Consider the following 71,807-nt stretch of genomic DNA (forward strand, 5'->3'; position numbering starts at 1 on the left):
ATGTAAAGGAGCCTTTTTTTGAAAGCTTTCTTTTTTCCTTAACCCCCACCCCCAAGAGGCAAGATTCTTTCCCTCTTCGATTCATCCAGAAGTATCCCATCACTGTTACTGTGTTCTAAAGTAAAGACTGCAGCTACTAAACCAGATCCATAAAATCCTCACTTTAATACTACAGTAAACGTTCCCCTTGTTTTTCACCTTGTACCCGCGTAGCGTTTCCTCAGGTGAGAACAGACATTCAGAGAAAAAGAAAGGCACGCTGTTGAATAAAGATGAATTTTATTGAAGTGATGGCCACAAGAAAAGGCCATCAAAGACATATTTCCAGCCAAAACATTTCTCTATTCAGACTAGCAATTCTGAAATTACTACAATAAATATATTTTTACTTCTTCATACACTTGGTTTCTCAGCTTGTGGGTGGTAACTGCTATTTGCAAGGCTTCTAAGGGAGATATTTTTACAGCACCAGTAAGAGTAGAACTATCAGGTAGTGGAGGAAGTATTGGTGCACCGGGTGAAGCCAAGACATAAGCATAAGTGGTTAAGCTGCCTTCAAAGCCACTTAGTACAAACTAAGGATAGTTTTTAAATATTTCTCCATAATTCCAGGATATATTGTTTGTTATTAAAGCAAAAGGATGGAGAACGATGGCCAAATGTAGATTTAAATTTAGAAAGTAATCTTAACAGTCTATTCTCTCAATCATGCTTTGGGGAAGGAGGGTCACAAAAGGAAGGAAAAAAAAAAAGGCAACTCTACTCTCCCATGTATCACTTCTAACATGGGTTCCCTTTGGCCACCCTGAACCCCAAATTCAACTGGCCACATCTGCACTACAGCCTGACAAGGTCTTCCTGTCTTTCAACTGGAGCACATTTCACTTGCACAGATGAGTCTCCCTTTGGGTGAAGGGAACATTAAAGGCATATAACCCCTTTTTAAGTCAGTGTAGGTAGCTAAAAATTCAGCGACAGTGCACACGCAGGCCTGGGAACTCTGAATCACTCCCATTTTTTGTTTTTACTTAATATATACTCTGCATAGTGACAGTAGAGTCACTTTTTTATTTTACTTTTTTATTATGCCCTCCTTAGGCTTGGGCTGAAGGCAGGTGGATAGAAGAGTAAAATTTGGTCCTAAGCTTGTAAGCTCTTCAGGCAGGGGTTACATTTTCTGGGAAAACATCATAACAAATGGCACTGTAAAGAAAACAAACAAACAAACGAACCAGAAAGCAAAGTCAGCACAGTGCTCTTCCAAAAAAGAGCACCACATTTTATCAAGCAGCAGCAATACTAGTTAAACCTGAAATTGCTTTTTGAAAGCAAATCACAGCTACAATGCTGTACATTACAAATGCAAATATATGACATATAAAAAGTTTTCTATGCAAAGTAATCCTGCTTCTAGTCCACATTCTTCTATGCCATTTACTGCAAGTGTATATTAAACTTTGATATATTTGCTTACAGACACTTTATTGCCACAAAGGTAAGTTCTGGCAATCTTAGCAACAGAACACAGTTTAATAGCAGTTACTAAAATATTTTTACATTAATTAAGATCTTAATCTTCCATTGTAAAAAAAAATATATAGCAATGCAAGTTGTCCACTACATTCATAAGTACAATGCTTGAGTTTTACTAAAAACAGTGAGCATGCAACTCAGACTTGAAAGAAGTCAATAAGCAACTGGTATTTAATAGAGTCAGTGATACATGTTACTTGCATACATTCATTCACAGTTTACGAAGTTAAATAATCTACAGTTCTGAAATAGGTGCATTTTAAAAGGAACTTGTCACAGCTCTTTAGCAATAGTTGAGCAGACATTGTGCAGAAGAGACTAAATCAGGTCAGCTGAAAATGCGTTTGAACCAAGTAAGACAAAGTTGTACCCTTCCACTCATGTGCTTCCATTGTTAAAATCACAGCAGGAGAATGACTCGCACTTATTTTTATGAGTATTTCAAATCTCTCCTGTTGCTCTGTTTTGGCATTCTTTTGAGTAATATTAACCAAATCCAGATGTGTATAAGGAGTTAGAATTCAACATCCAAGATCTGGAGCAAATTGTGAATGTTAGAGATATGGCAATTGTTTCAAAAGGAAATGCAAGAAAGCCTAACTGTATCCTCATGTTTGCTATCTATATTTCCAACCTACAGACCCCTAAGAGACTCATCACCATACTACCATTTATCAGTTCAGTGATCTGAAAGTTCAGAGAGAATGTTTTCACTGGTAGCACAAACCATAAAGATTCCAGTTAAAACACATATTGTAGAGGGGGAAGAAAAAGGGGGGAAAAAAACCCCCCAACAACCAACCAACAACAAAAAAAAAAGGTGCTTAAGGCTGTGGAAAGGAATTAAAGTAAAGCCTGTTGGCTTTGTTGGTTGTGTACTGAAATATACACAAGCAGCAAAAAATAAAACTGAAAGCACAGTTACTGAACAGTTTATTCTCAATATGTGCTGCCTTTCTGCTGTTCTTATGTCCGTATTAATCTCAGCCCCAAATAAGGCAATATTAAAGGAATGAGCATCATTTCCTCAGGGCCTCAACTAAGCTAGATAGGAAAGGAAGAATACTATTTAGTATTGGTATGTATATCAGGGAATGATCCTCTGCAAACCAGCACAAAGAGCATGAAAATATGAGTGAAAGAGATGTAAAGACTCTGTTTGAAAGGTAAGCAGGGTTTAAAAACATGTGTACGCATTTTAATGACTTACAAATAAATTAAGATGGTGAAAGTCAGCATGAACTAAAGGGGAAAATAAGACTGAAGCTAAAAAAAGGTGCTGTGTTGATCAATAGTAGTAGTAATTCTATGTCAAAGTTTTATTTTTCTTGAAGAAAACCAAACGTTCTGTTGAATAACCTGGAACAGAGATTGTCTCATCTGTGCAAAAGATTTGCGCAAATGACATGTGCAAACACAGAGAAGTGAGAGAAGGGTATAACATCTTCAATCATTAGAACATTTAAAAGATGCATCTATTGACAAAAGCTCTGTCCTTTTCTCTCAGAAGTTATTGTTATGAGTCTGACCTACGGACTCAGATTCTTCCTTTAGTGTCTTCAATATGACTAAGTCAGTATGAGTAGTCTTTTCATCTAAGCACAGACATCACTACAGTAATGAAACATTTCTTCCTGGTATCAAACACAAACTTCCAACCTCAGGGTAAAAAGCCAGAGCTGAAGCCTTTTCTCCCAAAGCTTATGCTCACTTGTGACCTCTAATTCTTGGACTACTATCCCAAGACTTCCATAGATGCCATTAATCTCTACTACAGTACCATGCCCTGGATATGCCAAGCATTCTATTTCATATAGTTTTAGGCACCCTCTACGTTTTATGGACCGTTGCCTTCATATTTTCCATCCAGCTTTTGCAAAAATAATAATAATAATAAAAAATATAACCAAGACTAAAAATTGAGTCAAGTCAAAGCAGAAAATGCCATTTTTGTTTCTTAATGATCTTACACTTTGTAAGCGTCAACAGAGAGGAAGTAATCCATCTTAATTTCTTCAATGTGCAGGGAGTAACACTAACCATATAAATTAGCAAGCTGATAAAAATATGTGAAAGAAACTGTAAACGCTCCAGAAGTCTAAAGTCTAGTTATTCCAGTTACTATATTAGATCAAGTTTTTAAAATCCGTATCAAGAGAGCCATCATAGGTTTGTCAAATTCTGTGGCCAAGCAATTTACAAGTAATTTGTCACTTATTATCTTTCTGATCATCAGCTTTAACATTTACAAGAGAAATAGTTCACTGCTGTCAGAGCATAATATAGGACAGTCTCTTTCGGAACCTAAAAAGCTGAAAATAACACACAGAAATAAAAACCTGTAGTTCAGTACTACAACACCAACAGATTGTTCTTCTACATTAAGACTTCTCTTTTTGCAGCTGTGGAATGTGTTTAAAGATTCAGCGTTTCCACTGTCTCATCGAAGCCCTGACCAGCTGTGGAGGTATGAAGCCCACCCAGAAGGCCGTGAGGTACTCTCCTCCTCACCTGAAGGAGAAAGAAAAACATACTTTAAACAAAGTTTATTATGTTAGACATTGCATCATTTGGTTACATGACTGTTCCCCCCCACCTCTGTCCTTTTTCAAATACTGTGCTTGTAAACTTGCTGAGGAGGTAGCATTCAATATTCACTCTTGGGCTGCCATAGATACGTTCATGGATTTTATCACCAAGTCCACTTTACTTTGGGTACTTAAGGATGTTTTAAAGAGGCCGTTTATCACCTTTCTCCAGAAAAATCCAATCAGCGTTCACCAGAGTGCCAGAATAACATCAAAATGCTATGGACTTAATTTACGTCTCATCTTTCCAAACACAAAGCCTATTGATGGATGCAGTACTTTGCCACTTTTCTCATTCATGTGATTTTGTTCACAACTTTTACGCGCTTATATATACACATGGTACTTACTCTATTATTTTTAAAAATAAAGTATAGGTCAGTTGCTAATGAAGTACAAGCAGCTGTAGGTTGTTATTGATAAATGACAAACAATACCTTAAAAAGTGTTTCTACGGGGACAAACACTCAGAGTATTTGAAGCGGAGCCAGAACACTATTATACAGTCAGCTCCTGGGTTAATTTCTTGCAAAGACTTAACTCTTTTACTTCTCTTCCCTAGTTCCTTTATTTCTTAAACAAAAAGCATATTTTCTTGAAGAGATGTTAAAAGTTTATGTACTGAAATTAATATTACATCTGCAGTACAGCCTTGAGAGGACCGCTTTATCTTTTTAGAAAATCTGCCAAGAAAGTAATTAATTTACAGTAACCTCTATCTTAAGGTCATTCTGACAGCAGTCTTTAACTCTACTCAAAACGTGAACACATTACGTTTTTATAACTTACTATTGTCTTCCTAAAATGCGTATGTTTCAGAAGAAATTACATTTTACCTTAATTTTATTTATATTTTTGAGTATTTGTTCTGTTTTCTGAAAACTGAATAGTAACTTCCCAACAGAGCAAAATGGTTTTTGGGCTAGCTCACTGGCATTATGCTGCTAAGCTTTGCTTTTCCTCAAAGGTCTACACAAAAGAAAGCACAGAACTTCAGTTGCCTTTATTTCCACTTTTCCTTTTTTTGTGACAATGTTTTGACCACCACCTACCTTGGGCAATTGCAACTAGCTTCCCCTTCTCTTCAGGGCTGAGCTGCAACATGGTGTCTATTACTGGGAGCAGCCTTTCTTTCTCGCTTCCTGATTTTAGAAATATGAACTGAAGTAGAACATTCTTTAAGTATTCTAGATTAGCCACAGACTTTTCTCTCTCTTGATTTCTTTCCAACCTTCTTATTTCATTCTTAAGAAGCTGCAGATGAGGGGAAAAAAATACGCAATATTGTTTGCTTCATACAATAAGCAATTGAACAAAGGTCTTTTGAAGAGCTAAAAAACGAATTATGCCGCTTGCTTCAATAAGAACAATGTGTGCATAGCAACATATTCTGGACAAAAATCCAGTGAAACTTGAACATTGATAATGTTGTCCAGAAATAGTATTTTATTGATCAAAAATAACTTTTTTGATAAAATCTGTGCAGTAGTTATAATGGTATACAGTACTAACTATTCAATTTTAGTGATAAAGAGTTGAACAGTTAAATAAGCAATGTGGATCAAAGATTTAACAATATTATCATTCATTAAGAATCATTTCATAAAAGAAAGCTTAGCATGTTTAGAGAATATGCTAACTTCAAAAACGTTTTCAGAAAACTCAGACAGTTACAATCAAATCAAACCAAACTCTTTTAGTACATGTATCTCTAAACATGTATCTTCTTTTAACTTAAGAGAGCTAAAAAGGGGTTACAGGAAGAGAAACCAGACAATGCTTCCCTTGGGATTTACTGCTTTTATTTAAGTGAAAACAGTAAAGGCACTTTACTAAACATTAAACTACCAAGATCCTGAGGTTTTCTTTTGTAGCAGCTTTTACTGTCTCCTCTATCCACAACTAGAAGCCACAAGGAAAAAACCCAAAAAACTGAAGTCAACTCTGGAAGCACTAATTAGGCCTGTGGAATAAAGGCCCTTCCAAAATTAAATTTTGCATCACCAAACTTTTATACACTGTGATTTTCTGAAACATATTTGGCGTTCAACATTTGGTCTAAGAAACAGACCACGGAAATCAGAGCTGTTCCCATATTTCCTGGATGTCTGCTAACCTTTATTTGTTCCATGAGAATTGCATTGGTTGCTTCTGATTCCCGTAGTAATTCATTCAAATGATCGGCACTCTTCGCTGTTGTGTTCAGTTTCTGCATCAGTTCATCCTTGGTCAGTTCTGTTTGCCACTGGGATGGTTCTGCAATTAATTGGAAAAGAAAACTGAGAAAGAAAAAGCACTTCCATCTATTTTATACTAATCTAACATTAGGACTCGATTAATGTAGTTTCTCAGAAACAAAATCCATGCAAAGTCAGACTGAAAAATTAACAGGCATCATTGCTGCTTCTGCATGCTTGTTTTATGATCTATTTTTGTGTATATATTAGAAGGGGATTGGCAAATCAGTTCTAAATATGTCCAGATACGTGGTTTTAATTTACCCCTTGTTTCCTACCCGTAGAAGTGGATTTTGAACAGCTCTCCCCAAAGGGTTCAGTAGACTTTTAAAACATGATTAGACGTTAGCATATATCTTAGGGACTCTTAGAACATTGTTCTTCATGTAAGCCACATTAAGATGAACATACATTTTATCCTTTCGTTAATAAGAGTTAAATCAGCACTTAATTGTTTCTAGTAGAGACTGGTCCAGAATACAAAAAAGTTCAGTAACTATTCACTGACTTGTTCATCTAGTCTTTTCCCTTTAGAAAGTCACAAATACGACATCTTTAAATCACTAAAATCTGTAGCAATGTTTTATTGTTAGTCCTTACTGAAGGACAAAACTCCTACAGAAATTCAGGATAGTGTAAACTCAGTGGCACTTAAGTAGACTCATGTCTTGAATTAAAAGCATGGAAACACAATGTTCTCGGATATTTTGAGGGCACAAACTTCTGCAACTTATGTAGGCAAGTGCTTCAAAAAGCCGCACGTTCCACCTACCAAGTTTTGCTTCCGGGGAGTTCAGAAGTTGTTCTAGGGATGGTACGTAGGTGCTGGCTGAAGAGACAGACTCTGTGTCCGTTGTTTCCATGCCTTCTCCCTCTTCCCTAGCTATAGTGTGCACATCGAGAACAGGAAGGTCAGTGTTTCGTCGTTCTCTTAAGTTCTTCGTTGCTGGATTTGAAACAGCTGGACCTGAAAGATACTTACTGATGTTTGTCATCAGAATGAAACTGGTAGGGGCTATTTCATAGGTGTGACTGTCTCAGATTGGAGAGCGGTATATAAAATAGTCTTCAAAAAGCAGGGGAAGGAAAGGTGAAGAAGAGGGAGAAAGCCAGATACACACATAACATTTATAATAGAAAATACAGCCTTTCACCTCCAAATGACCATTCCAATCACAGTGCATTTCTAATTCCAAACCTGATTGGCAGTTTTGGTTTTTTTTCTTTCAGTGACTACGAAACCTTCGTGCAGCTCTCCCCACAGATGTGTTGTAGCTATGACAAGAGTGTCAAATGTTTTTAATGCAAAACAGAATTAGCTTTTCTTTCAACCAGTCCTGTGGGAAGTGTAAATCGTTCTGTTTTAATACTGTGTGCACTATCCTGCTGCTTCAGTAACATATGGAAAAACTAACTTCTTAAACTGTTACTGCTGCTTAGCAAATGTCCAACTACATCCTAATTAGTAACTTTACAGAGATAAAAATAGCACTCGAGCTTGAACACAGTAACACCTTAAATTAGAAGGGGGATCAAATAGCAAGTATACCAATAACAAACATTGTTAATACAGCTTTCAGTACACTTTTCTTTAGCTTTACCCCTCATACTGGAGGCAGAGGTCCAGTATGATCCAAAATATGAGACAAACTGATAGGAAGAGCATTGAATATTTACAAATTAATTTCCTTCCATCTGTCCTCCAATGCAGGTACCACAGAAGACATAACAGTGATGCAGATTCTAGAACATAACAGAATAGTTCCAGCTGGAAGGGACCTACAATGATCATCTAGTCCAAATGCCTGACCACTTCAGGGCTGAGCACAAAGTTAAAGCATATCATTAAGGGCATTGTCCAAATGCTTCTTAAATAGTGGCAGATTTGGGGTAACAACTGTCTCTCTAGGAAGCCCGTTCCAGTGTTTGACCACCCTCTCGGTAAAGAAATGCTTCCTAATGTCCAGTCTGAACCTCCCCTGGAAAAGCTTTGAACCATTCCAACACGTCCTATCACTGGGTACTGGGGAGAAGAGCTCAGCACCTCTCTCTCCAGCTGCTCCTCACAGGACATGCCCTCCAGCCCTTTCACCAGTTTTGTTGCCCTCTTCTGAACACATTCAAGTACCTTCAGATTCTGAAGGGACAGTAATAACAAAGACATGTTCCTTACTTGGTATCAGTGGACTGATATGGCATGCTGCAAATTCTCCAGAAAAAGTTTCTGTGTATTACAGAACCACACACTTATAAGCATGTTTTAGATTCAGACTCAGGCACGCAAATTTGTATCTAAGCCAAGAAAACCTGGTGTTATGACTGAAAATTACCTCTAGTGCTTGGTTCATTCCTGAGTTGGAAAAGCTGAGCTTCTACTCTGGACAGTTGCTGCTGAAGTGTCTCTACTGTCTTCCTGTGCTCTTCTTGCAGGTTCCTGACTTGATCTCTGAAATTGTTACGGAGAGCTTCATTCTGGGCTGTCAGCTGACTTAAAGTCTGGGCATGCTCTGTTTTCATGACCATGTTCTCAGATTGTATTGTGCAAAGCCTGAAAACAGAATATACACAAAACACAAGAAAAACAGCAAAACAGCCATTTTTACATTTCAAGATTTTTAGACTTTAAAATACTTCTTCACGTGCATGATTATCTTAGATGACCATACAACATTTTTACACTTAAATGTCTCTTTTTACAGGGAAAATCTAAGACTGAGAAAGTTACACTAATTACCCATCATATGAATGCACTGTGCTATATAAACTCTTGATTTCTATTTCAGAACACAAAATTGAGACATTCTGGGGGAAAAAAATGAAAGTATTAGAGACACTGGGGTCTAACCATTCTTAAATACCAAAACTGCAACATCATTGCTCATAGTGTCATACAGGGTATGTCACCTTATACTCCAGTTCCTTTAACATTTATTTATTAAACACTTATACAGGACTTCTGAAAACTTACGTTTCCTAGAAGCTAAGTTTAATTTTTTAAGCTTCAACTTTCAGTGCAAAGGAGGGTAGAAGAGTGTTGTTGTTAGCAAAAAAGATGTCAGTAACGCATCAGCTGTACTTGGTTTGGAGGTACTCCAGAAGCAAGACAAAATTGTCACAAGCAATTAAACAAGTGCATGCATGGAAAAGACTAAGCATAGGACTTGCCCTTATAAGCATACAAACTTAAATATAGCCAGAATAGCAAAGAGCTAGACCCTCTGGGTACAAAGGGAACCTACTGTGATACAGGTTGTTTCCAGAAAAATGCAGAATGACATAATTTAGTTAATTACAATGAATCATCACATGGCTATCAGGAACAGATAAAACAGTACAAAGAAAGAGACAAGAAGTCAACAGTTCCTAATATTAAGCCGTAATTTCTAATGAATATTTCATGTGAACTTCTTTGTACCCTAAATAGAAAAGACAAGGAAAGACCCTTTTTGAAGAGTTCAAGTATTAGGTACTTATGTGATTTTTCAAGAAGTGATACAGATTAAAAGACTGAATTTGAAAATATTGAAAATATATTGGAATATATTCAAAATACAGTTTGAAAAGAGTAGCAGATTAAGGTTGTGGCAACCATAGACTTCATAAACCAGTACCTTCTGTAAGAAAGGCACTTGGTGGGTGCAGGACTGGATATTTTGTCAGTGAAATTGTTTGCTCTGCATTTAAATACCTTATTTTTCTAATAGGAAACAGCCATAAAAATTTAGTTGAGTGGTCCAACACAAATGTCGTTGCTTACAATAGTCAAATTGGTTAAAAAAAAAATGTTAAAATGTTTCTACCTAAGAAAGGTAGAAAGCTTGCAGAAATCTCAAAGCCCCTGATCAGTTACTCCTTCATTTTTATTGCTGAAACTTCTGAAGGCTGATGAAAAACAAGCAATCCTCCTGAAAATTCCTTTAACCTTCTCAACAGTTGTGCCCCTTCTTTGGGAAGTACTGTTATAGGCCACTACGTGCCCAGCTCTTAAAGGTCACATAAAATAAAATATCTGTATCTATTCATCAAGAGACCATACTTTTCACGGAGTTCTGCCTCTTTTGCAACAGTCTCTTGTAGCATCTTATTGTGTCTTTCCAGCAGGGTGTCGTGTTCAGACTGCAACGCCTGGAGTTCAGACGCATTCATCTGTGAATTATGCTGAGCATCTTGCAGCTTCACTTTAAGTTGATCTATCACCATTTCCAACTGTTCTCTACAAGGGGAAAAAAGAAATAAACAACACTTAAAAAGAATTATATTATCTCTGAACCTATAATATATCTACAATATTTTGGATAGCTGATCTAAACTGCTTATTTATTAATTAAATCAATACAGCACCATGACAAAAAAAAAAATCTTAGAATATGACTGCAACAGAAACAATTAGGAAAGTTCTGTTAGAGGTTCAATACAGGTCCAAATGGGTTTATCATATCTCATCTGAACTGCTGGAAACATAACTATAGGGGTAGAAAGTGCAACTGCTACCACCTTCTACTTCAAGCTAGTTTGGGGGAACAAGATGGAAGGAGAATAATACGTGTTATGCAGATGGGAGAAACAGTTTCTTTTAAAAAGTGGTGGAAGTTCGTTGTTTGTTTAGTAAAAGCACATCAGTTCAATGAGGCTGAATACAGAAGACAAAATGGCTGGAGGAGATTTTGAGCAAAGGACTAGAAAGCAACATCAATCCATAGAAACAGATAAAACTCTGTTGGTCAGAAATAAATCAAAGCCAGATATACCAGAAGGAAAAAGTCTCACATTCTCCTTTTATGCTTTCTGTATGCTTTCTATACGCAGACATCTCCATTATCGCATTAACTGTATATTTCATTAACCCTTAGAGTTGATACTTGTAAATAATTTCTTTGAAAGCTATGTCATCTGTTTATTTGCTTGTTTACTTGTCGATTTTGTTTCCAAGGTGACCCTCTTCCACAAAAACCTAACAACACCAGAACTTCCTAAAATTCTGCAAAAAGGAGAGACAAAGAAATGCAGCTCTTGCAGTTTGCTTGCTTCAAAGGAAAGAAGGGGTTAGCTGTATTTAAAAAACCCCAAACAAACCATAAAACCAAAGTCCTCTAACAAAGCACAGGTCTCCCTCTGGTGGATTTTCAGCGGCAATTGCACGTACTCTTTTAAGATGTGTGTCAGGAATGACACATAAATGTCTGGTCTGTCACCAAGGACAGGTATCAGTAACTTATAAAAATAACTTAGAGAAACTGATCTACTTTTGAAGTGTGTTCAGACATTTTCTGAAGTGAATCTGAATTTACCTGGCTTACAACTATGCTTAAATGATTTTCAGGGAACTTTTGTCAGTTGACCTCCTCCCCGCCCCCACCCCCGCCAAGTCTTTCCTCATATAACAGCTGATCAGACAACAGTATTTCATAAGTCTGCTGGAACTGATGACTGCATTGGCAGCCAGAGCTTTATGTACACTAAACCATTCCTTCCTGAAAAAGTTCAAAGTGAGCTCAGCTGATCAGTACCAATCTGCTCTTTTCTTCTTAGTTGGAAATGGTACTTTGCTGCAATACTTTATGCCAGAGAAAATGATGTGTCAAGTCTACACAGAAGATGCTAGGTAATTTATACTGATGAGAATCAGAAGAATCTTCCTAACACCTTACTTCTCCCTCTGACTGTAACAACAGGTAATCTACACAAACATAAATTTTAAAAAAGACCAATCAAGGAATTAGAAACTAACATAGTACCACCATGGTACAAACTGATGATCTTTCTTCTGTTCAAATAGGCAGAGCCACAGATAGTTTACAGATCAGATAAGCTTTATAGAAATAAAGAGATATGGTTTGGATTTTTTTTAAAGCCAAAGTAACTGGGGAAGCAAACTGCCTCACTTCTGATATTTTCCTTATTGAAGCAAAGAGTTAAACATCAGAACTCCCTGTTGGTCAGCAATTAGCAAAGGCAAGCTCAAAAACTTGAGTATCAGTATTTTTCTGTATGCATATGAAAATTTTAGTTTTACCTTTCTTGTTTGGCTCCCTCAGATTCAGGCTGAGAAGCAGATTTATTCTTTTGCTGTTTTAGAACATTATGAACACGGACTTTGTAGCTCTCGAATTCAGAAGTAACAGATGCTTGTTCAGCCTATGACATAAAAAATATCCCATTAATAAGCTATGCTATTAACTATCGGTCCCTTATTTCTCTAGAGTGCGATGCATCTTACATTGAAAAAAAAATATTATGGACCACCTGTTGCATTTTCTTCTTTTAAATGGATAATTAAAATAGTGACTACCATAATAGATCGTGTTTCTTTAGACTTTAAGTGAGTATCATAAAACGTGGAACTTAAGAGAGACACTGATCTTCAACATACCAGTATTAAAGAAAAGAAAGAATACTTGCAAATTCAAGAATTGCAGTCAACAGAGATTCACAAGCAAGAGGTTCTATCAAACTGCTTTAAATGAAGGAAAAGGTGAAGGATAAAAAAGGATAATTCTGTTTTCCTTTTATACTACCCATGTGACAGAAACCTAGTATGCTTTAAAGTTATGCATGATTTTGAGGATCTGAGTCAGTCTTGTAATAGTAACACATAGCACAAGATATAATACTCCAGTTGACTGTAAGGCTGTTTGGTCTCTCTTCTAAATTCAGCTGATGCATGAGTTTATGTGGACATACAGAAAATTACCTCACAACATAGTAGATTCATCCTTGACTGTACACTATACAGCAGGAATTATTCCCATCCTTCAAGTACTCAGGTTGTATATTCCTCTAAGAAAACACAGAGCAGGTTTTCATTCTTGGATCTTAGGAGAAGCTCATGGATTCATTAGTCATCCCTGAGATGACACAAATGCTCGCATCTCCAAGAGGAGGATTTTGGAAAGCTTCTCTTCATCTGAACTGGTAAGTGAAATTCCACAGTGCTGCCCCTGATTAGACACTGTTCCAGCTTTTCTGGAGTCTGTAGATTTGTGGACATTTTCTTTAAATTAATCCTTCTGTTTTCTTCCTGTCAAACTATGTGAGCTAGTCATAAGTCTTCAGGTACAAAACCTTAAATGTCAGCATGACTTTTGCCTTCTAACCCAGTATCTGCTTTGGAGTCAACCTTTCTTCAGATAGTTTTCCTTTGTTAATAACCTTGTATTAATAACTATTTTCTAGATGTAGAGCACCTAAAGAGGAAGGCTAGTCTTCCAACAGCTTCATGCCATGCCATCATGGAAGATCTACACCCCTACTGGTTTCACAACATCAAGCAGCAAGACACCATCGATAGGTACTGTAAGTCCCTAGTTATGAAGAATGCATTTGTAAAACCATGATCCATATCTACCAGTACAACTCAGGCAAGCCTCCTGTAGCAGCAGCTACATACTCTGTCCTTTTCAGTTCATTTTTTTAAAATGTAGGTTTTTTTGAGAGGCTGCGTTCAACTGTTACTTATCTGCAGGATGCATACCTATCATACAAAAGGGGCCACAGCGTGGTGCAGTAATCTCCATAAAGATAGTTTGAACATAGCAGTTCTACTATATTGTGAATCTGTCTGCCTCCAATGCAAACATTAGATTCCAGAAAAATCTAACACACTGTCATATGGACAAAAAACCAACCCAGAAACAATAAAAACCTCAGCAGTAGTGAGTTTCACATGTAGCTCAGCTGCCAATTAAGAAGCTGCTCATATAGCAGCATATTAAAAGGTGCCTGCAAAAATATTTTTCACTTTATTTTTTTTAAAGTGGTATCTGTGCTAACTGTTTTTGTACAGAGCAAGTTATATTTCTTTTCTATTTGTTCTTCCCTCCCTTTCTTCAAAGACTCCTTTTCCCCCCCCTCAGTGGGGGGATACTTGCTGATCATCTGAAATGAACTCTGACTCCCCACTACCACCACAAGGTTTTCCCTACTGAAAATACAAGAGTGTCCAGTCACCTGCAGTCCAGACGTTTCATCACAAGTGATAAAAGACAACGAGGACAGAGTCTGGCTTGTCCTCTACACCACTCAAATACATTAAGCACTGGGATAATTTCCAATTCTTGACAGACAAAAAGACAAGAGTGAAAGACCCACAAAATATTTTTTGAGAAGCAGAGAGAGTGCAGTGAATATCCCTTCTAAAATCTCTGATGTTACTTCTTCCATTAGAGTACCTGTGCTGCTCTGCACTCTTCTTGCAAGGTTGCTATTTTTTGCTGGTAAGCACTCAATGTACGCTGGTGTTGTTCTGAAGAAGTTCGCAGGTGTTCCTGAACTTTATGCTTTTCTGATGTTAGTACAGCCACTTGAATCTGAAAAAGACAGTTGAAAACTTCACTATGACAAATTTTTTTCTTCCTTCTCCAAGGGGATGCGCCACAGAGCACATAGCATTCTACTATAGTAATTCCTGCACAGAACTGGTGAATATAAAATTAAAATCCAATAAAAAAACCCAAACAAGTCAGACATCGGTTACAAGGTACTTAAAAAAAGATGCTTTTTAAAAGAGAGAATTGAAGAGGAAATTACAGTGCTGAAGTGGCAGCATTTAAGAAAGCCAACCCCTCTCCTTTCCCCTCCCTGCAACCTTTCATTACATTCAATTCCTATTTCGTCCAACAAACAAAATTTATACAGGCGGACAACACTTGAGATTTCTGATGGTCACGTTGCATTCTTTTGTTTTTAAACCGAGCAACTTCCATTTTTATAGAAATTGTTCTAACACATACCCCAGTTACAAGCTTCAAATTACGCAGTCCTCTCTTTTTGTGGAAAGGGAAAGCAAAAAGGAGCAGGAAAGGGTAAAACTGTTTAAACAGTATCACAAGGGAAATATTTGGGAAAGGAGCAAACAGTCAAAACTCATTCAAGAAAAAGTACACAAGTAATAAAAATAACACCTTTTCATTCTTCAGCCTATATTCCATCCACCCAGTACAAATCACATCCTTATTACTTAAAGAAGAAATCTTATACTAACAAAGAAGTGAAGTTTCTTGCCTTATAGGCTTCCACTTGTTGTTGACTGGCTTCCAGTTCCCCTTTTAATGATGCCTGCAGCATTAGATGGTCATTTTCCTGCACGATAAAGAACCCCAAATCTCAGCAACTTAATAGTTCAGCTATCAGCTGATCAGTTTAAGTTAGGTTAAAAATAGAATATACAGTCATTGACATCTGGACTTACAGCTTGTTTTGAATCAGCCAGTTCTTTTTTGGTTTTCACCAGGAGCTGTTTTATCTTGGCATTTCTTTCCTCATCCTGTTGCATAGTTGACTGAAGGGACTCTAATGCAGAAAACAGCAGTTATAAGCAAAGAAAACTTCCTTCCAACGTTTCCTTAAAAGTATTAGAAAGTATTTAAGCAAATTCTGATAAGAATTCTTAAGAGCTGCAAACAAGTAGCTTACAGTAAGCTTAGCATCCAATTTCCAAGTATCACAAAGATCTTCTAATAAATCATTTTAAAACTTATACTTAAGCCTAAGAAGAAATGAAATTTTTAACCACATGTTAACTAAAAAGTTTTATGAGTGCGGTATGTCAGACTGAAAACCCCTGTCAGTCACTGACTTTCAGAACTTATGATTAACTTAATCAGGTAAGAAGCATAGTTTATCAGGCAGGCAATTTGGCTTATATTTGCTGAATATAAGATCAAATCGCTGATAACCCAGTCAAGTTTCCTTTGTGGAAAAGTAATTTTGACTATGTAACTGTTTAGTATTCCCTGCAAACCTTACTCTCACTCACCGTCTTGAGCTTTTTGTGAATTGTATTTTTTATCATTACTAACTATACCATAAAGAGTCTTGCTGTTCATAGTTTACTCACTTATTTCTTCCTGTAGGGTCTCTTGCTTCTGTTTCTGAATCCCCGTCTCTTGCTCGAGATCTTCTATTCTACTGTCTTTATCAGTAATCTTCTGATTAAGTTCTTTTACTAGCCTTTCATAATCAGCTATTTCCATATCCATCAGTGTACTCTTTTGAGCATCCTGCAAGTTACACACAATTGAGTTACAGCGTACAACCTGCCTTGGCTGCTAATAATTTTTTAAATTATATTAAAAAAAATCTATATCGCCCATCTAACAAGAACTTTATTACTATCCATATCCACAAGCAACACCCATTCATCAGGTTTCCATATCCTCTGTAAATAATCTATTTTCAAACAAGAACCAGAAGCTTTGAAAAAACTTGTTGATAGTTTTAACAGTTTTACCAGTAGGTACTTTGCAGCTATTAGTTTCTATCATCTTCAGTCCTTACAAAAAGGGCAGCTTCCGAACAGTGCACTGTACAAATACTCCAGACATCTGAATTCTATTCCTATTTCTACTCATGACAGGCCACATAACCCAAGCTAAAACAAACAAAAAATAAAAAAACCCACCGAAACCCAGAAGTACACATCAGCTCTCCAAACACAAAACCAGAGGTAAAAACCCTCGTGTTTTCCCTTTAGCAAACCTTGGGCTTTAAAAACACTCATAACAGAAAGGGAGGCATTGAACACAGCAAGATGGGCCAAAATCTTTGGTAGTCCATTAAGCACTAACATGAACAGTAACTGTACCTTTCTGGCCAGCTCTAGTTCTTGCATGGTTTTCTGCAGCTGTTTCTTTTCCTTCTGAAGTTGCATCTGAAGCTCCTCCATTTCTCGGAGAGCACCACTATGTTCCTGAAATTTAAATACTTTTTTGTATTTTGTAGTCCAATTTCAAAATAGATGTCAGCATCTATTTACACTTACACACGCACACAGATACTTTGCTTGTACAAAGATAAGATTCTTTCTTTTTGAGGAAATAACTGGGAAACAAAGAAAACCTTATAAGATTATGAAGTGTTTTTCACATTCTGTAACAATTCCCAATCTACTCTAAGTGACAGTCTCGCAAAGTTCCTTCAATTGAACAGACCAAGCCTTCAAAAAAGACAGTCAAGTAACAAAAAGAGACAGTATGGAACTTGTTCTATAAAAATACAGTTTACAAAGGTCTAACAGGAGTTACATCCAGTGAAAGTAATGCTTTAGCCCATTCGCCATCTCTACAGACTACTACCTTTGTTTTCTGTTCTTTTAGAAGCTTTTCGGCTTCTAGTTCTTTGTCAGCCTTTGCCTTGGCTCTTTGTACCTCCAGTATCTGAGCTTCCAGCAGCTTAGCATTATGTTGCAGTGTTTCAACACGAGCCAGGAGGTCTTCATTAGCAGACTGTAACTGATCATGCTGAAATGATCATAGTGGAAAGATAAGAACATAAGCCGAATTTGTGTGCTATTCTGACAGGTAAGATATTGTCTATATTTAAAAAACAAACACCAATTTCTACGCAACTCCCTTACAAGCAGCACTCCTACAGATAAGTCTTGTCCATCTTAATTGTTTTAAACCAGATTAAGAAATAGGCTAAATTAAAGTCACTAGCACAATGTGGTTATTTTGTTCAGAGTTCATTTGCCCAGCTTTCTGTAAGATGTCTAGAATTACAAGAAATCTGAAAAAAATACCCCAACATTTATGCCTTCCTCCCACAATAATAGGCAAGGTTCAAGTACTTATCACCCCACTTCAAATATAGATGCTGTATTTATAAACAAAGGATCACACCATTCCTAGAAAAGATTTAACTGCAGAACCACCAAGCCTTCAATGACACGGCATCAGTACATAGTAAGAACTCCTCCTGTATCTGGGCTATTTTTGCAATCATTGTAACAAATTCAATTTTGATATCTTCAATGTTTTATCTCAGTCTCTATTATGCAGATTAAGAATGAAGTGAAAGAATTACTTAAGTGAAAGAAGTGCCAATTACCTAGACAGTGGTTTTATTTACAAAATACTTCGTAACGAACTTAAATGTGTGCGTAATCAGCAGAATATATGCTACTATCTGTCTTTTCTTCCTATGCTTTTCACTAATAGCTTCCATTTGTAGGGAAATGGTGACCTAGGTGGATCTTCTACGTAATTATGTATGGAGCCTGGGAGTTTATATCCTAAATCTCAAACCCATTTCAGTTAGCTTTGCAGAAGTGTCTCATAGCTGTTTAATTACCATCTTAGACTCTTCTGAATGCCACTAGAGTACTCTACAACGCATCCTAAAGTCTCATCTTTGTGAAAGATGCAAAAAACATAATTAATTTAGTATGTTTAAACACTGTTGATTAAATAACAAAAACACATTTTGTCTAAGAAACAGAAGAAAATAAATCTAACACTTAAAGGTTACTGTAGTTCATGAGAAGGGTAGATGAGGAATCAGAAACAGGGCAAGTTTGATACTTTATTTTTATGTCTGGTACTTGCAGCAGAGTTCTATGTCTGGCTGAAGCCAGAGCGCTGATCACCTGCTCTGTTCTGTGAGTTGACCTGGGGTAAATCAAACCCTTTCTATTGAAAAAGCCAGACATTCTAGATATATTTACCTTTGTCATGGCCCAGATAAGTCACTATCCAAAACACACTTTGGTTATGAAACTATATATAGTAACAATCACATGAATAAAACTTACACTCGATAAGTAAAATAATTTTTACTGTAATTAGCAATTGATCAGACACACATACTGAACTGACCTGCTGGGATGACACCTGTAGCTGTCTTGTAAGGTCATCTATCTGATGTTCAAGATTACTTGCTCTGCTTTTTTCAGAATCCAGCTGTTCTCCTTGCTTATCGTATTCCATCAAAAGATTCTTAACACATACAAACACAAACCCATCATTTTTTACAAATATACATTGCATAAGCATCTTCTTAATTCTTCCTAATATTTCAGCAAATGGGTTGTCTTACCGCAACATTGGAAATATCAGAATGAAATTAAAGCTATCATTCCATTACAGGCTCTGTGAGAAATGCTTTTCAGTTCACGAAACTCTACAATAATTCAGGTTGGAAGAGACTTCAGGAGGTCTACATTCAACCTCCTGCTTAAAGCAGGGTCAGCAGTGACATCAGACCAGGCTGCTCAGAGCTTTGGCCAGTCAGGTTTTTCCAAGCACCTGCCTCCAAGGATAGAGATAGCACTAAAGCTCTGGGCAGCCTGTTCCAAAGCTTGACCATCCTCATAGGTTAAAAATGTTTATCCATATATCCAGTCAGAATATCGCATTTCAGTTTGGGACTACTGGCTATCATCTTGCACCACCATTAATAACCCGACTTTATTTCCTTGGCAACATCTTTGTAGGTACTGTCAGGCTGCTATTAGGTCCCTTTGAAGCCTTCTCCAGGTTGAGTAATTTCTCAGCCTTTGTGTATCACATATTCCAGTCCCTTGACCATCCTGGTCACCCTCCACTGAAATCACTTCAGGTTACTAATGTCTTTCTTGTATTTGGAGGGAGGAGGAGGGACAAGACTGACTGCAATACTCCCAATGATGTCATAGAATTATAGAATCATTTAGGTTGGAAAAGACCCTTAAGACCATCAAGTTCAACTGTAAACCTAGCACTGCCAAGTCCACCACTAAACCGTGTCCCTAAGTGCCACATCTACACGTCTTTTAAATACCTCCAGGGATGGTGACTCAATCACTCCATGGGGCAGCCTGTTCCAATGCTTGAAACCCTCTCGGTGAAGAAATTTTTCCTAATATCCAGTCTAAACCTCCTCTGGTGCAACTTCAGGCTATTTCCTCTTGTCCTATCGCTTGTTACTTGGGAGAAGAGACCGACCCCCACCTTGCTACACCCTCCTTTCATGTAGTTGTAGAGAGCGATAAGGTCTCCCCTCGGCCTTCTTTTCTCCAGGCTAAACAACCCCAATTGCCTCAGCTGCTCTTCACAGGACCTGTTCTCTAGACCCTTCACCTTCATGGGAGTGCTAACGAAAGAGCGATAATGACTCCTCTTGACCTCCTAGCTGTACTCCTGTTTTGCAGTCCAGGATGCTATGGCCATCTTTGGAACCTGAACAGAGTTTCCTCATCCTCAGGGTACTGCCTACCAGAACCCTGAAATTCTTTTCAGCAGCCACACAGTCCCAAGCTTGTATCGAGTTCCTCTCTCCCACATGAAGAAATTTGCATCTGTCTTTGTTGAACTTCAAAAGGTTTCTGTCAGTCCATTCCTCACACCTGTCTAGGTCTCTCTGAATCAAATCCCTGCCCTCATGTCTGTTGACTGTTCCCAGTTAGGAATAATCCAAGAACTTGATGAATGTGCACTCCATCACTTTCTCCAGGTCATTGTTAAACAGGACAGGTTGCAGCCCAGATCCCTTCGGTACCCCATTTGTTATGGGCATCTAGTACAAGCCATGAATTTCTACTCTCTTAGCCAAACCATGTAAGTAATTTTTTTTATTGTTGTTTTTTTTTTTTTTTAAGTACCCATTCAGTTGTTTACCCATTTAAATTGTAATGTCCCAGTGCAGATACCAGGTTACTGTGAAAGAGCATCAGAAGCTTTCCTAAAGTCAAGATAAGTGACATCCACTGTTCTCCTCTCGTACGCAACTCCAACTGTTTTATCATGGCAGGCAATCAGATTAATCACAGTTTACTCTTCATGAATCGATGCTAACTGTCCCCAGTCACCTGCTTCTGCTTTATGTGCCCAGAGATGTGCTCCAAGATGACTTACTCCCAAGTAATTGCTAGCTTATGTCTTTATCACTTAAGGACTTCCTAACTGATCCCCAATTTAATGTACCTTGAAGTATTTATGTTTTGTCTCAACAACACATTGATACATATGCTAGATCTAAAAAGGTTTAAAAACATAATCCAGTAGAAAGGAATTGCCTTATTTTCTTCTGACAGCAGCCACACAGTTCCGCTACTAGAACTTTAAATTTCTTGATTTGGGTACTCAACTGCACTGACAATTTCTTTTGCCAAACATACTTGTGCAAGTAAGCAGCAACATATATCCAGGGTAGGCTTCAAAAGGAAAGTATTTTCTGACGGTTAACTTGTCTTTTGTAAATGTACTATTATTCTTACCTTATAGCTTTCAGCTCCTTGAATGACATCTTTCATTGAAGCAGACAACTGATCTTTTTCTGATCGAACCAACTCCAATTCTTCCTTCAGTGCCTGCATCTTATTAAAAGGAAGTGTGTGTCATTAAAACAGAAACCCACATGCAGAATGTTCTTCATATTAAGAAACAGTCAGGGTACCTCTTTTCGACTGGCATCTAATTCTTTCTTTGCTTTTACAGCAACCACCTTAATTTTATTTAGCTTCTCTCCTTTGTCTGCAGCTTCTTTTTCCAGTCTTCCTAAAATAAATAAATAAGAAAGTTAAAAAATATGCCTCTCCTCTCCCCCAAGAAACGAAATTAAATTAGAACATAAATACCAACATAACTTTAAAACAAAACAAAATAAAAAGCATAGGGAGATGTACAGATCATTCATTCAGTTAAGCATTTAAATTTAATTTGAAGCTAAAACATCCAGCTGCACAGATGATCTTCCCCTGTTTCAGAGGCTTCCATCACAGTTAAGAGCCACATTCTTGTCTACTTTACATACAATTGTAACAACTCAGCACTATTTTCTTTCTAATGTGTTGGGATAACTATAACGAGGCAACAGTGTTGGGAAAGTGTTGCTTCCCTCTTCTCTTGGCAGCCTTAGGGATTCTTATTGACACAATTATTTCCCATTTTTAAAAAAATAAAGATGAAATCCACTACACTGTTTAAAGCCAAAGGTACACACAAAGAAAAAACCTTACGAAATATCAAATAACAACTGACTTATAGATTGCTAACAATATTTTAAATCCCTAATGGAAGGTATACTGTAGAAAGTTGCATTGGTATCTGCTTCCCCACCTTCCTTGGTTTGTAGGAAACAGGACAATTATGCAGAGAAAGAAAAACTAAGTCCAAAACCCCCAAACTGTTTACATAAAAAAGAACAGTGAGAAAGATACCAATTTTTTCTTGAAGCTCTGCTACTGAAGACTGTTGATCAGTTTTCTCAGTCACTGTCTCCATTAAAGTCTGTATTATAAACAAAGATATAAGAAGCATTACAAAAAATTCTGTGATATCTGTTTTTCCCCTAACAAGCCACCAGAAGTTTCAGCTACAGCTGGAATGCGTCTACGTTCTCACTACCAAGAAAGTCTTTATGTGCAATTTCGTACCAGCTTGGTAACTGAAAAGCATACTTATGTTGAAAAGAAAACATTCCAACCTTTTAACAGCTGCTTTCCATCCTGTCCAAGGACAAAAAGTGGGAGACCATTAATCCTGCAGCTGTCAGCTTTACATACCCATCAATTCCCAGGACCTGAAGTCAGGAGTAGCTAATGCAGATCAAGCAGGAGTTTTGTTTGAAATAGAGCCATAGAAAGTTAGAGGTGAAAGATTACGAGGTCGGTTAGTCCATCTAGTTAAATGATCACTTTGAGGGTTATTGATAGGAAGAGAGGTTCAAGTACAGCAACTTTTGTCAAAATAGCATTGATTGGTTTTGTTGTGTTGTTTTTTTCCTGGGGGGAGGGAAGGAATTTTGAGGTGCTAGGAAACTCAGAAACATGTGCTTTCTAGAAGGGAAACTCACTTTCAGGCCAAGGAAAAAAAAAGGAAGAGAATTGAAAGTATTTTTTGAACCTTAATTCTGAAGACTTTAGAGGTTTAGTCTGTATACTTCAATAACAAAATATAACCTTTAGAGAACTCAGTTCGTCTTTCACATTTCTAAGTTCAGCTTCCTTTTGTTCCAGAATGAAATTTAAGTCGTCTTGTTTTTCTGATCCTTTTTGCTGTTGTTGTATTTGACTTTCATAAAAAGCAAGTTTTTGAGTGATCTCTTCAATATTAGCTAAAGGATCTTGATTTTCAATCCTTGATTTTTCACTGGCATTCTTCAGCTCCTGGATATCATGTTGAAGTGCTTCTTTTTCAGACAATGCTCCTTCCAATTCTTCTCTCAAGAGAGCCTTTTCTTTTTCAAAATCCTCAATCAGGGATCTATGTTCTGTATATTGAGCTGCATTTTCTTCCTCTAGTCTCTCAACTTCCTGCTGCAAATGATGAATTTTCTCCTCATTCTGTAAAGCAAGACATTGCTCTTCTTTCATTTTTGCCAAGCATTCATTCACAATGTGTAACAAGTTAACAGAATCATATTCCCCATCAGAATCTGAAACGCTGAACCCAACTTGCTCAAGTAAGTGGTACAGCTGAGCTCTTACAAGGGATCTGTGCACTTGTTCGCTTTCAAGTAATGTTGATATTTGGTCTTTTTCTGCAGTCACCATCTGTAGTTTCTTTTCTAAGTTTTCAGACTGCTCTTTCAACACTAACCAACCACCTTTTTCAGATGTAATCTTTTCGAGCTCTTCACTTAATTCACCTTTTTCCTGAAGGATTTTCTTATTTTCCTCACGAAGAGTACATGCTTCAGATGAAAGGTTCTCTTTTTCACGCACTAGAGATCCAATCTGGTTTTCCAGTTGCTCTAGCATTTGAGCGTTTTCACTCTTCCTAGTTAAAGCTTCGTTCAGTCTCTCTGTTAAATCCTCCACTTTTTTCTTCAGGTCGCTATTGTACTGGTTAGCAACATCTACTTCTTGCTGAAGTTCCTGCACTTGTCTATGTTCTTGCTTGCATGTTTCCTGAAGGGTTTCTCTTTCTTCAACCAAGCATTTTACTTCATTTAAAATATCCTTGTTTTGATCAGTAAGAGCACTGATCTTCTCTTCCAGTTCTTTCATAGCAGTCTCTTTTTGGTCAATGGAACTTGTTATTGTGCTATTCTCCTCCTGGAGACTAACAATTTTACATTTAAGTTCTTCTATTTCTAGCTGATTAGATGACAATTTTTTCGTTTCTTCCTGGAGGCGATTCACAGTTTCAAGAAGAACATCCTTTTCATTAAAAGCAGCTCGGAGTTTCTGTTGCAGTTCACTGACATCAGAAGCTTGCTGTTGTCTCATTGATTCAAACTCCTGGCTGATCTTTCCAGCAGATTCCCCTAGCTCAGTTTGTAGAGTTTCCATTGTTTCTCTTAGGCTATTGTAATTGGACACCGCTTCTTCTTTTTCCTGAGTTACCTTTTCAAGTTGTTCTCTAAGTTCCTGCATTTCAAAAACTAATGTCATTTTTTCTTTTTCAGAACCAGATAATAAAGTTTCATTTAGTTCAGAAATTTCTCTCTTGTGTTGCTCTTTCAGAGCTTGAGTCTCTAACTTATGCTCTTTTACAGCGGTTTCACAATGCTGTCTTGCTGCTTGAAGCTCCAATTTTAGTTTTTCGATTACACAACAGTAATCTTCTTTAGTAAGCTGCAATTCATTTATCTTAAAGTCCAAGTCTTCCCGCTCATGGAAGTACTCATCCTTTATGCGATGGATTTCCTCTTCCAGTTTTAGTTTGACATTACTCATGTACGTTAACTCATCTTTTAGTATGCTATGTTGGGACTGGAGCTCTGCTAAACTATACTCCAGGTGCCTAACCTTTTCTTCCATTTTTGCTTCTACACAAGGTTCTTCTTGTGTATCTACAACATCTATCTTGTTTTCTACACTCTTATTTAAGACTTCTCTCAGCTGCTCCAAGTCATCTTCATGCTGGTTAGTACATGCACACATTTCATCCTTCGCATTTTTCTCTTTTATTAAGCTCTCCTCTGCCAAATTGTGCTGTAACTGATTTATCTGATTTTGCTTTTCTTCATTTTCTTTAGATGATATTTCAATCTGATGCATCAACTCTGACACCTCTTCCTGATGGGCAATTTTTAATTTTTTAAGCTCTTCATTCAGATTTTTGATTTCATTATGGTAACATTGAGAGTTGCTTTTAATAGTTTCTTGCAGATTTGTCACTTCTTTGTTTTTGTCTTCATTCACAGTTTCCAACTGCTTGCTCAGACACAAAATTTGCTCCTCATAAGTAGATTTAATTCTTTGGACATCATCTTGTAATCTTTTAACTTCTTTTTGACTATCACTATGACATTGAATCTGTTCCACCAGCTCCATTTGTTTCTTCACTTGTTCCTCTAACTCCATTTTCAGCTTTGTTAAGTCCTCATTGTGTTTGCATTGTGCATTTGCCAATTCACTCTTCAGAGACTTTATTTCTTTCTGAGAGTCAATACTTGATTGCTCCAGTTGCTTCTGCAGTTCTTCTGTCTTAGCCACTGCAGCCTGAATAAACAAGTTATTAAGTACCGTTAATTCAGCACACAAAATTTCCAAATAAACTGTTTATACAAAAATGAATTAGAAAATTTAGGGGTCCTTAGTTTTAGAAATTGATATAGTTTTTAAATATCTAACTATATTAGGACAACTCAATTCAGAAGACACTGCAAAGAGTACAAGAATGTTTGCAGAATGAGAAAGGAAAACTAAGTCTTAAATCACGTTTACGAGCATAACTTCACAAAATGGTCACGACATCTCAACTTTAGCAACTATTCTGATAATGCATTAAAGACCAAATTACTTTTAGCGCATCAAATTCAAGTACCCGGAATATAACAATGTTCATCAACTGCAAGCAATTCACGCTTCACTTTATTATTAATTGAGATTACTGACATAATATAGATGCCTTGGCTGACAGGCTCCTTCCTATGAATCTCTGAATGTAAACCTTGCATTTCCCATGGAAAGACTGAGCTCATTGACTGAAGCCATCACATATGTAGGCTACTAGTGCACAGACTGAATTCTTTTTGAACAGCTGTGGATCTAGAAGGTGCATATAAGAATTTGATATTTATTGTCAGTGCTATAAAAACTATAAATTAGAGGGTACAGAGAAAATACGCTTTAACATATAAAGCCTTTAGATTTTTTGTAAGGTAAAACAGAAGACAGCTAAGTGAAGAAAAAGATTCAAATGAAAGTGAAATACACAACAAGCAAAACTATACAATAAAGATAAACATAATTCTGAAATATTTTAGTAATGTTCTGTTGCTTATTTCAGTACCTCTGCTTCTTGCTTTCTTTGAATATTTTCTTTTTTCAGAGCTACACACTGCTGCTGACTCTCAGCTTTTTCCAGAAGCACAACATCCAGTCTTTCTGTGAGAGCCTAATTTAAAGGGAGAAATATCACTGAAATAAGGGTTTCTTAACAATGGAAGCCTAAATAATTTTTGCAAACTGTAGGACCTCACATATTGGTCATGACTTTTTTTTGTCAATTAAATAGATCAGTTTGATTTTAAAAGTCACTTTCAGCCCAAGTATGACAGATATGGAATATGTAGACTAAAACAATGATGCTGAGTAATAGGGTTTGTTCAAAATCATGTTTCTGATCAGCTAATTTTTTTTATCACCAGGTGTGTGTGGGGGGGGGGGGGGGCAGGGAGCTTTACTTCCGTAGAAAAGAAATCTCCATCCAAATTATTAAAAACAATTTTCCAGTTGATGAATTCCTCCTCACTACCAATTTTCACTTTCACATGCTATGACCCTTACTTGGAGAAAGGCAGATGTTCTTGCCACTTAAAAAAATTCCAGTTACTTTCCTAAAAGTATTTCTTGTGACATGCAACTTTAATTATGCGTTTCTGATCACATCAAATGACTGTCTCAGAAGTTTTCTAAATGGCTGAAGTCTTTCCGCAGTGGTCATTCTAAAAATAAACAAAAGCCTGTCTAACCAGCTATACAAGGAAAAAGTCTCGCTGAGGAAATTGCACTACTCTGTACTATTCCTCACAGAACTGACAGTGTTTTCTGAGAAGTGGAGTAAGGATGTGGGGGGAAGAGGAAAAAAGGGATTTTAGGAAGTGTCTTGAATTCCTGAAAATTTATTACATTCAATTTGAATAACAGTTTTAAAGATATTTACCAGATTATGACTGTAGATGTGTTTCAGCTATTATGTAACACATAAGAAACACACTACATATTCCTACCTGAATAATATCATCAGCTCCTCCAGCAGCTGCTTTAGATCTGAGTTCTTCAATCTCTTTCTCTAGTTCTTAAAAAAGTATAGACATTTCACAGCATGAGTTGATGCTCCATCACAGTAGCAAATTACTAGTAAATCCAGTGCCTAACAACACTTCTATTCAAATCAGAGATATCTTTTACTTCATCAGTTTTTGTTACTGAATGATAGAAAGGCCTAACGGAAAGAGAACAAACATTCAGTACTACCTCTCTAGTCCTGACATTTAGCATGGTTTCCTGAGGAAACAAAGCTTCCTTGTTTGAGTAGAGGGACAACAGACAGAAATTCTTTTGATGATTGTCATACCATCTATTTCATGATCAATTTAAACCAGAGAGAAGATATTCAGTTCATACTGGTTGTCTAAAAATAGGCAGCAGATAGAAGAACATGATCTTATGAATAACCCCAGTGAGGAAAAGCCTAGTATAGCCCATTCCTATCCTTACTGTTTTGCTGGGCAGCTACCAGCAGTCAGTGTAACTGTAATTCTAAACAAAGGGAAGCGACACCAGTCCAAGTAGTGGGCCACTGGAGGAAAAGGGAGAGCACAAGAGAGCACAGATTTATACAGGATACTCCTAGGTGGTTAACACAGAAGTTTGATATATTTTACAATTTCTTGTTAAAGAAGTGAATGACCAAATATAAAGTAGCTATTTTAAAGAAGCCATTGTACTCTACAACAGTACTAATTATGCAAAAACCTATTGGAGTCAGTCCCCCTCCCATCTGCTTCCTAAGAAGCAACAAGTATCCCTGCAACTGACATGGGGAACAGACAATGACAAGTCCCACTTCAACTCCTGCACAAGCTACATTTTTCCATCATGCCATACTGTCAGATCAAAATTAGTTTAATATCTGACAAAAGCGATGCTTCTTTTTCTCCCCTTATTTGCTCTAAGGACTGAAGTCCTTATTCTCCCACAAAAAACAGTGAAATTGCAGAAAAAAAATCTAGGCTATTTGCCTAGAATTTAAATCTATCTAGCAAAAATATGCTGTGATATTAGGAAAGGTCAGATAGAACCAAGCATTAAGGCAGAAATTGTTCTCATTCCAGTAAGGTACCTGTACATCTTGACTTTACTTTCTGCATAAGCATCACTTGCTTTTTTGCAAACTTGATGAGATCTTCTTTGGGCAATGTGTCCAGCTGTAAAAAAGTACATATTAGAGAAACCAGCGGTAAACAGAAAACCCAGAGGTTTTTTTTCTGTTTACCCAGAGGTAAACAGAAAACAGGGCATTTTAGCATCAGACTTCCAAGAATTAAAATTTAGAAACTGTCTTACCACACATTTGCAAGAACAATAACAGTCCAAGTTACTGCTGTTCTGTTATCCAATTTTGTTATTTCAAGTGCAACTCAAGTGCAAACTACTCCTAATTCTGTACTTTTCCGAAATCATTCTAGAGCACATCATTTAGACAGGAAACTGGGCAGCATCAGTTAGACAGGAAACCTCAGTTAGGAAGGGTTACAATTCAGTAATATAACTTGAATAATGTTTTGAAAATAGGATGCTGACCTAGCATTGTCATTGTTTAAATTTACTTCCAACATATGCAAAGAAATCTGTGCACATTAAGAAACAGAGTATTGCCAAAACTGGATGCTACTAATATTTTATCAAATGTTACAATATGAAGTGAACGTATCAATAACAGATTTTTCTCCCCAAGTTTTCCAAAACACCTTAGCCTAGTGTTTATAAATCAATTTCTCAAGAAGTCTAGAAAACAGGAAACTGTTTAAAAATACCTTTATGTCTTCCTATTAGTCACAGCTTGATTGCTAAGCCGTAACTCTTTCAACTACTGCTATCCAAATAAATTAGATATGTGAGGCCTGATTACCTTTGATTTGCCTGATCCTGGTGTGACAGAAGACGCCACCATCTCTTGCCCAGCATCTTGAACCTACAACAAAATAATTGAATATAGTGAAAGCTCAAGAAAAGAATTTAAACTGTATTTGTAGGACTAGTCAGAAGGATAAGAGAAAAAAAAAATCTGTAGAGATCTATCGTGATTAGTGCAATACAACAGCAAAATAGAAAACTCAGGAAAAACACCCCTGACTTCCAAACCAGTACGATCTTACAATTCCATTACTGAACTGACATCTAGACTGATAGACTGATACACTACTGAAAAATCTTTTTTTTTTTTTTTTTTTTTTTTTAAACAAAGCGTAACTCACTATCTTGTTTTTAAAAGACTCATTAAAACAAGGCATGAACAAAGAAAAAAAAAACAAACCACTTGTAGAGGAGTAGCAGTTAAATCAAACTTTGGGAACTTCTGAACTATATATATCCCTCATCTTTCTTAAACACACTGGTTATTGCTAGAATTGTTGGCCTAAAAAATTTATTTGAAAAGACTCTGCAAAGCGAGGGCTCTTTTGAACAAGATGTAACCCTCTCCCCACCATTTTTATTATTTTATTTTTTTTTAAACCTGCAGGCCTGACAAACTTATTTGAAAAGGCTCTGCAAATTCTGGGCTCCCTGCTCCCCTACTCGTAACATAAATGCATAATGCCTTGCATTGTAAACTTCCACAGAACTAGTCTGGGAGACTCTATGTTACTTTACAGTGGTTTACATGAGATACGCTTACTTATACTCGAGAACATAAGGAAACATACATAACCAAGATGGAGCAATGGAAAATAGAACAGACACTTCCAATATACTAAGGGTAGCATTTCCAAGCTTTGACCTTTACCCTGCTTTTTCCTTCATATTATCATATGTGTATAAAAATGAAGGGGCATATATAAAAACATTTGTATTTTTATATATCTAGGTGTTTGTGTGTATGTATAAGTACATACCTTCACTTTTATTTTGGTAGTCTATTCTGACAAAAATATCCCTTATAATAGAAAGTAAGGAAAAACCAAACTGGATCTAAACATTATTGGAATGGAGAATCACTAACAATTTAGAGAGAACAGCCAATACATGTATAAGGAAGGTCATCATTAGAAATATGAGTTCAAGTACAGACCAAGGACAAAGGCAGTTAGTTCTCTCTCTCTCTGTATCACATGGGCTAGTTTTTTTTCAGATGGCAAAAGCAAACTTATCAGAAAATAATGTGCTTGTTAAACATAAATAAGGCAGTAAAAAAAAAAGCTGTAAAGTTTAAGTTTCAGATTTTCTTGGTATGCAGAACTTTGTCAACATTTACATTCTTAATATTTCAGCACTGCAATTAGCAAGACAGTGTCGCTACAAGCAGTATGCTTACACAGTATAATTAAGCACAACAAATTGCATGTACTGTTTAGAAAATGGTAGCACATGTCTCTCCAGAGAACAGTAAGGTCAGATGAATCTACAATTACTTTTACTCTCCTTTTAGCTAACATGCACAGAGGCAGAACCACATATCATGTAAGACATACATCCAGTTTTGCTGGTCTGGTAACAGAAACCGAAAGCAGCTTGTGTAGAGGGCTTCACACATTTGAATTAGAACAATAAGGAAAATGAGTTACTAAAAAAAACACCTAAGCTCTTCATTGATTAGGTGTACCTGAGCTGCGAGCCAGCAGACAGTACGTAAACTGCGAAGCACAACACTGGCACAGGTTGCCCAGAGAAGCTGTGGCTGCCCCATCCCTGGAAGTGTTCAAGGCCAGGCTGGATGGGGCTTTGAGCAGCCTGGTCTAGTGGGAGGTGTCCCTGCCCAGGGCAGGGGGTTGGAACTGGATGATCTTTAAGGTCCCTTCCAACCCGAACCATTCTATGAACACTGAATCCTGCAAGGATTCACAGGTTTCTATTCTACCATTCTGAAAACAGGGTATGCTTCCATACTTTACCTATGCTTATTTATTTATTTTACTTAAAGCCTACTTTATCCACACTAAGGTGTCTCCAAGCCGCAGTTTAGCACGCTCTGCGTATTTTAATTCCTATCTACCCCTTACTTTTGCAGTAGCTTATACCCTTAGAAAGCCTAACCGATGCTGAAACGCAACGTATTAGACTCCGACGCTAAGTGCGGCGGTAACGACCATCACCAACACCGCTTTTCCGAGCGGCGTGCAACTTCTAAGGCATCCCCAACCCTCATCGCACCGAGCCGCCGCATCCAAACACGTTCTGAGCTGCGATGGCTTCAGCGAAGAGAGGCACTGAACCTCCAGCAGAACGGAGGCAGCTCAGGTACGGACAGCAGCCGGCGGCGGGGCCCTGAGGCGAGCGGCGGGGCCCGCCTCAGGGCTGGCGGTGACTCCCCGAAACCCCTCCTCCCCCCCGGCACCGACGACTCCCCGTCCCCGTTACCTCCATGGCGGAGCCGGCCGGCCGCAGGGGCGGGGAGATGGCGGCAGCGTCGCCACCGCAGCCGCTGTCAGCCCCGCTACATCCTCCCCGACCCACTTCCGCCTCCGTCATCGCCGCACGCCGGCGACGCCAGCAGCCGTAAGCCGGCGGAAAGGGTGGGAAGGATGTCCATCATCTAAGGCCCGCCCACCGCGGCCCGGCCCCGCCCCCTGCCGCGCGGCGGCGGCCGTTGAACGGCTGGCTCGCGCGGGGGGCGGGCTGTGGTAACAAACCTGCCGAGCAAACAGCGCCTGACAGGATTTCTGCCGTAGCCGCGCTCCGCGTCTCATAAAGGCGGCGCAGGGCAGGGGGTACGGCCGCAACGTGGCTGCGGCCCGCCGTTTTCTGTTCCTGAAGGGCTTCTAGGGGTACGCACTGCTGCAGGGGCGCCTTACGGTGCGGGGGAGACTGTTATTAGACAGGTGTGTCTCTCGCTGTCACCGTAAAGAGAGTACGAGGTGAACAAGTATGTGCTCAGGCCGGTGCTTAGGCATCTAAGACCCTGTTTTTGATATCTCGATGGAAGCACAGAGGGATTAAGTTGTTGATCGGACGTCGGCTATGACGGACTGTGCCAGAGCAAACAGCAGAAGCCAGTTATTAAGGCTTGTAGTTATCTTTGGTTTTTTGGGGTTTTTTGTTGTTTTTTTTGTTTTTTGTTTTTTTTTTTAATTAAGAGACATTTTTATGGCCGTTTGGGTAGGTGTTTGAGCAGAGCAATACCTACTTTAACAGTGTGCACATTTTTTTATTGTAATCGTGCATGCACTTTGATAATGCCTGAATTATTTTTGGCAATTTGTGATAAGAAATTGTTTTTTAGTGAGAAGTTGCCTGGGAGAAACAATCTAGGCATATTATTCTATTTACCGTTCACTGGATAAATATTGAATATCACTGAATTAATTATGGTGTCATGAGAGAATATCTATTATTTTAATTTAAAAAAGAGGGTCATGTTAGTCAAAATGCTGCCCTTGGAAGAATAAATTGCATTTTTCGAAGTCATTCTTCTTTTAAAATTCAAATGACAAATAGTGACAAAAGGCAGAAAGGTTCTTCACATGTACCTCAGAAATTATTTCCCTGTCCTTTTTTTTTTTTCCTCCAATGCATTCACTGTACATTATATATATTTATTGTATATTGTAATCTATGCAGGTACAGAACTGCAGCAGGAGCATATGGTTCCATGCTCTCACAGGGGTTGCTGGCAAGGAACAGATCTCCCTAACCAAACCGCAAGAAGCTCTTTTTCCATTACTTCTATTACTGTACTTTTTAGAAGCCCCACAGGGCACTAAACAGATAGATTCTTTTTTTTCCTCATCCACTTTGTCAGATTCTGAATGGGGTACCTAGGCCTGCGCTGCAGTGGTCTAGCATGGGAGTTTCACACAACTTCAAGAAGAGCATTTCTAGATACGATCCTTCAAAAACCATCCTGTGGCAAAAGCTGTTGACCCGAAACTGTGCCATGCTGCACTGCTTTGTCCTTCTAGGTCAGTCTCCGATTGAAGTTGGATGCCTGGAGAGAACACTATAGGAAAGCCTACCTTCTTTTTTTCAAAAACCCCAGAGAAAACAATGTTTCATTGACATTTGTTCTTTCCTCCTATCCCCAGAAAACACGTGTTGTGATCCAGCTCTTGGGCCATTTCATGGCTTAGCCTATGAGGAAATTGATTTTGGAGGTGGTCCAAGGCAGACACACAAAGGGTTTTTCGATGTGTTTGTGTTGAAGACAATGAACTACCAGCTCACTCGTCACAGGCGTTCTGGAATTAACTGATTGTGGCTAGGGAGTACTCAGCCCCTGATAAAGCTCCCTGCTCCTGTGAGCTATGCATTTGACAGAGACGGGCCAACTCTCACCTCCTGCCTCCCACCGTTTTGTGCAACAGAATTTAGGTGTATTTTACAATTGAGATTGTCTTGGCAGTCTTTCATTCTGGTCTTGAATTGCAACAGCAATTGCAAAGCGTCCTGGTTAGAGAATGGTAGAAGAATTTAAAAAGTTTCTAGAATAGCTAGAAGAAAAAAGATTGAGGATTTTGTCTGTTGATTGCTTCAGTTTATTACAGTAAAGTACAAGCTGCTCCATATTTCATGGGAAAAAATGTTGATTTGTACCTGCAAGAGTCTTACCTGATTTTCTTAAACAGTTTGTGAATTGTACGTCTTACCTATCCAGAAGGAGCCAGTAAGATGATATGTATTGCATGCAGCTAATCTGGGACAAGATAAGTGAGAAAAACAAGAATAATTTATATGCTCCATATATTCTATAATTTTATTATCTTTGTAAAAGATAATTAGTTCGTCTTTTTCAATAGCATTGTTTATGTAAAACAAGATTGCCAAGACGTTTGTCTTGGGATTTGTTGGGACAGAGCATAACAAGCTTTGCATCCTGCTTGCAACTCAGAGGCCAAGTCCCACAGGGCTGTGATTAACTCTTACACCAAGGCACAGCACAAATGATTGTTCACTGTCACTGGAGTTATTAGACCTGCTGGAATTTTCTGAAAAGCACAGAATGAGAAAATTACTGTAATTTTGCAAGTGAGGAATGTGTTTCCAGCATACAAGAGATGATGCTTTAAATACTTGCCTCTGTAGAATCTGCTTTTCCAGCAGGTTCTGAAGATCACAAACTCTTTTGCTTGTGAACCATGTCGGGCCAGTCAGCATTCTTGCTTTGAGCTACTTTTATGACTTTTCTACATGCCAAATTAGTATAAAGGAAAGCAGGGTATGAATTTACAGTATGTTAACTATTCTCTGTTTGGAAGCTTAAAGTATCCCTGCCCCGTGCAAATGAACCGTAAATTCTTTGGCTGACTATGGCCGTTTTATTGGGTTGGGTTCAAGTTCAGTAGGTTTCCACTGGAATGGAATGGTAGAGGGTACAGGTACAGTGAAAAAGTTAAGAAAGTCTAAAAGGGGAGGCTAGTCTGAATGTTTATTTGAGTAAATAAGGTGCAAGGGCGGTACTGTTCTTTGTATTTATCTCAATACTACTTGGAGTGTGGAGAATTTGGTTAGGTATTAAAAAAGGAAATAATATACGTAGCCCGTAATTCTTGTCTTAAATTGTAATAGGAAACAGAGGTGAGGAGTTTGGTGTTCTATTACTTCTCTGCAAAGCCCACCAAGCCTGTTGAAAGATTAGCGTGCAACAAGGAAACTAACATTTTGTTTGAGCACTTAGGGTTGGGCCTGGCTATAAAAGACTGTTGCATTGTTAACAGAACATGAAAGCCCTTATAACTGCACACAGAGATAGTAGCAAATATAGATCAGTGAGGATTATTGATACAATAACAGGTTACTGTGAATCAAGAGGCCCAATTTTAACAATTAAATAAAGATATTAGTTAGTTACCTTCATTTTTAGGTGTCCTATACCTACACTGCCTGTACCAGAGAAGCACCCAGTGTGGCTTGCTTTTGACATAATCCCTCTGTCTCCGCGGTCATGGTAGATGGCTATAATTCAACTGTGAGCCTTCACACAGTCCTGAAGGCAGTCTGAGCTCACACTGCCGATAAACACCAACTGCCCTTGCAGCAGGCTGTGTCGAAGCCCTTCTGCAAAATAATCCATGAGTAATTTGATTCTTCAACATTAACCGTGGGACGCTGCAGCATGACAACATTCCTGGTCCACCTACACAGTGCCTCAGCCTGTGCTTGGTCTGGAGGGCAGGCAGAGCCTTGTTATCCAGCCTGAGCTTTAGGTCTGTCAGCATAGTTGCATCCTATGAGTATGAAGGGCTTAACTTTCTCTCTCAATGTGCCTCTAGGCTCACCTACAGCCTGCGCTGAGACACGGCTTGCATCACTCATCGAGGACATGAGGGAAATGGAAGCTTCAGTTCAGGCTTAAAATACAGGGGTAAATGCACCTCTGGTAAAATCCTTGTTGTAAAGATAAGGCTCTTTGTGAACATGTTGACATATACATTATAAAACATATACAATGAATATATTATAGGGTAGGATATCCGTATGCTATATGGATAGGACAAATGAAATACGTTTGTGGTGTGTTTCCTAACTGGAGAAAAAGTGAAGCAGATCATACACAGTAAAATTAGGGGAAAGGAAAGCAGTGTCCCTCTGTCTTTGAATGCTAGCTAAGAAGATAGAACAGCTCCCTTCTCCTGTCTCTTTCTTTAATTTTTTGAAGCTTGGTGCTTCTTCCATTCTGTTTCACAAATGGTTGCATTCCGTGTGAAAGGAAAATGACTCCCCTCATTGCTACAGTCAGTCAGGCTAAAGGATGATCGTGACTACCCTAGAATTAAGACAGCAGTTCCTATTAAAAAGTCTATATCAAAGCAGGAAGTCATAGCCATTGGAGGATTTGTTTTGGTATCTTTAATGCAGAGCTACAAAACAGAACCATGTGACCGGTTAACGTGTATTAATCAACACTGATTTTCAAACATTTGTTAGAGATGAAGAACAAAGTTTCTCCACTGTCAAAACTCTACAGGTACACTGTCTTATAAAAGAAGAGACTAAGCAGCATTGAAGAAGTTGCTGTGGGATTACATTAGGTAAACTGACACAAGTCCTTTTTAAACTGACATAGAAGAAGTTGCACCTATGTAAGAAGGTTAGTAAAACCATGCATCTAGGTAACTGGATGAAAATAAGGCATAGGTGCTTATTCAGGGCATACATCTAATAGAGCTTTGTATGGAGCTCTATCACCATAGTAAACAGAGTCACTTGACAATAGTTTAAATTGATTTGAAAAAAATTCACTGAAGACGTACAATCTCCTTTTGCAGGTGCTCAATGATTTACAGTATCTTATGTAAAAATAAATTAAACCTCTTATCAATTTATGTTGGTATTAGTAAACAATCTCTGTGTAACACATCATTTAAAGCTCTTCTGTACATAACAACTGACAAACCTAAAGATATGTAAGTTAAAGGTGCTCTAGATGTAGGCACCCTCCAGTCATCTACCCAGAAGCAGATGCACATCTCTACTGACACACCAAACCATGGTAGTCTCCAGGCCCACTGGGGGATGCACACAGCCTATTAACCCCTTTCCCGGACTGTCCTGGTAACTACAGATCCAATCATTTTCACTGGTAACAATGCACTGTTCCCTGTATTTTTTCACTTGTATAATTAATAACATTTTGCAAATTATGACTGAATCCACAGGTTGACCTCTTTCAACTATGGCAGCTTGAGAGAGCATAAAAAGCAGAAACGTCCCACTTTTCTATCTTCCTGCCAGCTGTATTTTGTCGTAAGGGTTAACATTTCTGTCTTTGTGTATGTGTAAGGATAATAACAATGGCATAAGAAACCCAGGTTTTTATGTAACCACACATCCAGTGTTTGTTTTCCCCCTTTTTTTTCTAGGACCGCACTCTGACCTCTGACCTGTGTTACTTTTTATCTGCTTTTCAGAGCAGCTGAACTGCAGCTGGGTGAAGAGTTACCTAAGGAACTGAGAGCAAAGATGACTTTCCAAACGTGATACAGGCCCTTTATTATATGGTGCCTCTATCCTTGCAGTGACTGTGCAGCTCCATTTTGCACCAGGCTTCGTCCACCGTCAGCATTTTGCACTTCTGATAGGTTCAGAGATTTCAAAGGAGGAACAAATAAGTCATCTGTGCGACCTTTTGTACAGCACCGCTCATAAAATGTCACCAAGCTACTGAGTTCAGCATGTTTTCTGTTTACTGATGACTCTTATGACACTGAATGAGGATTAGGTTGGCAAACTCAGCTGACTCACGTGATTTCATGGAGCAACCCAAGAGAATGGAAATACATCAGAGAGTGGGCAACGCCTTTTCCTCATACCGCGGATACTAAGATATCAAATCAAGTTAATCATAAACAGAAAACAAACAAGTAGCAGAAAGCTCCTCAGGCTGATATTTAGCCTTGCTGCAATGAACAGCAGCGCCTCTGCCGGATGACTTTTTTCTCAGGTAGTCATTTTACTGAGACATCCTTTATTTGTGGGCAGGAATCTCTGTTGACCTAAAGCTCTTCAAATGCCTACATTCGCATGAGTGTAGCAAATGCGTATTTCTAGTTCCAGTGTTTCCTGCATTTTTGTGGGAAAATTGGTGGACCAGGAACTGACAATGTAACTTTACATTTAACAGGAAGCTTTTAGTTTGTTTACAAACTTGATGCAGGATTTTGCTGCTCTTCAGAGAACTGTGTTCATTTTAGATATTTGGATTAAATCAGTAGCCTGAAATGGACTGTGTGTGTTGTCAGCTGCTTTTATTACTAAATCCTTGGAACTCCCCACAGACCAAAGAAAAAATAGCCCCAGCAAACATTTTCTGTGTTAAACTGGACTAAACTAGGCTACATGAGACTAAGACAGTATTTTCCTCCAGCTGCTGTAGTCTGTGTTGTTTTCCCTCTGGCGTTCAGAATGCAAGCTCAGTTAAGCAGGAACTCTTTGGGGCCTTTTTTGTGTGTCAAACTCAATGGTGGCACTTTAAAACTAAAATTGGTAATAGTTGTCTATAGGCTATGAATAACTTCAATTAATTTCCCACAGGCTCAAAGCGTGGCTATAGCACTGGTGCTAATGCTAGAGCAGATCTGGTCTTTATTTGATAATATCAACTGGGGCCTATTGCAACTAAGAGCCCTCGTTGGATTATTTGTGTATTTGATTGACAAGGGAAGATCGAAGAAAAGGAGGAAGTTAAAATGTGGTGCGTGCAACACTTTTACAACAGTGGAGAAGAGGGAGATGGTATATGCATCTGTCTCTTGACCTGGTTCATACCAACTTTCATAATTCTCCAAATGTCAGCGGAAGAGTATTCTATCTGTTTCAAAAGGTAACAGTGATAAAAGCTTGTCTTGATTGAGTAAGTACTACTGCTTCCACAGATGGATTTTAAATAAATGTCTCTCTGTATCCTTTAGCAAGTTTTATCAAAAGAAGTAATAGGTGTTTGGTGTTTTTGAAAATGTTGCTTTTATCTCAGTGGCATTTATGATGTCCAGCTTAAAACAAGAGAAGCATAGAATCATAGAGTGGTTAGAGTTGGAAGGGACCTTAAAGATCATCTAATTCCACCCCCCCTGCCACGGGCAGGGACACCTCCCACTAGACCGGGTTGCTCAAAACCCCATGGCCTTGAACTCTTCCAGGGATGGGGCATCCACAACTTCTCTGGGCAACCTGTTCCACTGCCTCACCACCCTCATTGTAAAGAACTTTTTCCTAGTATCCAATCTAAATCTACCCTCCTTCAGTTTGAAACCGTTACCCCTCATCCTATCATTACACTCCCTGATAAAGAGTCCCTCCCCATCCTTCCTGTAGGCCCCCTTTAGGTACTGGAAGACCGCTATAAGGTCTCCCCCGAGCCTTCTCTTCTCCAGGCTGAACAGCCCCAACTCTCTCAGCTTGTCCTCATAGGAGAGGTGCTCCAGCCCTCTGATTATCTTTGTGGCTCTCCACTGGACCCATTCCAACAGGTCCATGTCCTTCTTGTGCTGTGGACTCCAGAACTGGACTCAGTACTCCAGGTGCGGTCTCACGAGAGCAGAGTAGAGGGGCAGAATCACCTCCCTCGACCTGCTGGCCACGCTTCTCCTGATGCAGCCCAGGATGCGGTTGGCTTTCTGGGCTGCAAGTGCGCATTGCTGGTTCATGTTGAGCTTCTCATCCACCAGCACCCCCAAGTCCTTCTCCTCAGGGCTGCTCTCAATCCATTCTCTGCCCAACCTGTATTTGTGCTTGGGATTGCCACGACCCACGTGCAGGACCTTGCACTTGGCCTTGTTGAACTTCATGAGGTTCGCACGGGCACACCTCTCAAGCCTGTCCAGGTCTCGCTGGATGGCATTCCTTCCCTCCAGATGGCATCCCTTCCCTCCAGTGTGTCGACTGTGCCACACAGCTTGTTGTTGTCAGCGAACTTGCTGAGGGTGCACTCAATCCCACTGTCCATGTCGCTGACAAAGATGTTAAACAGCACTGATCCCAGTACTGATCCCTGAGGAACGGCACTCGTCACTGGTTTCCACGTGGACATCAAGCCGTTGGCTGCAACCCGCTGAGTGCGGCCATCCAGCCAGTTCCTTATCCACCGAGTGGTCCATTCATCAAAATAAAATGATTCTACTTTGTGTACCTCTGTTGTTCTGTTTATACCTAACCACCTTTAAGTTTGTTTATTGTTATTTATTGATTAATGTTTGTACAACGTGAATAAAATAATGCCCACACCTGTTGCACTCTTTTAACACCTTTTTTTCCTCTTTGTTCCTAATTTCTGTTGTAGGTTGATTTGGAAATCCCAGCAATATCAACTGTAGCTTTTCAAAGACAAAACCTCAAAGCATATGTGAAATATTTTTGTTAATGCTGAAAGTTACTATGGGAGGGATGAATGAGAAGTATCCAGTGGGATTATTTTCATCAGGGAGACCTAAACTTCGACATAATTTGGGCGCTCTCGCAGTAATGAAAAATCAGTGGTGTGTGAAAGAGAGATATCGAAATCTTAGGGACAGAGGCATTTGTGAAGGAAAAACAAAATATATAAAATGGAAAAGGCTGAAGATCATAGAGAATAATTCCTGTTGCTGATAATCACAATTCCATGCGAAAAACAAGAGAGGTATCAGCCATTTTTTTCTTATAATCTTCATCAAATTTCTGATTTTGTGCCACAGTGAAGTAATTCTTCCAGTCACCGACAATCCCTACAAACAGCAAAGCAAAAAAAGAAAAAAGATTAATTTACCAGTATTTCCTGAACCCCATTAGCCACAACTCAGTAGATACTTGTACTTCAAGGCTTATTTCAAAGCAGAATGAAAGCCAGGAAGACAGAGTTGATGCCAGTAACAAACCTCAGTACCTTTTCTCATGAAGGGGGAGATGGAGTGATCCATTATTCCCTGAAACTCCTTAGTGTAGTTTGTCATGGGATTTTCTTTCATTATCTCAAAGGAGGTGTGATGGATTATCTTGTTTAGAACCTCCTGATTCACCTCCTTCTCCAGGAACTTCAGAATCTTCTGAATTTCTTGCTTTGGATTCTGCAGAGGGAATAACATGGGATAAGATACAGAACCAGGAAAAGCAAAGAAATCAAACATAGTGTTAAAGTTGCAATTGTCGGTGTGAGAAGATCAAGTTATTGGAAGATTTACTGATATAGCTGGTATTATAATAGAAAACTGTTGATTGTAGGTAGTGTCTACGGGACTTCGAGATATCAGAGCTCTGTAAACATACATTCAGCCTTTTACCTCCTTCATATCTTCATAGAAGAGATAGAGAATACGGTGCTTATCTTTTGCCTTCCACCATCCTTTTACATGGTCATACCAGGAACCCCAGAGCACTGAAAAAAGAATAACATTATCAGCAGCTATAAATGCCCGAACTATCTGTGGCACTTATGTTTCCCCAATAACGAGTGTCTGGACATTTCCCATCTGGTTTTGAATCACTGTGACCATGACTGCTGTGCTCTGTGTTTATCACAGCATTCGTGCTATTAATCCCACATGCATATGGATGCTCAGAGCAGGATTCATGCGTAACTTCAGAGGGCAACAAATGTAGCCGCCTAGCCCTGAATGAAAAATCCAGGCTGCCTATACGGTCCGTGGAGAGAAACAGACTTTTCCAGAGTGATTCATCTGATCAGCTGGACAAGACAGGTCTTAACTGTCCCTGCTTTGAGCAGGGAGTTGGACCAGATTGACACCAAAGGTCCCTTCCAACTTGCATTATTCTGTGATTCTAACTGGTTTAAATATTTGGTATACTGGCAGAAGTGCCTGTTTCTCTCCAGCAAGTATCAAGATGATTAGCTTGGACAGAGGTAGCTATGTCCTAGATGTCTGCATTGGGACAGATGGCTCCCAAGCCAAGCTGTTCAGACACAAGACACAAGGTCTCCTTTAGACATGAGAGTCTCATACCGGTCCAGACAGTGGCGTTTCTAGGCCTACATGGTGGCAAAAATATTAAAGACCTATGGAAGCTTTACTGACCAAAAGTGCAGACTGCCATCCACCTGAGCAGGTGTTCTTTCTTGGATATGAGCACCTCTTTTAGAAAGGGAGTAATCAGCTTCTGGCGTTGCCTGTCTTTCGCTAGATAACTGCCTTCATTCAGATGCCTGATTTTTATACAGATTAATTTAGGTAAAAAGACTCTCTTAAGTCAAATTCACACCACACATTTCCACACAAAATTAAACCTTGGTCTCTTGTATATCAGGCTAGAGTAAAACCAATTAAACCACTGTTCCTTCCCAGCTGACTTCCAAGCAGGTTTATTTTAACCTCAGAGAGAAGAGATTAAGCCTGAAAATTGTCACATATGTTTCTGAATGATAATAGAATAAAGTGTAGCATTTTTTTTTTCAAAACGGGAATTTTGAAGATAGAATTTTTCCTTTAGGTACTCATAAAAACCCATGAATAAAGACAGATTACTACTGAAACACCTTCAGTAGACATCCTTCTGTCAGTGTCAGCACTGGATTGCAAACCATAGCTGAAATAAATAGATCAATGTAATGCATTTTTTAAATGAACAAAATCTAATATACAACTGGTTGCAGTTCATCACCTTTTCCGGTCATGAATTTCTCCACAAACTCCTCCCAGGTTCCTGGGTCAGGCAGTCCTTTATTCATTCTGTGGAAATGGTAGTAGGACACCAGGTTGTCTTTTGCATTTCTCGCCACATAGATTATCTTTATTGATATGAAAAGAGAGAAAGAGAAAAAAATTAACTTACACATCTTATGTAGAGATTGTGCATCTCCTGGAGTTTTCTCTTGAAGCCTGACGATGGAGGCTTAAGAGATTTTGCTTTGAAGCTTTGAAGCCATTTTCTGAAATTGAAAGCATGTAACTTAGTCATGACTTCTTTAGTTTCACCCAGGCTTTGCACATTAAAGGGAAAATATCTGGGGAGACCTTTAGGTTTCACAAAGATTCTGGAAATCATATTCAGTCCTGGTTTATCATAGAATCTTCATGGTTGGAAAGGACCTTTGAGATCATTGAGTCCAACCAAACAACCTACAATCTCTGCCACTAGAGCATGCCCTGAAGTGGCAAATCTACACATTTCATAAATACCTCTAGGGTTGGTGACTCAACCACCTCCCTGGGCAGGCTGTTCCAGTGCCTGACCACTCTGTCAGTAAAGTAATTCTTCCTAATATCTAATCTAAACCTCCCCTGCCGCAGCTTCAGACCATTTCCTCTGGTCCTGTCATTATTCACCTGGGAGAAGAGGCCAACACCCACCTCTCTCCAACATCCTTTCAGGTAGTTGTAAAGGGCAATGAGGTCTCCCCTCAGCCTCCTCTTCTCCAAGCTAAACATGCCCAGCTTCCTCAGCCTCTCCTCATATGACCTGGTCTCCAGACCCCTCACCAGCCTGGTAGCTCTCCTCTGGACACGCTCCAGCACTTCAATGTCCCTCTTGTACAGAGGGGCCCAGAACTGAACACAGCACTCGAGGTGAGGCCTCACCAGTGCCGAGTACAGAGGCACGATCACTCCCCTGCTCCTGCTGGCCACGCTATTCCTGATACAAGCCAGAATGCTGTTGGCCCTCTTGGCCACCTGGGCACACTGCTGGCTCCTGTTAAGCTGGCCGTCCACCAGCACCCCCAGGTCCTTTTCTGCTGGGCAGCTTTCCAGCCGCTCTTCCCCAAGCCTGTAGTGTTGCTTGGGATTGTTGTGACTGAAATGCAGGACCCGGCACTTGGCCTTATTAAACCTCATACCATTGGCCTTGGCCCATCGATCCAGCCTGTCCAGGTCCCTCTGTAGAGCCTTCCTACCCTCAAGCAGATCAACACTCCCACCTAGTTTGGTGTTGTCTGCAAACTTACTGAGGGTGCACTCAATCCCCTCATCCAGATCATTGATAAAGATATTAAACAAAACCGGCCCCGAAACTGAGCCCTGAGGGACACCACTGGTGACAGGCTGCCAAGAGGATTTCACCCCATTAATCACAACTCTCTGGGCACGGCCATCCAGCCAGTTTTTAACCCAGCGAAGAGTACACTTGTCTATGCCATGATTCGCCAGCTTCTCTAGGAGAGTGCTATGGGGAACAGTGTCAAAGGCCTTTCCAAAGTCCAGAGAGACAACATCCACAGCCTTCCCTGCATCCAGAAGGCGGGTCACATGGTCATAGAAAGAGATCAGGTTGGTTAAGCAGGACCTCCCCTTCCTAAACCCATGCTGGCTGGCCCTGATCCCTTGGCTGCCCTGCACTTGCCATGAGAGCTCGCTCAAGATGATCCTCTCCATGATCTTTCCTGGTACCGAGGTCAGGCTGACAGGCCTGTAGTTTCCCGGATCCTCCTTCCAACCCTTCTTGTAGATGGGTGTCACATTAGCCACCCTCCAGTCATCTAGCACCTGCCCTGTTGACCAAGACTGTTGATAAATGATGGAGAGAGGCTTGGTGAGCTCTCCCGCCAGCTCCCTGAGTACTCTTGGGTGAATCCCATCCGGCCCCATAGACTTATGTGCATCTAGGTGCAGAAGCAGATCATTGACTACTTCCTCCTGGATTATGGGTAGTTTGTTCTGCTCTCCACCCTTATCTTCCAGCTCAGGAGGCTGAGCACCCTGGGGGTAGCTGGTCTGACTATTGAAGATGGAGGCAAAGAAGGCATTAAGTATCTCAGCCTTCTCCTCGTCCTTGGTTGCAACTTTCCCCCCAGCATCCAGTAAGGGATGGAGATTCTCCCTGGCTCTCTTTTTGTTGATGTATTTGTAAGAATTTTTTTTGTTGTCCTTAATGTTAGTGGCCAAGTTGAGCTCCAGCTGGGCTTTTGCCTTCCTAATTTTCTCTCTGTATAACCTAACGAGATCTCTGTACTCCTCCTGAGTTGCCTGTCCCTTCTTCCAAAGGTGGTAAACCCTCCTTTTATTCCTAAGTCCCATCAGAAGTTCCTTATTCATCCAGACTGGCCATTTTCCCTGCCCTTTAGACTTGCGACACTTGGGGACAGCCTGCTCCTGGGCCTTTCAGATTTCCTTCTTGAAGGGCGTCCAGCCTTCCTGGACCCCTTTGCCCTTCAGGACTATCTCCCAAAGGTCTTTCTCAGCCAGTGTCCCGAACAAGCCAAAGTCCGCCCTCCGGAAGTCCAAGGTGGAGGTTTTGCTAACCCCCCTCCTTACATTGCTACAAATTGAAAACTTGACCATTTCATGATCACTAAACCCAAGACGACCTCTGACCACCACATCTCCCACTAGTCCTTCTCTGTTTGTCAACAGTAGGTCTAGCAAGGCACCTCCCCTGGTAGGCTCACGTACCAGTTGTGTCAGGAAGTTATCTTCCATGCACTCGAGGAACCTCCTAGCCTGCCTGCTCTCTGCTGTGTTATATTTCCAGTAGATACCTGGCAGGTTGAAGTCCCCAACCAGAACAAGGGCTGGCGATTGCGAGACTTCAGCCAGCCGCTTATAGAATATTTTATCTGTGTCCTCGTCCTGGGCAGGTGGTCTATAGCATACTCCCAGCACAACATCTCCCTTATTTCCCTTCCCCTTCAACCTTACCCATAAACACTTGACTTTATCAACACTGGAATCTAGCTCTATACAATCAAAACATTCCCTAATGTACAGAGCCACACCCCCACCTCTCCTTCCTTGCCTATCCCGTCTGAAGAGCTTATAGCCGTTCATCGCAGCATTCCAGTTGTGACAGTCATCCCACCACGTTTCCGTGATGGCAACTACTTCATAGCTGTACTGCTGCACAATGGCTTCCAGCTCATCCCGTTTGTTGCCCATGCTACGTGCATCCATGTAGATGCACTTGAGCTGGGCTACCGATTTCACCCCCATCCTTGGCCCTTTATCCCTAGGCTCATTACTAGTGGGCCTGGTTTTATCCCCTTCCCCCTTCAATTCTAGTTTAAAACCCTGTCCATGAGCTTATGTCACTTTCTTTCCAAGTGAAGTAGAATTGAGTCCTACCTCTTCAGCCTTACCTTACAGTTTTGTTCCCAGAAGGAGGGAGGCACCAGCTGCACAGGGAGATGAGTTTTTATTGTTCGTGGAGAAGGCATAGCTTCAGCTAACTCCAGGCCTGTGGGATGTTGCATTATGAGACGTGACTTGTTCTCTAAATTGTACTAGCACTTCTTTGCTGTTTTCCTATGGAGGATTTTGACTGTCTTTCCAGCAGTTCACCTTGCAATTATCATTCATCTCCAAAGCAATTATGTAGCAGTGTAATATATAGAACATTGCATAGGCACCTTCAGTGTATCTAGAGAAATTTTTACCTACGTATTCAGGGAGGAAAAGTGGAACACCGATTCATATCTTCTTCTTGCTTTCTTGGGACCATGTCTAACCCCTGCATTCCAAAGGATAATGATGAGTAATAATTTATATTTACCCAAACAATGTTTTTCCTTCACAATATTTAGTGATCTCTTTTCACTTTGCAGGTAAGACATTTTTGTTTCTTTCTAGGATATGAGAATAATAGACTGGCTGACTAGACTTTCTGGATAACATGTAAAGAAAAATTGGAGAATGATGGACAGTAGATTTTGAGTAGTTTTGGATATATGGGAATATTTGGGAATATCTGGTGATATGTGGAGATGTGTTATCCCCTCCCCCCCTCCCTTTTAGGCATCTATCATGACCTCTGTCATTTTTTTTCCTATCATCCTCAATCATCCTCTGTCATCCTCTATCATTTTTTGTCTCTGTGTCAACACAGTCTAGGTTAGAAGACAAAAAGTAGCACTTGTGCTGCAGAATTAGTCAAGCATTTTAGCTTAAAATGTGAAGAGATTCTGGCTTAAAGACTGGTGTGGAATGGGAGACCTTTCTGGGGGGATACTCTTGTAAGAAACCTTCTTTGCAGAACGGTCAGGCCTGCTGGTTGCCTGAATGCCCCATAGCTTGTTTAGATGACTAGACCCTAGAATTTAACAGCAGTTACTCAAAACAGTAGCAAACCCACTGAAAACATTATCCACCTTTTGGGAATACATCCACAATATAGGTTTCTCTTCCATACAGCCCCCCAATCAGAAAATGGGATTCAGTTGCCCCCACGTTCCTATTTTGCTCCTATCTGCTGCTGTTTTAAGTACTGTGGAGTACCACACACAGCCTTCAGATGCCACTCCAGAAGAGCATGGTCTTCAATAGCTCCTGAGTCATGTCTGCCAGCCTAGCATTGGCTTGAGTAGCACTAGATGTTTATGTTAAAGCAGATGAACTGATCCCTAATACCCAACATGGTGCATAGTTTAGAGACAAAGCAAGTGGGACCTTTCACAGGAAACCTGTGGCATCAACATTGGGTGCTTGTTTTGTTTGATTTTGTCTAAAATACAAACCTATTTGTATAATATTCACCTGAGTAGCTCGCATCTGAAGAGTCTTGGAAAGACCACTCAAGGAAAGGATGTCGTTTGTAAGTAGTGTCACGTTTACACTTCTCAACATCTCCATTTTGTTGAATCATATCCACTATCTCCTGTGTCCATGTGGTACCTGAAAATGTCAGTGTTTAGATGTTTCCCACAGGGATACCCAGGGAACTGAAAGCCAGAAGGATGGACTCCATATCGAAGGAGGAAGGAACAGCACAGAAGATGATGGACAAAGCGGAAAGAGAGGATAATGGAGGAAGAATGCATAATTCGAAATACAAAGGTAGTTCCCAAAGCACGGTTTCAGGGATTCCCTATTAGACAGGCTTCTTCCTGACAAGAGAAATAGCCTCCATCCCTACACTGCTAATGAAAGAAGCTCTGGGATAAACTCACTATTGTTTGGAGATGGTATTATTTGCAGAGAGGAATGAAATTCCCTCCTCCCAATTTTCAAACCTCCCAAAGCCAGTTATTGCAACATTTGTTTTCATCCTGTTTTTGACTGAAAAAAATGAAATACCTGAACTTTGAGTGAGTAAAAATTTCATATAGTTTGAAAATATAAAAAAATTGCAGTTTTTTTCAACATTCCTGTCTGAAAGATCTAATGAAGGTCAGTTCAACATCTCGTCTGCCTGAGGTACTGCATCATCCTGTAAGAGTTACAGTACTGTGTCTCTTTTCCCTTATAGCTGTGATTACTGGGTTAACCCCATCTCCTCCGAGGTACTGTGGCAGGTCAGCTAGAGAACAGGCTGAGGGACAGCTTGGAAATAAATGTGGGCAGGAAACTCAGCCCATCTTAAGATGCTTGAATGGTGCAGCTCTGACAAATACAACGTAACGTCAAATGCACTCCTAACTTTCTGTCCATTTCAAAGGCTGAGAGGTTTTCACTCAGGCTGGATAAAATAATGTGGTTTTGCTTTCAGTATACAGGAAATAAATTAAAAGCTTTCAGCTTTTATAAAAATAATGGGGTTTTCTTTGTAAAAATGTTTTGGGTTTTTTTCCCCTACTGAAAAAAATACTTAAAAATTCTTGCTAATTCATTATTTTTTATGATCATCAATTGTTCCCAAATCTGTTCCTGAATACCCTAAACTGTACATGGTTTTATTCATCCAGGATTAAAATTGATTCTTGTTATTCATTTTTACCTGTGTAATAAGTATAAAGGGTCTGATCAAGAGCAGCAATAGTAATGAGCTAAGTGGCCAATCACTGAATAAAATACCAGACAGCTAATATTAATGGTGGATATTTTATTTTATAGGCTGAAATTATTAAGTGAATTGGGTTATTTCATTAAAATAATTAACCCATATTCAGAAATCAGGACTGGTTTACGCACCAAGTCATTCCCCAAATACATAATACAATCCACAGTTGTTCAGTCAGTTTCTATTATTTCTTAGTAATGATGGCTTTTACTAGGGTCTGTTAAATCATTACCTATTGGTGGAAAACTTCTACTGTTGCCATTAATATATATGTATATACTCTAAATCAAAGGAAACATTTAAGTATAGGTAATTAGGCTTTGACCATTTGAACTTCAATAATAATAGATGGTTGTTACTTCTAACAAAGAAGTTAGAAGTTACTAGTCACAGCTGACAGAGCTCCACATCTTTGAAATACATCTGGTTTGAGATTAAATAAAATCAGTCACAATAGAAAAACATAATTTTTAATTCCAACAATAAGCACTATCACAAACTTTTCTCTTCTGTTTCCTACCCACACCAACCTGCTTTTGCATAGGTTGCGATGAGGAGATCATCAGGTCTGGCTTTGAACTTCCACACTTGGTCCCATGTGCTGCATATTGGTTTTGTGAGGGGAATACCTTCCACTTCATCCAGCTCAGCTCGGGACACTGCCTGTTTCAGACTCAAATCTTGCATTTTATCCAGTGCCATTGAGCACTGCATGAAGAAAGAAAGGTTTGGAATTAACGCGGTTGCTTTGAAAAAAATCTAAATTTACTCATCCGTTCTTGGGGTCTCTTTTATTGACTGAATTCCATGTCCTCTGATTTATTTGGCTATGATTTGACCTATCTGGGTCCACATATAGGCTCCTTTAAAGCTGGATCTCATTTTCAGAAATGCTGGGTATATTGCTGATGGTGGTTCTCAGTATTTCTAAAACCCTCTCTGTTTACTCAGATACAAAAAGAGAAAAAAATGTCACATAATTTCCATCTTTAAACATTTTACCAAACATATTTATGTAAAATTATGACTGTAAATATGGGGCCTTTGAAAGGCAAGAAAAAGTAATCGTCAGAGGTGTGATTCCAAAAAAGGCAGAGTATAACAGCTCCCACTGAAGTCAACATCCCAACCCTTCCTCCTTAAAGAAAATCAACACAAACACCTGCTAATACCCTTTGGGCCTCATACTCACAACAACGTTTGCAGAGCTTTCTATGTTTCGTTCCTGGAGCTTTTCACTCTTAGAGGTCTTTGCTGTATATTGACATTTGTTGCAGATAAATAACCTGAACTAGATAGATCATTAACTTAAGGTTGCTAGACTTTAATCATTTAAATCAATCTAGTTAAGTCTATTGCCTATTGTACAATTTTACAGTAACTGGCTATTGATTTCTGGATTTCTCCCAAGGAGGCCTCTTCTTAGCCGTAAACCTTCAGAGCTCCAGAATTTCGTCAGAGGAAAGTTCTGCTTAAAGGGAGGCTGCAGAAATCATCTCAATTAAAAATATCAGCCAGAAAAAAGAAAAGACATTTCAATCCCAACAGCAAACATTGACAAAAACTTCCTTTCGTGTCCTTGTTTACTCAGACACGATTTCACACAGATTTAGTTGAGCAGAGCGAGAGGTTAGGTTTGTGGCTGGGCAGTGACCCAAGGAATTTAAAAAAAAAAGAAGAAAAAAGAAACTTGCCAGAGAATTTTTCCTGCTTGAATGTCTTCAGTCCTTGGCTGTGTTGATGACTATGCACCCACTTAGATCTTCAGGCAGAAGTAGAATGTTAAGCTTGGGTGGAGTTTTGATTCCTCCTATGAGTGTGAGGAGAGCAAAGGAGGAGGTACAGCAGCAGCCAACAGCTGAACAGATTTTCTGGCTTGGTTTATGAACTCCTTTTTAATCCTGTGAAGGAAAAATACGTTGAATACTCATCTAGTAGAAGGTGTCCTTGCCCATGGTAGGGGGATTGGAACTAGACGATCTTTAAGGTCCTCTCCAATGCAAACCGTTCTATGATCTATCATGATCTATCATCTAAAGTATGATTCTTTACTGGCAACAATATTAAATGTTGGTCAGTAGCTCCAGCAAGATTATTTTAACTTGTGTGTGTCATTGTCAACAGTATTGGAATAATTGATTTTCTTACTAATATTTAATCTAAATTTAAAAATATTTTATTATTTGTTAATAACAAAGATCAATGGGACTGAAAGAATTAAAAGTAACTTGATTCCATTTTCACCGTGTACTACACCAGATCATTAGATAGATGTCTAAAGGTCTGTTTCATTGCTGGGGCTACCCATTAGTGTTTTAAAGCACTTTCTAGACAGGTTCTCTTCTTAACCAGCCTGACATTACAGGGTCAGGGATCACTGTGTGTGAGGTAATGTTTCATGATAAGATTTAAGTCCCTATCTATCTCTAAATCTATATGAGAAACTGTGAGAGATAATGTCGTGCTCCGGACTAGCCACAAACAGCAGAGTAACTCTGGCTGCGAGAAGTATGCCAATGACACTTTTATATCTGGTTCCCAGCTGTTGCAGTCATGCTGAAATGTTCTTGGGCAAAAGGTAGGACACTCCAGCTGAACTCAAGCAAGTTTGAATGGATTGCGTTCACAAAGGAAAATTATTTTGAAGCAGCATTGCTATCAGGCATTGCTTCTGTCTTCTGCTGAAGGCATGCAGGCACTGTGAGTACTCAGGGTCCTTTTTGGTCATCCTTTGAATGGTCTGTCAATGTTTATATCTAAAATGGCTTTCTGTTATCTCGATTTTTAAAAGACATTTCATACATACTAATCGAATGAGGAAGCGGCCATCCTTGCGTTAATCCCGCCCTTGTATGGAGGGCTAGTCAGCATCGCCAGTGGAGTCTGGAGGGGGATTCGGCTGACTGAACATGAGCTGGCTTGCTCTGCAGAGTCCGCGAACTCTATGGATTAGCTCTCTGTTGACTGTAGGAGGAGCGTAGATATCTGGGTTGCAAAGACTCACTTATATTTTAAGGCACAGGTGGGAAGTGAGGCTGTTCTGTCCTGGAGGTGGGGAGTGAGGTGAGAGTGACCTGGTGCAGAGCTCGTCTGGATATCAGTAAGAAAGACCTGACAACAAATGACTTAATAACTGCGTTAATAAGACAGAATGAGAAGAGGAATATAGATAGCAAGTAAATCTTACATCCCTTCAGATGCTGGGAACCTTGCATTTGTGCAGCATCAGATGGAACCCAGAAGGATTTTTCCCAGGGCACGCTGAGCAGGTCCTGTCTGTGGAGAGAAGCTCCTCCTTTTTGGTTGTTCAAGCTATTATATATTTTTCTTATAAGAAAACAACTCTATTCATGAAGGCCATTCACAGGAGAACTTCTTGTTGCCCTTTTGGACAAAGGTATGGCCAGGCAGGAGGTGTGATTACTGGTACCAAGTGGGAGGTGTCTGCGGGCTGATTTTATCCTGCAGCCAAGGGATCTGCGCAGCACAGCATAGGCTGTGCCTACCCAGGTTAACTGTGATGTGCATCTCTGACTCCTCAGTGTACAGTGGTCTCAGGGTCAGGATTGCCACCTTCCACCCCTCGATGCACATACAGGCGATGATTTCCCTGACACAACTCACAGCGTAGAAGCAGTGGGTCTCCATCGAGGGGCTGTGGGAATCAGTGAATTGGTTAAGCCATTCCCTGTATGGTTTCAGGAAAAGTTTCCAAAGAATTGGGAAACAAACCAAGAAACTGAAAGGACTGCTTGATTGGTTTTAAGCCAACCACTTGATCTGTTTCTGGCTCTGACACCAGGTTTTTCTTCTGAAGGCTGGCAACACCAGAACTAACACAGAACAGGCAGAGAATATACAGTTAAGGTGTAATATTTCTTCTTCTGTTTGTGGTTGTTTTGGTTTTTTTTTAATGTGACCATTACTTTCAAGTTCTGTCATGGCAGGATTTGCCGTTTTCCTTTCTGTGTTAAGCCCGTGCTGATTCTGTTTGTCCTTCTCACACCCATACCTGGCAGTTCATTTGCTGGTTTGAAAAGGTGTTCACCCCCCGTTCAGTTACACAACCACCCTGGTAATGCAGTAATCCCCAAAGCACATCAGCTGGTGTGTCTGAACAAAGAAAAACCCAAGAGCTGCTTATCGAGTGGTTTTTTTTTTTTGTAGCAGCTGTGAATCTGAGTAGCCTGTGAACAGTACACTGTGACAGATAAGCTGGAATGAGGTCAAAACCCACTGCCTGCAGCTTTAAAACTGCTTTTGAAGTAGGTAAGGGGTGATGGACTTCTCCTGTTGTGAAATAGGGAGGCAAGAGGTGAACTGGTAAGCCCAGGGACTGGGTTTCTGTGCTGGGATCACGGTTTACTGGGCCACTCTAAAAAAAGACCAGGCACTCTCTGCAAAGAGCTTCCTCCAGGTTTCCATTGACCTTTTCCTGAATGCACACTGCGGGCAGGTGTTTCCTCATGTAAAACACACTGGGTTTATCTTATTTTATTTTACATTTTATTTTAATTTTTTATATTTTATTTTATTTTATTTTATTTTATTTTATTTTATTTTATTTCATTTCATTTCATTTCATTTCATTTCATTTTATTTCTTTTTTGTTTTTTTTTTCATTTCAGTTTGTTTCATGTTCTGTTTTATTTTAGCTTGGCTGAAAACACTTATATCTTTACCTGGAATGGAAAGCTACAGGCCATTCAACAGAAATGATAATGGGAAAAGACTGCTGGGTGCTCACAGCACAGAGACAAGTGACTGTGAATCAGGAATATGTTTATCTGTCCTTGGAAGTATAGGATTGTACACAAGGACAGCCTTGCTGTATAGCATTGTGGGTTGGGGTAGTTAGCATTAGGTTTTACAGTCATGACCTTTGTGAAATCTGCATCTGATTAGCAAAGGAAGTACAAAGGGAGAGTAGAGCTACCTTTATCTTACTTTTGTCCTCCCCTCACATCCTTAAATCTACACATGGTAAGCCAACAAATTTTCATTTATCGCAGTCTATGAGTCTCTCATTTAGTTCCAGGTGAAATTCTTTTTTCAGCACACAGCAGTTTATATCAGCAACAGAGAGGTTCAGGAATATTATTGACCAAGGTAACGAGGTTGCTGGGGCGGCTGCTCAGGGCATGGGCTGCTGGCGTGGGCTGGCCTGGGCTGGGCTGGGCTGGACTGGACTGCACTGGACTGCCTCCCCTTCTGGTCCCTGCCAGGATACAGCACCCCTTTGGCACAGGGCCACTGGAGCTGTTTCGGGGATAATGGCCTGTTTGCGCTATTTACTTACAAACTTTTCATTCAGTGGCATAGATTTATTGCTGTTTCTTCTAATTTTTCCTTGGCGCGGACTGAAAGACAGAAGTGCATGTGCTGGGGACCCTTGGGTACTTGGTGGATTCAGGACCCCATTAATACATGCTGTTGCTATGCTTCAGGGCTATCCATACCCGCACCATGCTGTTCTTGACATTAATATGAGCAGAGATATTCAAATGTTACTGACTAGAACACCTGAGGGGAGTTAAGCAAAAATAAACAGAGGAATCAAAACTAGAAGAAAGCACATGAATAAAGACATAGTTTTCCTCTGTTAGCCCTCCAGACTCTGGAGTCGGGTCTATGTTATTTTTTGCTGTTCTTCAAGTGAGATCTTGTTTAAAATCTCTTATTTCATTAAATAGATCGGTTTAAGGTTTTCTAGCTTGGAAAAAAAAGTGAGAAGAGATTATCTAAGAAATAAAATATGTTTCCAATTACTATCTGAAGCTTTTATTTTTTAAAAAGTCATTAGTAGAACATTTCTTATTGAAGATAATTCTGCAATGAGATCTCTGGCAAAAGGTTCTGGTTTATTAATTAATGGAAACCTCTAATATTTCTATATTAGCTTTTTTTACTCTCCTTGCAATGAGTTTTTCAGGGATCATCTGTATATAGAGCAAGAACATTTGAAAGAATGCGGGTAACCGAAAAACTCACTGAATGTGTTACATCCAATTTAAAAAATGTCTGACAGAAATATGTTTTGGACAAGAAATCTGTCTCAGGCTAGTGGACACAAATAACACTCAAACAATTTAAAGGCAGAGAAGGCTGCTTTTGTTCTAATTTTTGTGTTGGATTTGAATATTTTTGCATTTAAAATTTAATCAAGAATCACAGTAGGACTTTCAAATCATGTTAGAAAAAGTGTGTTTTCTTGTTATTTGTACAGGATCAGACTTGAAGTGGGAAGAAGGCTACAAATCCTACATCAGTATCAAGCATTATAATATGGTTTTAAATCTTATTTTCATCAGATTTCCCCTGTATTTAGCTGTCTATATGATCTAGGGTACTATTTCTTGGGAATTAAAATCTTCCTTGTTTTGCTTAGTGGTTGTATTACATTTCTCTAAAACTCTAGTCTCCCTCTGCTGGACAAAATACAGTCTTTATTCCAAAAGATGTTAAAATCTTTCAAATTTAACATTACATTTGAAAGCTATTGAAATCCTTTGATACTAACCTGTGTTCCTCATTCAGAAAAATGCATACTTTGGAGAAACGAAAGAGCACTCTGGACAGGCCAAGGATGCACTTTCAGGCTTCTTGAATTTTAAAGCTGGTTGTCTGCATTCGTCTCTTGGTGACTGGATTTAAGTGACCTGACTATCAGTCAGCGAGCAACCTTAGGCAATGAAAGCTTTTGATATTGTGGGACACATCTAAAGTTAATCACAAATACGTCCTGTCATAGACTCCTGGCTGTCACAGCCCATATGTTGTCAAGATACCTGCAGGTATCTGTAAAATAGGAACAGTGCTACCAATATTGTGATGATTATTTAATGAATGTCTTGGTTGCAGCCAGATACGCTTGAGATAATCATCACAGATATATTTATGTAATAGCAAAATAAATACTAAGGGAAATGTTAAGTGTAAACATGGAATGAAAAGTCCTAAGGCTTTAATTTAGCAACACATTTAAGCACAATACCCAAGTGCAGTCCCTGTCAGTGAAGCACTTATGTTCCATTACCATCACACTCCAGAAATTTCTTTGCTTTAAGTATCCTCTCTCCAGCAGAGTTTCCTGCCGGAGGAAGTGTTGGAGACCACAGTTTGTATAACTCTGACCAGCTCTGCATGTGTTGAGGTCACAGTCATATTAATATACAATCTTGTTATTGTGAGCATGCAGTCAGGTGATAAAGTTTAATTGGACTCCTACAGCTTTTTCCTAATACTTTTCCCAAGAAAATACGTGTATGAACTGCTGCGGTGTCACCCTGTCAGTGGCAATACATGTTTTTGGCATTGTTTCTGGAAATTACTTTGTAGAAATAAAAGGTCAGGTATTCACTGCATAGAATAACACCTTCCCACTTGTAAATGAGATTTGGTTTAGAGCCACAGGGGGAAAAAAGAAACTTGTAATAAAGAGTTACAGAGTTTGGTGCCCTTTATATATATATGAAATGATGGAATTTACATACAGACATAGCTTAACGTGTTAATACATGATTCCCAGTTGCCTGCAGACTCCACTTTGCTAGCTAGCTCAATGTGGACAATGTTCATGCAGGCAGTATTGCTCGATGTAGGTGAAATAGAAGCTGTTCGCGTAGCTTAGGCTTAAACATAAACATGGGTGTAGCAAAAGTCTACATTCGTGAACTTGGGAGCACTGCTTAGTTTTCGGTGCCTGACACACCTGTGTCCTTGTTTCTTCCCAAAGGAAGCCCCAGAATTTGTGCCAGATGCTATGGGGGACTGATACGCCAAGACGCCCGTTTATGCTGTGATGAGAAAGCAGGGGTGAAGACACATAGGACCAAAGAGCAAATGCAACCGAAGAGCTTATGGACCACAGGTGAAGAGCGTGTGTCCAAGCTTTCAGGCAGCAGACACGCATCCATCAATGAGCGGGTGCTAACTGAGCAGTTACGGTCCTTGTCCTTAGAGCTGTGCTGAGTGGAAAAGGAATTTACTTTCTCCAGCCTTTTTGCTTGACCTGCCCTGCAACTGCCAAATTATAGTAGGAAAGAAATGCTTTTTAGAATATGCACCCCAAAAAATAATGTAAATTGTCCATGGCTCTCTGTTGATTCCCTTGTACTGATAGAAGAATCTTATTCTTAAAGCTGGATCCAGGATTCCAGTTCTAAACAGAGTAAGTTGTCATGTATTGCATTTATGGATCCAAATACAAACTTCATGCCACCATAACAGCAGGAGTTCTTTTAGAAACTGTCTAGATGAACCGATGTGAAAATATTTCCATTTGAGCCAAACATCTGCTTTGTAGCACAGCTTCAGCCTGGAGAAGAGAACGCTGTAAGGGGGTACCTTATAGCAGCCTTTCAGTACCTGAAGGGGGCCTACAGGAGAGACGGGGAGGGACTCTTTATCAGGGAGCGTAGCAATAGGACCAAGGGTAACAGTTTTAAACTGAAAGAGGGGAGATTTAGGTTAGATATTAGGAGGAAATTCTTTCCTGTGAGGGTGGTGAGGCACTGGCACAGGTTGCCCAGGGAAGCTGTGGATGCCCCATCCCTGGAAGTGTTCAAGGCCAGGCTGGATACGGCTTTGAGCAGCCTGGTCTAGTGAGAGGTGTCCCCGCCCATGGCAGGGGGTTGGAACTAGATGGTCTTTAAGGTCCCTTCCAACCCAAACCATTCGATGATTCTGTGATTCTAGTGAACATCTCTACTTGCATTAGGTGAAGTTATTCAACAGACTATTTGCATGATCACTTTATTGAGCCTTCTTTATGGATGTGTGCAAACCTTCTTTGAAAGGGACTTTGTGAACTAACATCATTTCACCTTTGTCCTCTTTCAACTGGCATTTCTTTCTGAGGCCTCAATTTGACCATTTATTGAGTGTTTGTACCACAGTAGCAGGACAAAACAGCCTGCGAGCCAGGAAAAATGCATTTGCTCTTAAACCCCTGGATACACCTACGTATCTTATATACCCCTTGACACACAGGATGTGATTGAGACAAAATGGCTTCACTGCTTTGGATTCAGTACTGTCATTTGGAACTGCTGCGGCTACTGGCAACTGCAGCCTCCCCCTGAGGCTGTGTCAAACTAAGGAGCTAGGTCAGAGCAAAACACAGACTTGCACAATTATTTTTAGAATTATTTCCTGAGAAGAAACATGCACTTCTTCATTACAGCTGAAGACTGGAGACTGAAAATTTAATTCTTGGCTCTACTGGTGGTATAGATGGATGCTCAAGTGCTACTTGAGGCACTAAAACATCTTGACCTTTCATCTGGAACAATTAAATGGAGTTTTGCTTAAGTGGCACATCTGCTGTTCAAGCTGGGACTTCATTGCATGAAGACTGCCATTCCCAGTTCAGAAGACATTTGCTTATCCAACCAAGTTATAACTCCAGTTTCCTTTTTACAAACATCTGTTTGGAGACAGGAAAATCTCTCTGGATGTGAAGTGTCAGAAAGAAGCTTCAGAAAATTTCATGCAGTGTTGAACCTGTGATCATTAGCCAAGTTCCTCTCTGAAATTCTGCAAACCCAACAATATCACTTCTTCAGCCTAGTGCTGCTTGGTTATGAGAAATCCTCATATGACTATTTCGTAACTTAAAGAAAGGAATCCAGATGCTACAAACAAGCAAAACATATATGCTATCATTTTTCCAGTACAATAGGTCTGTGTGTCACAATTCTTATTAGGCAGCAGAAATAACATTATATGTGAAATACCTGAGCAGTAAGAAACTCCAACTAACAAGGCTTATAAAAATTTCTCTCTTGGCAGTGGGTGTCTGTGTGCATGGTTGTAAAAAGACCTTACTCAGTTAAACACCGTGCAGTGAGGGAAAGCTGTAAAAAATTTTAGTAGGTTTTCTTGTGAATATAAAAATTAAATTATTATCGCCAACATTTTATCAGTAACATTCATTAACAGCATAAAATCTGTTACTCTTCAGAAATAAAGAAGTCTACGTGTTTCACTTGCCTCTGTGTTCTGATTCAGGAAGCCAGCTTTAATTTACAATGGTGGATCCTTAATGGTAGACATTTTTACGGGATTTTATGTATCTGTTTTGAAAAGTCTGTTCACATTTTCAATCAAAAAGACATTTTGAGTGGTTGAAAATTCCCAGAGGTTCGTTTGAAACAGATTGAAATCTGCATCCCTTCCCAGCCCTGTAACAAAAGAGCACTTTAACAGCTGGACAGGTACCAGGGTGAGGTTAACTGGTGTTAGCAACAGCTGGAATCCGGGCGCCTTTCCGTCCTACTGAGCTTGCCTGTTGTGGTGTTAGCGGAACGGACGCAGGTGGGAATATTTTAGTGGGAAATTTGACCTCTCCCTTTTTAAATATTCTTGTAGATTTTTTTCATTTTATTGATAAAGATCTACTCAGAAATTAGTGGATGTGTTTCTCCTCTCATTTGGGCACTCTTTCGGAGACTATGCCCTATTCGTATCAACAGAATTGCACCGGGAGATAACTAGGAGGAGAGGAGTTGATCTAGGATTCATAAAGTCTGTTGATGTTGCCATGTATTTTTCTTCCCGCAGGCTAACAAATCAGACAACCTGTTTCCTTCAGGCAGCTGGCATAAAACCAAATAGCAGTGTTCACATTTTCTGGAGAATTAACACCATTCTGAAATGGATGACCCATGTTTCAGTGTTATACGGCAGGCTGGGGAATATGCTACTCCTTGTGGCAGCTTTAAAGGGGAAGAGACTGTTATGCTTTAAGACATAATTTTTGGGCTTAAAATGTCCCTTCAAGATACAACAGCAGCAAAACCAAATCCTGAGGTGTAAAAGGCTGTATTTATATGGTGGCAGCCAGAAGGGCCTCCATAGCGCATGCATCACCAGCCTGTGGATGCATTTCTTCTGTTCTTGTATAACCCTCTACTATGCCTACCAAAATGGGTTCACAACTGTACATTTTAAGTAGTCTCACCCACAAATCCATATATGAGGAACAGTGACCTATATATGAAGAAACATATGTATACGTACAAAGAAAATTCTTTAGTCTAGATCTTTGTTGTCCAACCAAATGTTGAATAGAAGGCTTGAGAAAATGCCTGCATAAATGGCCTCATTTCTAAAGTGCGTGGTTAATCCTGCTTCCATAAAAATGTAGGGTAATAGATCTATTACTTTAATGGGAGAAGAGCTAGGTTGTGATGGTGGAGTATTCAAAACTATTGTAATGTGTAAGGCTTTAAAAAAATCTTACAATCATCGGAAAATTCTGCACTAAACAGATACTTTTTCCACTCTGCTTAACAGCATATCTCGTGGAAGACAATCCTCTTGTCCAGAGATTGTAAAGGAGGCACATGAGGTTCTGGTTCTCTGTGTGCTTTGTGTCATACTTTCTGTTCCTGTAGCTCCAGCCTTGTTCCTTGGGATGGTGAGGTACACGACTGTATGTCACCTGCAAGAAGAAGGACAGGACCTTACTGTCAGTTCTTCACGAGAAAAGTAGAGTTTAAAGTCAAAACAGATATGAAGTGGGAAAGCTGTAGGAATAAAAAATGACCAGTCAGGTGTTTTGTGCTTTGACCTAAACTGTATGAGTGACAAAAGTGTGACAGCATGGTTTATGAGTTATTAGAAGTTTCTTACCTTTTAATGATGTGCATTCTTTACACTTCTAATTGTCTTGAAAAAAGACTCTTGGAAAGTCACTGCTGGCTATTAAATCTCAGTTAAAAATTTTTGTGTTTGTCTTCAGTACAAAATTGGGAAAATTATGGTCACTTATTCTTTTATCATTTTGAATATGTGTCTTTCCTTGGATTGTATATGCCTGATCTAAAACTATTCTGTTGAATTTGGTGGGAGTTCATAAACTTAAACTCTATACTGTTTACAGCTTTCCAAATGGTGAAAAGTTCAGCAAAATATTAATAATCCAAATTTATGTGATTTTTCTTTTTCAACAAGAATGATGTGACACATAAGGATTCCTAATGAAATTAAAGAACAGAAGATTGCAAATTAAGAGCAAATATCTTATAAAGCGACGTCCTTATAACAACTATGGCTGAATTTGAAGGATTGGGTAATTATGACCATTAATATAATATGTTTCATTTTACATGTTGAGAAAAATTCCTCCTGTCACACTAAATGACAGTCCTGATACAGGATGAACACACTTGATATTTGTATACTTAAAAGACAGCTATTTTTCAGTTATTATATGCTGTTCATCAGTGTCATTAAAGTATTAGCAGACTTTTGTACTGTATGTAAGGACAGCTTCTAATGTTACCCAATATAAGAAGAGTAGTTTATTTTGTTTGCTTTAATGAAGACGTTTCTTCTATAGAGCATCCAGGAGAGAGAGAGACCTGCATAAGAGAGATGTGTGAATTATTTAAGGATAATATACCGTATTAGGGATTTCTAACGTCAAAGAAACATTCTGGATGCTTTGTCTGCATTCATCACACTCGCTTTTGCATGCATTGAATATGGAAGCTGTCAAAAGTGTTGAAAATCTGACAGATTTTTTGAGCTAAGTATTTTATTTTTTGACAGAACAGTTTGGTTTCTGAGCCCTGCATCCTTGCTTCACTGAGCAAAGGATGCTGTTGTGTTTGGCTTAGTTCATTTTGAAGTCTCCAGTGGTCATAACCCATAAACCAGAGTGACACAGGGCCATCAATCAACACGCGATGACTCTTGTCTAAGCTTTGAATTCTTGAGGCTATCTTTGCACATGTTGTTCAGAGTGCAACTTGTGGAATATCAATCATTTTTATAATGTGATAGTGGAGCTCTGAGATTGGAGTTCCTGCCCACATCTCCAGGTTCTGAGCATTTAACTGCTGGGTGACCTACCTGACAGCACTGTTTCTCCAGGCGTGGTGTTTTCACACTTAAGAATGCCTCTAAACGTTTTTGAGTTGTACTTTAATGACGTGGAATTCAACCAATGAGCCATGAACATACCTGGGTTTTTAGTGGCTAAATGGCTGCACTCTGACGGTGATTTTCTTCAGGCTCAACATTAATTTTATTCTTTCTACTGTAATACTAGCTAGTAGTTACAAGGTGAGTACTGGCATATATGCCAAACTTAAAATTTGACAAATAGGGATATATTCGGCTTGCTATTTGCGTCTATCTACGCTCATTTCTAGGTTTTACATAAGACTGACCGTCTTTTGCACCATTCCCATACAGTTAGATACACAGATTTTCTGAGTTAATTGAAGGAAAACAGAATCTCCTAGCTCAAACCATTAAAAAACCCTAACCTAAATGATACAAGTGATGTTGTTCTACTCCAAAAACTGGACCTGGAGTTTGTGCTGAATTGTGATTTTATCATACCAGAAGGTTTGTGACTTCTACTGATCACTCAGTTTCGGGACTTCTGTGAATCCATATTTTACAAGATGGCTGGTTCCAGACATTTGTTCAGAAATACCAAAAGCAGGTAAAAACTCTCCCTCCCTGGCCTTCATATTTTATGGTGAAATATAATTGAAATAGGATTCAGCAGGGAAATTAAGTATGTGGCTGATTTAAAACCCTCTGAAATCCCATGATTTTTCTTTTCACTTATTTTTGGAAACTTCAGCATATGACTGAAGACAAGCATTTGTGTAAATGCTTTGGGGCAAAGGTTTGAGGATAAAACTCCTCATTTTTTTCTATGATGAAGCTATTAATTTTTTTCCTTTCATGCATAGCCTGTGTATTTTCATTAATTTTTCGTTGTAAGTAGGCTGCTAAACATGACCAACAAGCACACCTTTCTATGAAAAAGTATTAATATTTTAAATGACAAAGACATATCTCTACTTAACTGCAGCTACTTCTTTACTTGTTCATCATCTCTTGAATGATTTTTCAGCGTGCTTATTGTGCTCGCCTGGTCCTGGCTTTGCTGTAAACCTCATAACAAATGGGAAAAATCTGGGGCTAATTTACAGGGTTTTCCAGTTGGCTCACGACGGTTCAAAGACAGCAGCTTCTGCTGGCTCCAGGGAATTTTGTGGCTGCCGGTGAAGAAACATCCAGCTATTCTGATTCTATGATTCTATGATTCTATTTCTGGGGTGTAGGGATGGGCTAATCTGGGGCCAGCATAGCATAAGGGTTGTGTGGATTTAGTTGCCTAAGCATAGGAGTCTAATCACCATCTAAGCACCAGGACATCCCAATCTGGCCTCCAGCTGCCTCTCCAGAAGGGCAGAAATCTCCTGTAGGTCATAGCTGTCAGCCATGCGCAAACATCTTGGAAATACACTAAATTAGCATCACACTTGCTGGAAAGACTCTGTGTGTGTGACTCAGCCATCCCTTAGCGTGCAGACACAGTGGATACATCCCCACGCATGTAGGCAATAGCTCTGACAACTTAATGCAATTATGTGTGGTAGAGTTATAGATATAAAATATATTAAAACCCCTTCATCAGCTTCAAGAGCTTCAGGGAACTGATCTCAAGACTTAGCACCCGAAGCTGCTGTCCCAGAAGAGCATATGCAGGAACCGATGACTGGTTTCACTTCTCATTTACCAGCTGGCAGCAAACATTTAGCAAATCTAATTCAGAAAGCACGGTCAGGAAACACTCTTATGAGGAGCCTTCTCACACTTGTCAGAAGTGTGTGCACTTTGTGAAACAAGGAGTGCAGAAGTGGGTCAGAAATTAAGCTTTTTTTTCTATGTTAACACCCCCTCAAAATTCAAAGCAAATGATCTCCTCTATTTAAGTGACTGGTGTTGGCTGGGCTTCCACCAGCATTTTCACAGGGATGAACGCTTGGAATTAGTTGCCGTACAGCAGGGTTGTGTACTATATACTACTACTTTCCTTTTTCAGCATGTTAAGGCAGCCAGCACTGCCTTATGAAGGTTGCCAGCATGCCTATAGCATCTACTACACGTCCGCAAGCAGGTAGCAGTGGGTTGGAGCACTCTCAGGAGGGCTGTCCCAAGAGGAACCATTCTGGCTATGTCACATCAAAGGGCTCCAGTTCTTGCCTGACACTGCCTTAATGACCTGGGCATCCGTCAGTTCCCTGGTATCTGCAAGAAGCAAACCCAGCTGTGGGCTGCTGAAAGGACCAGGACTCTGCAATGGATATGTGATGCTAAATACATAAGCCATGTTTTTTTGCTATGTTTATGTTGTGTTTTAACTGTAGGTCCACTTAAAATCCAGTGCAGAGTGAGTACAGGAGCCATATATTTATAAGTAAAAGAGAACCAGAGAGTGATTCCTAGCTCAGCAAATACAAGCCTGCTCTCAGGGTTATACTCAGGGACTACCATGGGAGGAAGCCGGGTCTGCAGTATCCCAGCTTCAAGGAACTAAAGGACTCGAGCATGTGCAGTTTGCTGTGGGAACAAGCAGCTGAAAGGTCCTCTGGGCAGTGCCCTGTGAACAGGCAATGCTCTTCCAGTTAGTGGGCCACTGTTCTCACTGCATATTCACTTATTCTCATGGGAAAACCCAATTTCGTATTACCTCTCACACCAGCCGTTCACTCATCCAGCTCTCTTAATGTCACACAACAGTGGTAGCAAACTACAGGAGCAAACACGTTCTCCAAGGCTGAAATGAGATTATTTTTTTTCCAATAAGAAAGACTGGCTGGTCTCCAAAGCTCATCTGTCTCTATCTAATTTCCTGCCAGAGTCTTCTCGTGGTTGCGCTCCTGCTCCGCTCTTAGAAGATCAGTACAGACACCTTCATAAGCATGGAGCTGCTTTTCATGCTCTATTATTTCTTCATTAAATTCAGGCTTTTGTGTTTAAGCCCCCACTGCTTTCCTCCTTAACAAGCTCTTAAATCACTGACATAGGATGCTGGGAGAACTGATGTAGGAACTTGATTGTGAAATGAAAGCTTCCGATCCCAGAAACAGCAATGCTGCACCAGGACCTGCTGGATCTAGTACAGATAGCAAATGCCACCGGGTGGCTCTTGTTGTGTGGATGGAAATAGATGTTCGTGTGCCTGTTCGCAGCCAGGGCGGATATTAGATGCTCCTTATCTCTCTCACTTGGTACAGTTCCCCATGACAACTCTAGCCTCTCATCAGGTCTTGAATCAACCAACCTAGTTTTAGGAGGGTTTTTTTTTTTTTTTCATTTTCGAAGCAATAGTTTCCCTTTGAAGCACGAAACTTCTCCTAGAAGTGTGCTCTGATGCTCTCTGTTGGACTACGTGTTTGAGGGATCACCAGCATTTAAGGAAATCCCATCCTAGTAGGGTTTAGGCAAGCATGCCGGTAAAAATTGTATACCAGGGATTTAAGCAACTTGCACTGCTCTGAAAGAGCCGGCTGGCTCTTCTGAGAGTCCCCAGCTGCCTACGGAGGTGATCACACTGCACATGGGTGCTCAAAACCTTTCTGTAGATGTGGCAGTAAGCCGGAAGACACAATGATCACAATTGGCCACTGATGATGTGTATCGCATTGCCTGGTGATCAAAGACCGAGGGGTAGCTTTGTGGTGGTGCTGAGCACACACAACTGATACAGGAGCTGATTGAAAATATGCTTTGAATATACATAAGACTATAGAAAGGCAGTTCTGAAAAATGAGAATATAGCACTATAGCTCTTTGATGGAGTTATCATCCATTAATTTAGTTAGTCCTTTTGGAACATGTTTTTATACTTTTGATATCCCTAACAAAATGTAGCACTGAAGTCCACAATTTAATTACAACTCATTCTAAAAATATATTTCTTTAAAAAATACTCAGCATGGTAATTTCACTAAAGGTCCTCTATTTTCCTTTTGAAAATTTTTCCCTCTTCAGCTTCTTTGTACAGTCCATAAAGTGATAAGGCAAACATCTTTTATAACTGAGACAGACTCCATAGGTAGCTCGGGTTGGTCACCCAAGATTGATAAGCACAGCTTAAATTCTAGCTTTAGACACTCTCTGTGTCTGAGTTTCTCAACTGTAAAACTTGAGCTGGTATGAAGGTTGTAAAATTAGCATGATTATTGCCCTTGTGTGTCTATTGCTCTTAGACATACAAGTAGAGAAAGATGTTTAGTGTATTAAACAGTTCAGGAAGGGTTTGAGGCTATAAGCATCAGTTCTGGAAAGCCTATAAATAATTTAAATGGATAATATAAGAATTTTTGAACTGCTGAATATTAACTTGCTAATGACTTTAAATGATCCATTTTCTATTAGTTCTAATTCAAGAAGTGGAGCGATTTTACAATGTGTATTTGGTTCCCATAAGGTTACGTTTTTGCTTCACATACTCTTCTCATGGCTTTTTTTTTTTATGTGTGATTCTGAATGTGGAATACCCCTGTGCGATTCTTGGGTAAAGAAGAGACAGATACTTTGGTAAGCATGTTCTTTTTCTTTTTTACACTGATCTCACTTCTTGCTCTAAGGACTTTGAGCAAATGCAATTATTTCCGCCACCATCAGAGAAGCCACTTAGGTGATTAAAGGTGAGCATTTGCTTAAGTGCTTTACTGATTGAGCTTTTATTGCACTGGAGAGTATCAATTAAAAAAAAAAAAAAAATCCCTTGTCTCCCTCGTGGTTCAAAAAAATCTAAAGAAACCAAGCACTGTGCGGAGCAGTTTGACCTTTAGAAAACATTTTGTAAGGCATTTTAATGAAATGCAAAGGGTACTTCTAAAACCTTTAGCATTCATCAGCCGTGTCCTCGTCTATCAAAACAGCCAAGTTAATTACGAACAGGATGGAAAAAAAAAAAAAGGCAAAAAGACAAAAAACAGCTATCGGCCCTTCGGGAGAGGCTCCATCCCGCAGCTGGCCCCAGTAGATGGCACTGTTTTGAATAATTTGAGGCAGGGCCGGCGGTGCCCGCGGGCTGCTCCCGCCCCGCGCCCCGCGCCCCGCTGCCGCCCCGGCCCCGCTCCCGCTGCCGCCCCGGAGCGCGGCGGGGGACGGGACCGTACCCGGCTTCAGCCGTCCTCCCCCCGGCGGCAGACGGCTTTTGCCTTCTCCCCAGTTAGAAACGGGTTAGCTTCGACGTTTTCGCTGTATTTTGTTGAGCAAGAGTTTGTTGCTCGCAAGGAAAAATCATCGGTACTCCGCTGCTGTAACTGTGTTTTTCTGTCTGCTGCCGGTACCTGTTGCTTCACTTCACAGAATCGTAGAATCGTTTAGGTTGGAAAAGACCCTTAAGATCATCGAGTCCAACCGTCAACCTAACACTGCCAAAACCACCACTAAACCATGTCCCTAAGCACCACATCTACACTTTTAAATACCTCCAGGGATGGCGACTCAACCGTTCCCTGGGCAGCCTGTTCCAATGCTTGACAAGCCTCTCGGTGAAGAAATTTTTTCTGTCATAATAACTCCCCCTCCCGCTTCATTTCGTAATAGATCTTCCCCTCCCATTATGGTTTTCAGCAAATTCCGTGTTCATTTACACAGATTTTACAAAAATCTGCTGCGGGTGTCAGCAGTGAGAAATATCCCTTCCTGATATCTTGTGAGGTGCGTTGGAGAGACAGTGTCTCTGCTGAGGGGTGAATTTACCCCGTATGTGAACGAGTCTGCTGATTTTCTTCCACAGAGGGAAGCAGGGACCTAAATTCTCGATCTACAGGAACTCGGGGACTGGAAAACTTAACTTTCAGGTACCCTATAGCTTCATAAAATTCTCTGTTCTCATTTAGAAGCTCAGGCTTCCTTGAATGGGAGGAGTTTGGTCTCCAACTGGACTTGGTGTTCACAGTTGGGATAGACAAAGCTCCTTTGCAATTTTTACTTGCTGGTCGTATTTGTGAATTCTCTTCTGAAGTTCGGTGCTCAAATCTCACCACTCTTTTCTGGTGAAATAAAAAGGATATTTTTTGAATCTGGGAGCACATTTTGGCTGCTGGCTTTGGGCATTGACCTGACCTTACTCTGATTCATGGGAGGGAAACGTGGGTGCCCTCCCTACCTCTGAGGTGTAGGGGAAGAAGACATGAGCATGGGAAACAGCTTTGATACGAAGTCCTGGAGGGAGTATATGGCTTCCTAGGATTCTGGCATTTGGGGGACCAGTCTTTTAGCTTATGCTTGTTATCAAGCAGATGGGAACTCTGAAAACAGTCCTTTCCCTCTTGTGCCACTGGGTATAGCAAACCACAAAGTTTCTGGATCCTTGTGTTGGAAGAACCTGCAAATTTTCTGCAAGTTGCCACAATCGTCTGGGACGAGCCCTCTCTGCAGGGTAGATCCTCCTTTCTAGTCTGAGAACAGCATGAGGAATTCGTGGTTTTGGTCCTTTCTTTTGGACCCAGTCCTCCTCATCAAGTGCTGTTTTAAAATGTGGGGGAGTTTCTTGTTTGTTTGTTTTCTGAAGTAATCATTGGCCTGTGGACTAGAAAGTGGAGCTGGGTGATTGGTGTAATCACTAGCCTATTGGCAGATTATTCTCTCCAACACTTGGACCAACATTTATTGAGATAGATTATATAAAGTGGCACAAGTAGGCTGGGAGGATCACAACCATACAGCCTTGGTGAAACTTCCATTGCATGGTTGGAGAGGCAGGAAGAAATCTCCCCAGACAACCGTGGATCTGGATTTGGTGCTCCTAGCACGTGGAAAGAGCGTTTGTTGGGAGGTGGAGGCAGCCCTCTCCCTCGCAGGCTATGGGCTGATGAGAGAACAAGACCGCTGGCAGCAGAGTAGACTTCAGCCCTACCTTTCTCCTGTGCGCCCCTCTAGTGCAGTTCAGGCAGGTCCCTGCTCAGCATGCAGAATTTCATAGCTCCTACTTTTAGTCCTGTGTAAGAACCAGCCTTCTTTCCTTTTGCAGGTCCCAGCCTTCATCATATCTTTTTTCCTCCAAGCACTGATTTTGCCACCTCTTTTTTTTTTTTTTTCTTCTTCTCTCTACTATCCAGTTTTGTTTCTCCTCTTGGGTGGAAGACATAGAGAGATCATGTCTCTTCATAAATCCCAGTTTCCCCATTTTTTGCCTTTTTGTCCATTCCTGTCAGCAAACCCTGGGGGCAACTTGCGAGCTACGCAAGTGGGCAGACTCTGGAAGGGAACAATATTTCTTCTCCTGATCAGTTTGGGTGCTAAGGAAACCAAAGTCGAGTGAAATAATTCCTCTCTTCTAGAAAACTGTGGAAAAATACTCTTTGAAGGACTCATCCCCTGACTGTGAGGTCCTGGGGATTATATCCACAATAGGAGAAACCTGGTAACCATGTTTGTTATTTCTTTGATACAACCCTACTTAGTTATTTGTGAATTATGCTCCACCTTGGTGCTGCTGGCCAGACATGGAAGGGGGGAGGGCTGCCTTCACCAGCTGTGCTCAGGGCAACTGCGTGGCCTAAATTGGGTAAAGCATGGGCTTTAGCAGAGGAAAAGGATAATTCAGGCACTTTTTTTTTTTTGAAGCTTTCTAAAAGCTCAAGAAAAATAGCGTCCCTGAGCAGCCTTAGCTGCTGCAACATTTCTATTTTTAAAAATTTCAATGAGAATTTGAGTTGGTGTTTTCTGAATGCATACAACAGCTGTCCCGCTGTGCTGTGTATCACCCATCAAAAATCCCAAACTAAGGCAAACCAGTGATGAGGGAACACTGGATTCTCCCCCACCTCTTTCCCCAGGCGAACGATTCCCTAAACACAAATTTTCAAACAAGTAAACCTGAATATTGTTCATTGCCATTTCCTACTGTGATAAGTAGTTTAAGGTCATCTTTTCGGTATTTACAATGTATGGCTTAAAATACAAACACCCTTTGTTTGTGCTTTGTTATTGCCTGCGCCACTGAACGCTTTCATGGACGTACGCTGCAATAAAGGATGGCTTAGAAATTCAATGTGAAAAGGCAGCCAGTGCCACTGGGGAATAGAGTACTCACGACTCATAGCCTCTCGTTGACCAGGTTCACAAAGTAATGCTTTTTCTAAAATGTATCTAATGCGGGGCTGAAATTTAAGCATCATAAAGGCACAAGACAAAATCCATCTTCCAGTCCTTTTTCAACCTTTGATAGAAACTTTATCAGCAATTTAATTAAGTATTTAGTTGTATAAATTTGTAAGGTCTGCTGCAATTTTGCCTGAAAGTGAAAACAGAGACTGTTCTGGACATCCTGTTCTTACTTTTCTTTCTGTACAAGAACGTCATGACATTTTAAAACCTACGGGCACTTTCTTTTCTTCCACTCCTTAATTGAACAGCATGATACATTTTGAACGCTCTTTCACTGCGATTCCCACGTCTGAAACACGCCCAACACAGGTGTCTCACTTTTGCCATTCCTCTTCCTTCCCCTTTAAAAATTTGATCTCCAAGACAAACAGGTGAAGCTGGACAGGGTCCTTCTTCAAAGCAGATTTTAATTCCCGAGTCTCTGATTGCCAATTGCAAAACACAATAAATGTGATCGCCTCTGGGCTTGAGAATAAGCCTCAGATATCCATTCTGGAACAAGCGTTTTCAGAGCTACTAGGCTGCAATTATAGCTGTGTTAGCAGGTGTGAATTATTTAGTTAAGGTCGGGAACCAGTTTTCTTTAGAATATGCAGGTTTCAGATGCAGATTGACCCTTTAAAATGTGTTAATTGCTTGACAGAGTAGGTTATTGCATTATGGGTTGGGTTAAATTTTGTTGAAATGAGTAGATCCTCCATTTAATATAGTTTTATAAAGTACTGGGGCATATATTTGTGCCCCAAGCAGAGGCTTTGCAAGGCAGCTTGGAAATGTGAGTGATATGTGTTGATGAGCTGGGTCTGTGTATTATTTTGGCAAGACAGGCTAGAGGAATGAGAGAATAACACTAAATAATATAGGAATATATTATTGTATATTGTATAGCATCTATGTGTGGTCATGACAAGAGTGTACAGCATTGAGGTACTGCATTGAAAGAGTGGGAAAATCCCCTTCAGTGTTCAGTCCACCTGACTTTCAGGAAAGTAGGATGTTGGACATTACTGTGAACATACAAAATTACAAAATTACCCCAAAGGTCCCTGATTCAATCACTGAGTTTTGCATGCAGTAGAACATCACATCTGTTCAACAGGATCCTGCTGGCCTTGGGCCTTTTTGTCCAGGGCTCAAATGCCTTTTCATCGCCTATACACCTTTTGTAGTTCATTTTCTCATGCGTGAAATGCCCGTGTTTGTGTTAATATCCCGTATGTCTCCAAACTGCCCCAGTGCCACAAAGAGCACGAAATGACTCAGTCTGGTTGGGACCAGCTGCAGGGATGGGACTGATGGAGTTTGAGCGTACAGAGCACCAGACATGAGATGAGCAGGCTGAAGCTTTGGGGCTGACTGAACTTATTTTTTGCAGCTCTCCCTTGCTTTAGAGAAACAGTCTCCCCACCCATGGTCATGTCCCTTTCATCTGCATGTTTGGTAAATATCTACCAGATGGGTTTGCTGAGAAGTCTACTGAAGGGGGAGTGAAAATAACCAGCAGTTATGAACACTGAACAGGTAAATGTTGGAATTTGAACCTAAAACCTCAGTAGAAGAAGTTGTCGTGGCAACAGCATCCTGAAGTGTGGGGGCAGAGAGGGATAGAGAGACCACATCCTGGAGCTGAACCAGCGAGCTGCTGAAGCTTAGGGAGGTGCCTAATCAGGGATAATCAACATCGTGGAAGCTGCTTGATGATGGACTGCTCCTCCACAGCTGCTGATGAGCAGCCTGACTGTCATACATTATGCACTGCTAACCTGTTTGGTGAATAATTTTTGGCAGCCCAAGAGGGGCTCTAATCAGGTGCAATGGAAGTCTTTTCCCTGACTTTGCCTCTCTGCAAGGATAAGGCCCTTGAGTCATGCACTGCTGTCAGGCCATTCTCAGAAGGAAAAAACTGAATTAATTACTATTTTCCTGGTTCTTGCAGCCAGCAGAGTGGAGATACTGTGTGGTATCTGCATTGGACCGGGAAATGGGCAAGTTAAAATAAGTGAGCTGGACAAGATGCAAGTAGCAACGTTATTTATAAGGGAAGAGTATTTAGAGTGTAGTATAGTCAGCTCCATGTTACTTATGTAAGGGACGAAAGATGAAACCAGAAGCTTTCTGTTTGGGCATTCGTGTAAATAAAAAGCTATAGTGATGGTGGCTAACTACTTCACTGACTTCTTACTGGAATCACTTAGAAAAACCCAGGTCTTACTTTGTCACTCAAGAGGCCAGAAGAGATAACATCATAAAGGGGGGGAAAAAAAGTTCAAATGCAAGAGCTGGAACATGAATGAAATGCTTCTGCAGTGGAGCTAACTTGGTATCTCCATTCTGCCCTCTGTAACTTATCCAGACCCATGCCAGCTTTGTGCAGTGCTACAGCATGGTGTTTGCCTAACTGTGTTGCTCCAAAAACAAGTTCACCAGGCTCATAAGGTCTGCATGAACTCCAACCGTATCCAGCGCTGTGTATCCCACTGGATAATCCACCAGCAGCTGGTGGCCCCGTTACTTTTGTTTCTTTCAGTAATTTACCAGTTACTTGGCTGAGATTCTCTAAAAAGT

The 71,807-nt window shown here is 40.0% G+C and overlaps 2 protein-coding genes across 5 annotated transcripts; both read right to left on the minus strand.

Annotated features, from left to right (window-relative positions):
* Positions 1-262: 262 nt before the first annotated feature.
* On the minus strand, positions 263-31,704 carry GCC2 (GRIP and coiled-coil domain containing 2). Of its 3 annotated transcripts, none has more exons than XM_054203677.1 (23): positions 31,587-31,704; positions 29,140-29,202; positions 28,351-28,435; positions 27,236-27,303; positions 26,296-26,400; positions 23,013-25,502; positions 22,272-22,341; positions 21,509-21,609; positions 21,330-21,428; positions 18,952-19,071; positions 17,431-17,595; positions 16,941-17,045; positions 16,194-16,356; positions 15,546-15,646; positions 15,359-15,436; positions 14,527-14,664; positions 12,372-12,493; positions 10,395-10,571; positions 8,689-8,906; positions 7,131-7,241; positions 6,238-6,377; positions 5,174-5,375; positions 263-4,044 (listed from the first exon to the last, which is right to left on the minus strand). In XM_054203677.1, exons 1-23 carry the CDS (start codon positions 31,695-31,697, stop codon positions 3,974-3,976), a joined length of 5,103 nt encoding a protein of 1,700 aa, XP_054059652.1. In that variant the 5' UTR covers positions 31,698-31,704; the 3' UTR covers positions 263-3,973. The 3 variants fall into 3 exon arrangements, with proteins under 3 accessions (XP_054059652.1, XP_054059642.1, XP_054059662.1); XM_054203667.1 differs by having other exon boundaries at positions 7,131-7,325; XM_054203687.1 differs by lacking the exon at positions 18,952-19,071 and having other exon boundaries at positions 7,131-7,325.
* A 4,765-nt stretch (positions 31,705-36,469) lies between these two features.
* SULT1C4 (sulfotransferase family 1C member 4) lies at positions 36,470-50,062 on the minus strand. Of its 2 annotated transcripts, none has more exons than XM_054188206.1 (8): positions 49,991-50,062; positions 48,827-49,004; positions 47,054-47,191; positions 45,661-45,758; positions 42,252-42,378; positions 40,916-41,010; positions 40,522-40,702; positions 36,470-40,363 (listed from the first exon to the last, which is right to left on the minus strand). In XM_054188206.1, the coding sequence occupies exons 2-8, from the start codon at positions 48,996-48,998 to the stop codon at positions 40,251-40,253; spliced, it is 924 nt and encodes a 307-aa protein (XP_054044181.1). In that variant the 5' UTR covers positions 48,999-49,004; positions 49,991-50,062; the 3' UTR covers positions 36,470-40,250. The 2 variants fall into 2 exon arrangements, with proteins under 2 accessions (XP_054044181.1, XP_054044179.1); XM_054188204.1 differs by lacking the exon at positions 49,991-50,062 and adding an exon at positions 49,489-49,570 and having other exon boundaries at positions 36,472-40,363.
* Positions 50,063-71,807: the final 21,745 nt, after the last annotated feature.

The sequence above is a fragment of the Rissa tridactyla genome, chromosome 1 (assembly GCF_028500815.1).
Source record: "Rissa tridactyla isolate bRisTri1 chromosome 1, bRisTri1.patW.cur.20221130, whole genome shotgun sequence".
NCBI lineage: Eukaryota > Metazoa > Chordata > Aves > Charadriiformes > Laridae > Rissa > Rissa tridactyla.

Coding starts and splice junctions, on each gene's coding strand:
- GCC2 (XM_054203667.1), bottom strand. CDS start 31,697: ATGACGGAGGCGGAAGTGGGTCGGGGAGGATGTAGCGGGGCTGACAGC. Junction 29,203..31,586: donor CGGCCGGCTCCGCCATGGAG/GTAACGGGGACG, acceptor ATTTTGTTGTAG/GTTCAAGATGCTGGGCAAGA. Junction 12,494..14,526: donor AAGAGTGCAGAGCAGCACAG/GTACTCTAATGG, acceptor TTTATGTCATAG/GCTGAACAAGCATCTGTTAC.
- SULT1C4 (XM_054188206.1), bottom strand. CDS start 48,998: ATGGCACTGGATAAAATGCAAGATTTGAGTCTGAAACAGGCAGTGTCC. Junction 40,703..40,915: donor TCTATGAAGATATGAAGGAG/GTAAAAGGCTGA, acceptor TTCCCTCTGCAG/AATCCAAAGCAAGAAATTCA. Junction 40,364..40,521: donor CTCCCCCTTCATGAGAAAAG/GTACTGAGGTTT, acceptor TGCTGTTTGTAG/GGATTGTCGGTGACTGGAAG.